At 42.9% G+C, this 60,000-nt stretch overlaps 2 protein-coding genes, 1 long non-coding RNA gene and 2 other non-coding genes across 9 annotated transcripts in view; 1 reads left to right on the top strand and 4 right to left on the bottom strand.

The window, feature by feature from the left end:
* The window catches only part of nyap2a (neuronal tyrosine-phosphorylated phosphoinositide-3-kinase adaptor 2a), a 35,470-nt gene extending 32,394 nt beyond the window's left edge, over positions 1 to 3,076 (bottom strand). For both annotated transcript variants that reach the window (XR_013121669.1, XM_076976851.1), the window contains exon 1: positions 2,115 to 3,076. The gene's annotated coding sequence lies outside the window, so the exon portion shown is untranslated. The remainder of the gene's footprint in view (positions 1 to 2,114) is intronic.
* A 13,594-nt stretch (positions 3,077 to 16,670) lies between these two features.
* On the bottom strand, positions 16,671 to 16,743 carry trnav-aac (transfer RNA valine (anticodon AAC)). The gene has a single exon. It is a non-coding gene; the product is annotated as a tRNA-Val (tRNA).
* A 530-nt stretch (positions 16,744 to 17,273) lies between these two features.
* trnav-aac (transfer RNA valine (anticodon AAC)) lies at positions 17,274 to 17,346 on the bottom strand. The gene has a single exon. It is a non-coding gene; the product is annotated as a tRNA-Val (tRNA).
* Positions 17,347 to 21,544: 4,198 nt separating this feature from the next.
* LOC143478263 (uncharacterized) lies at positions 21,545 to 23,483 on the top strand. Its single transcript, XR_013121725.1, has 3 exons — positions 21,545 to 22,014; positions 22,236 to 22,751; positions 23,354 to 23,483. It is a non-coding gene; the product is annotated as an uncharacterized LOC143478263 (long non-coding RNA).
* LOC143478262 (uncharacterized) lies at positions 22,695 to 52,145 on the bottom strand. 4 transcript variants are annotated; one of them, XR_013121723.1, is made up of 12 exons: positions 51,775 to 52,145; positions 28,964 to 29,239; positions 28,378 to 28,883; positions 25,974 to 26,092; positions 25,721 to 25,901; positions 25,474 to 25,541; positions 25,298 to 25,384; positions 24,374 to 24,726; positions 24,151 to 24,196; positions 23,066 to 24,019; positions 22,847 to 22,951; positions 22,695 to 22,736 (listed from the first exon to the last, which is right to left on the bottom strand). XR_013121723.1 is itself a non-coding variant. In XM_076977232.1 (10 exons), the coding sequence occupies exons 1-5, from the start codon at positions 26,121 to 26,123 to the stop codon at positions 24,673 to 24,675; spliced, it is 540 nt and encodes a 179-aa protein (XP_076833347.1). In that variant the 5' UTR covers positions 26,124 to 26,733; the 3' UTR covers positions 22,695 to 22,736; positions 22,847 to 22,951; positions 23,066 to 23,465; positions 23,710 to 24,019; positions 24,151 to 24,196; positions 24,374 to 24,672. The 4 variants fall into 4 exon arrangements, 2 of the variants coding, with proteins under 2 accessions (XP_076833347.1, XP_076833346.1); XR_013121724.1 differs by lacking the exon at positions 51,775 to 52,145 and adding an exon at positions 49,890 to 49,943; XM_076977232.1 differs by lacking the exons at positions 28,378 to 28,883; positions 28,964 to 29,239; positions 51,775 to 52,145 and having other exon boundaries at positions 23,066 to 23,465; positions 23,710 to 24,019; positions 25,974 to 26,733.
* Positions 52,146 to 60,000: the final 7,855 nt, after the last annotated feature.

Raw genomic sequence — 60,000 nt, 5'->3', positions numbered from 1 at the left:
CATACCCAGTGTACACACCCAGTACCACCATGATCCCACTTCCAGTAATCATACCCACTACCATACTGAACCAGCTCCCGGTAATCATACCCAGTACCACAATAAACCCACTCCCAGTATGCATACCCAGTACCACACTAAACCCACTCTGCTAGATTGTAGTTTCTTGATTACTAAGCTTTTCTGTTCTTGGAAACCAGGGTGTAAATAATCACAATGGTTTGTTTACTGTAAGGAGTGCCTTGTGTATGTACTTCTGGAATACTAAGAAAAGCAGTCAGTTAGGTCTGTAGTGACTTCCTTTTTTCGTTGGAATCTTCCTATATCTTTCTTCATATATAAACATAATTCAGGCAGCTTTGAGTTACAGCTTTTACATGGACTCTACATGCTATGAAGCATTTAAGCTCTCTGAACTGTTAAAGAGCTTTAAAAAATGATACGAAATTAAATCTTCATTTCATATTCACGTTGTGCTCAGACTACGCACTTACAGACCAAACGGAATGTATTTCCACTCCTGCATTTCTGTGGTGGGTTTTAAAATGTTGTCTGTGGCAAAAAAAAAATAAAATAAATAAGTCACATGATCTTTCTTGGAAACTCAGCAGTACAGAAGAGACAGACTCAGATAAACGATCACAGAGCAGCCAAGGCTGCTGATGAAACAGGACCAGCCGCCTACAGGCCCTTCAGTCAGCTGCATATCACAGTCTGCTGTCCAAGTCAGGATCTGTGAGTCTGTTCACACAGCAGTAGGGAAGAGCTTCCTGGTGTTAAAACCTCTGCTAAGCTGCCCCACTTACAACCCCTCCCATCTTGAGTAGCGCATGTGGGTATATTTTCAATGCATTGTGTCTTATTCAGTCTTTTTTCATCTAAATTGCAGGCGTGTTCAAGTTATTGCAAGCCTGTTCTCATGTGCTATTCTTTCTCCTCACGTCATCTATCCTTCCAACTCCCCCTGTGGATTCTTTGAATCCCCCCTTACACACACACACACACACACAGCTGTATTCTATAAATGGAACATAAGGCAAGTGAGTGCTGTGTATCTAGGCAACAGTATCCTAGCACGCAGAGTGACATAATGCATTAAGCGGGGGTTCCTAATTCAGTGATGAGCACGCATTTGTTCTGCCTGAAACTAGCAAGTGTGAAACCCTACAGTCTTAGTGTGTGTGTGAGTGTGTGCGGGTGTGTAGCACTTTCTTCTGATGTGGGAAATGTGATATCCCATTCCCCTGTGTGCATGTTTTTGCAAATGGGCAAAAATTAGATCTCATCATTCTCTGTGTGTGCGTGCACATGTGTGTGTGTGTGTGTGTGTGTGTGTGTGTGTGTGTGTGTGTGGGAGAGAGAGAGAGGTGTGTTTGTAAGAGAGAAAGAGGGAGAGTATTTTGATGTGTTAAGTGAGGGTATAATTCCTCCTGTGTAGTGTGGAGATGGTGGGATGCCACAATAGGCCCCCAAACACATCCAGACACAAACTGGGTCAGCTCACAGGTGTATTTGCCTGGGCTCCTATGAGGGAGATCTGGGATTCTTCCTTGAACAGGTGACTGTGGCCTGGGTCCTTCTATCTCCCCATGTTTGGATTGGATCATTTGTAATGTTTCTTAACCCCATTTCCAGCATTAACAACAACAGGAATATATATATACACACACACACACACACACACATACACACACACACACACACACACACACACACACACACACACACACACACACACACACACACACACACACACACATACATACAAGACACAGAAAGGGGGGGAAGACATGAATATGAACATCAATGATTTGTCAACACTTCTCACACATACACTCGTACACACATATACTGCACATATACTCACACAGACACAAATTAAATGATTAAATGACACACTTAAAAACATGACTGACCTGGACATACAGGTCTGGAAACAGGGAGGAACTCTCTCTCTCTCTCTCTCTCTCTCTCTCTCTCTCTCTCTCTCTCTCTCTCTCTCTCTCTCTCTCTTACACACACACACACACACACACACACACACACACACACACACACACACACACACACACACACACGCACACTCACACTCCAGTTCATAGGTTCATACTCACTGTGTCTGTGTTTCGATTTCCAAAGCGACAGACCTGCTAGGCGTCCGTCGTTGTTTATGAGCGTGTCCTGTTTTCAACAGCATATGGCGTGATCGTTCTCCGCACACACACTGGCGCTCACACACACAGCTGAGAGGCAAGCCCAGCGATGACTACGCAGCCCAGTGGCATCACGCACAGAGACGAGGAAATGGAAGATGACTGGAGAGAAGAAGAGTCCCATCTTTGGTGTCTCTGTGTTCTGGAGGGGAGGGCAAGACGCTCCTGTTGTTTGCATGTAGTCCTCCAGCGGTAGCAGGTGTTGGCCTCAGGTTACCCCACCTCCGAGCGCTCTGCCTGGGCTACGGCACCCTTACTCTGCCCCTCCCCTCACCATTCGCCTCTGGAAGGATCCATGCTTCGCTTTGCCTTCTGCCTCAGCTGCTCATCCGGTGCACACACACACACATGCACGTTTTCTTGGGTGTGTGTGTGTGGGCATGTATTTAGTGTGTGCGTGCGTGTGTGTGTGTGAGTCCGATATCCTCTGGTGTTGCTCTGATCCCTTGGATTCTTCCTTTCCTGATGCTGCTGGCGTCACACATGCATACTCTCTGCGCACACACTCTCCGCACACACTCACTCGACACACACACTCTACACACACTCTCTGGGGTGCGCAGATATGCTCACAAACACCCTAACACACGTCTCACACCAGCAGCACTGCGCAAGCAGAAGGCAGAGAGATCGCACCGCTGCAACTGTCTCTCTCCCCCTCCCTCTCTTTCTCTCTCCCCTTCTCCTCCTCTCCCTGTCTCTCACTCCCTCTCTTTCTCTCCTTCCCCCTCCTTCTCCCTCTCTTTCTCCTTCTCTCTTCCTCTCACTCACTCGCCACATGCAGCTGTGGATCTAGCTTGTTAAAGCAAACAATGAAAATCTTTTACCTTTTCATCACTGTACAAGCAAATCTCATCTGCTATGCCCTCACTACTGGTGACTATCTCTCTCTCTTTCTCTCTCTCTCTCTCACTCTCTCTCTCTCTCTGGTTAACCCCTCCCCCTCCCTCTTTTCCCTACTGCTCAGTCTTCTGATCCTGTACCATGACCCCCCCCCCCCCACAGTACCATGGACAGCTCCAGGAGAGAAGTGCACTTGAGAGAAAGGTGGAAAGGTTAAAGTGTAAAACAGGGTGGACGGAGCAATCAGAGGTACAATGAGAGAGAGTATGCCAGCCCTGTGTGTGTGTGTGTGTGTGTGTGTGTGTGTGTGTGTGTGTGTGTGTGTGTGTGTGTGTGTGTGTGTGTGTCTGAGGACATCTCTGTCCCAGGGGTGTGACCTTGTTCCATGGTTCAACACAACGTCATCACCACAGCAACCACACTCAGCTCTGTCTGCTGCCAAAATACTCAACAGGCAGCCATGTGTGTGTGTCTGAGATGAGTGAGTGCGTATGCCCTCCTGTGTGTGTGTGTGTGTGTGTGTGTGTGTGTGTGTGTGTGTGTGTGTGTGTGTGTGTGTGTGTGTGTTTGTACCTGAGATAAAGCATGTACTGCAGCAGCAGATAACTGTTTTGTTTTTCTCTCCACCTCATTAACTCCTTTGCTTGCTCTCTCCCTCTCCCTCTCTCAGACACCCCACACCACACACACACACACACACACACACACACACACACACACACACACACACACACACACAATGGTAATAACCTGTCAGCTGGTACAGTCATATACCATCTTATAAATCAGAAACTGATTAGCCCTTTTGGTTAAGTGCAAAGAGGGTGTGTGTGTGCAGGGGAGAGAGAATGATCTGTGTGTGTGTTTGTATGTTTGTGTGTGTGTGTGTGTGTGTGTGTGTGTGTGTGTGTGTGTGTGTGTGTGTGTGTGTGTGTGTGTGTGTGTGTGTGTGTGTGAGAGTGAGTGGGAGAGAGAGAAAGTCAAGAAATCACTGAGGGGTAAAAAGTCTAACTGAACCATGTTATGTACAAATAACTCCCTCTTCCATGACATTATCAGATTTCTACCCTTGAACTTCATGAACTGCACACACACACACACACACACACACACACACACACACACACAGTGTAGACATGTGTCTGCTGAGCTCTCCCTAACATTAGTAGGTGAAACAGGGTAACATATTATTTTGATGTGGAATGAGGTAGAACAGATTTGCAGGATAAAGCAGAGAGGAATAAGGAAAATGATGAATGATTATGAAACACATGTACACACTCCACTCACATGTACACACTCCACTCACATGTACACACTTCACTCATGAATGGCTATAAGTGTTGAATGTTGTTTACCTTTAATTATTACAATAGAGTATATACTGTAAATACACCTGTCAATAAAACATATTTTAACACACACACACACACACACACACACACACACACACACACACACACACACACACAGAGACAAGCTTCACTAATTTAACAGTAAAATGTCTCTATGGCCCCGTATCCAGCATCCAGAATACATCAACACACCTAGAGGTCACCCAGAACACAACTAGAGGTCACCCAGAACATACCCAGAACACAACTAGAGGTCACCCAGAACACACCTAGAGTACACCCAGAATATACCCAGAACACACCTAGAGTACACCCAGAATATACCCAGAACACACCTAGAGTACACCCAGAATATACCCAGAACACACCTAAAGTACACCCAGAATATACCCAGAACACACCTAAAGTACACCCAGAATATACCCAGAACACACCTAAAGTACACCCAGAATATACCTAGAACGCACCTATAGTACACCCAGAACACACCTAGAACATACCCAGAACACACCCAGAACACCTAGATGCACAGAAAACACACATGCAGTTAAATCAAACATGGCGGAGCAGTTAGTACACTCTAACCTGTGAGCAGTAACTGTACAGACCTAAGATATAAGAATGAACTATGTATGTCACATGACTCTCCACCACGAGTCTCCAACCTCTGCTGATTCAGAAATAGCCTCTAGTGGACAAAAAGGTGCACTGCATTCAGGATCATAGGTATTGACTATGGGTCAGATTTCATCTGACTTGTTTACCTTAGCCAGTTAAATGTTGAAATGATTCTGGTTCTCATGGCAGGAACTTGATTCATCTGGGCAGGAAAACATGAATGACTGCAGAGAATACAGTATCAAGCTGGACTTCTGTAATTCATATAGACCATAAGCAAAGAAATATAGAATGTTTTGAAAATAAATGGCTCATCTAACATCACAATCTATCTACTTACCACGAGGGTTTTGAGGAAGTAGGTCTGAACGTCTGCTAGTTCAGTATCTGAGGTCACACTTATTTTAATTAACAACACTGTTGTATAAATAACAATGACCTCGTGTTTGCATCTGCAGTGACAGAGATAACACGCAGTCTGTCTACATGATATCAAATACAGAAAACTGCTGTGTGTGTGTGTGTGTGTGTGTGTGTGTGTGTGTAATTAGGTGTACTGGGCAGTAATTGGCACTTTAGAAACATATGGTGGATGAATGTACGGCTTGTGGCAGGAAGAGATGTTTGATGTCTTCATTTCTAACCCCTCTGTCTTTGATCTCCCGCATAGCCCACTGAGTCAGAGCCATGTCATCTTCACATTAGTCACACCCTCTGAATTCACACACACACACACACACACACACACACACACACACACACACACACACACACACACACACACATATATATTTATAGATCCTTAAGTGTGTTGGATCACAAGCCTAGAGCAGGAATCTGATTCAGGGATATATGATGTGAAAGACATTCCCTTGCTCATATATCTCACCATCATGTAAGATCTCATCAGTCCTCCTCAGTAACACCTGCTCACGTGTATGATGAGGTTACTGGTGGCAGACAGACCGCAGACGGACTGCAGACGGGCAGATGCGCAGGTAGAAAGAAGACACACAGACAGACCGTAGACGCACAACCGTAGAGACAGTTGAGTCTCTGAGGACCGAGGCTACCTCGTGCTGCTTGATGCCTCTCTGAAGCTCAGTTCAGCCACGGAGCTCCGATATAAGGAGAGCTGCAAGAAACAGACTTCTCTGAAGAATACATGCTTCAAAAAGGCTAATTATGATTAATGAGTGATTAATGAGTGATTCATGAGTGATTCATGAGTGATTAATACTTCTTCACTCGGGGATTGCACCTCACTGTGCATAATTAAGCAGCATATTGTTTAATTAAAACATGTCATGAAGTCCACAAAAAATTATGGTGGACGTATATTTGCCTACATATGAAATAATCAAATATACAGTATGAGCTGAAAATGAGCTAAACGGCTAAACCTCAGTTCGACCTGACAAACAGTGACATCTACTGATGGCAAAACAGCTGGGTTTGGTTTAAAGTACAGGTGAGGTTTAAAGAACAGGTGAGGTTTAAAGTACAGGTGAGGTTTAAAGCACAGGTGAGGTTTAAAGTACAGGTGAGGCTTAAAGTCCAGCTTAGCGACAGCTATGGAGTTCCTGAACCCACGTGACTCACTCAGGCTTAAAGTCAAGTGAGACTCTTAAGAATTTAACTAAGCTAGTGACACAGCGATTGACTGGGGATGTGTGATGTACTATTATACAGTTTGAAACACTCTTTTATAAAAGCAGGCAAATTCCAAGAAGTGAATACAGCCGTTTGACCTTTACTTGACCCAAATAATCAATGCGTCCAACTGCTTTGCACATATTGAAAATGCTTAAAACGGCCTTTACACATTGCCACTATATAAAATTCCCTGCACATACAGACACTGTACAAAACACCCTGGACACTTGCAGCTGTACACAACTGTACCTACTGAAACTTCAAACAACAGCTCTGCAACACACATGCACACATGTTCACATCAACACACACACACACAGGTGATCTCATCCCATGACATCCATTATTGAAGAGTGAGAGCAGGGCGTGTGTGTGAGCATGATGGATTAGTCTGGACGGGTCTTTAGTGACTCCTTGTTGGATTTATCTCTCAGCAGTCCTCCCTCTTGTCATGAATTGTTTATGGCTCCCTCACGAGCAGGTCATGTTTATAATGCTCTGTATAAACTCACCTTTGTATACATTTACCCATGTACATATAACCTAGTGCAATACTGGGAGAGTCTTCCAATTCCACGGCCATCAATTTGTGTGGACATATAGAAATAGGTAAATAAACACATAATCAAATGAAAAGGTGTACACACACACACACACACTAATACTATTACCACTGCTGTTTTCTGCATCTTATCTACTATCACCATGTCTGGCTGGTCTGCCATTATTTGCTTGTCTGTCTGACTGCAGAGGTCCCTCAGGATCTTGGCTGTGATTACTCTACATTACTCTGCAGGTCTCCAGCTCACTCCTGTTGATGTGCCTGTATATGAATCTTGCCTCTTGGTTGTGTCTATCAGAGGTCGTGTCTCTCAGAGGTCGTGTCTCTCAGCTGTTGGTGTCTCAGCTGTTGTGCCTCTCAGCATTCATGTCTCTCAGAGGTTGTGTTTCTCAGTGGTTGTGTCTCTCCAGCGGTTGAGTCTCTCCAGCGGTCATGTCTTTCAGCAGTCATGTCTCTCAGAAGTTGTGTTTCTCAGCGGTTATGTCTCTCCAGTGTTTATGTCTCTCAGCGGTCGTGTCTCTCCAGGGGTTGTTTCTTTCAGCGGTTGTGTCTCTCAGTGGTTGTGTCTCCAGCTGTCATGTCTCTCAGTGGTCGCATCTCTCAGTGGTCGAGTTTCTCCAGCGGTCATGTCTCTCCAGCGATTGTGTCTCTCCAGTTTTCATGTCTCTCCAGCAGTCGTGTTTCTCAGCAGTTATATCTCTCCAGAGGTCATGTCTTTCAGCAGGTGTGTTTCTCCAGTGGTTGTGTCTCTCAGTGGTTGTGTCTCTCCAGCGGTCGTGTCTCATCAGTGGTTGTGTCTCTCAGCGGTTGTGTCTCTCCAGCGGTCCTGTTTCTCCAGCGATTGTGTGTCTCCAGCTTTTGTGTCTCAGCATTTATGCAGTCATGGGCTGTTGGTTAGGGACCTGCTCTTGTGGCCGGAGGGTTGTGAGTTTGATTCCCAGGCTTGCTGCCATGACTGAGATGCCCTTGAACAAGGCACCTAACCCCAACTGCTCCCTGGGTGCTGGGCTAGGGCTGCCCATTGCTCTGGGCACATGTGCACCACAGCCTCCTAGTAATCACTAGTGTGTGTGTGTGTGTGTGTGTGTGTGTGTGTGTGTGTGTGTGTGTGTGTGTGTGTTCTAACTGCACAGATGGGTCAATGTGGAGGACAAATTTCAATTGGGGAGAAAAATCACAATTACGCAATAATATACAAGAGGGAGTGCTATAACGTGTAATATTGGCACTGCTGTGCTGCGGTCGTAGGCACGAGGCCACAGGCCTCTGGTCCTGTCTGATATGATACACCCCTGCTTGGACTGAGCTGCTCAGTACTTGTTGCTGCCAGGATTATAGTACCTTTTGTTCTTCAGTCATTTCTTTTTTCAAGACATTGGTAAGATTTGTATTATGTCAGCCACCTCTGCGCTCTGCTGCTGGTAAATTCCATGGTGGGGCTTATACCGACCATAACCCCTTCTCTGTTTCCATGGTATCCATATCCCCTTTTTGTTTGAGGCACTCTCTCATCAGCTCATCCTTGGGGTGCGTCTGGGATGCACTTATTGAAGCGTCTCATCCCAGACAGCGGGATTTACGCTAAGTTGGCCCCTTGCCTCCTCCTTCCGGCTGGTCTACAGCCTGGGGTTGTTGGAGCTTAGGTGGAGGAGCCCTGCATCGGGAGGGCAGCGTCCATCCCTTCTCTCAACTAGCTCACTGTGCCTGCTGGGTATCCGACATCTGGAAAGGCAATATGTGCTTATGGCTTTGATCTTCCCATGGGAAGATCAACTGGAACGTTATGGGAGTGATATTTCTATTCAGCTGGCTCTGCAGGACCTACCTTGGCCTGTGGAGATGGTTGGATGGGGATCTTCGTCTGGTTGCTGCCTCGTGGGACGCGTGCGGTTGAAAACTCCCCAGCAGTCTTCCCTGTGGTTCTGCCACACGGTAGTTGGGTTCTCTCTGTCCTGTTCCTTTTACTCTCAACCAACTACGTGTCTCCAACCTGAATAACATCCCCATGTCCTTATTGTGAATTCTGCTCATGTGGATCAGTGAGTCGATGTCTTTTCTACTCTGTCATTCATCTTGATGCCATTCACGTATAGAAGATGGCTGATGGTTTAGGTATGTATACCGTTAAACCTTTGGTAAAGAGAGAGAGCCATAGAGAGATAGGAAGAGAGAGGGAGACACAGACAGTGAGAGACGCACTTTCAGATTTAATTTTCAAAAATTCACCTTTTTAATTTACAAATAGTAAATAATTCTAAGTTTAAAATGTACTGTCAAGCTCTAAGTGCAGTAGTGCAGTACTAAGAACAGACAAACTAGTCCTTTTAAACATCCATGCACAAAATGTTTTGGACTGAGTGCAGGATACACACACACACACACACAGTGAGAAAGCTGCACGGATGTGACTTGGTTCCATCAGTACCTCACTGTTCCTAATATCGACTCAATCCCTCACGCTTTGATGGCTGAAAGGACTATCAGAAACCCCAGCTTTTAGAGTCAGAGAAATTGGAAATGGATTGTGTTGTGGTGTGTAGACACTGGCAATCATTTACGATAATCCCTGGAATGTCTAAAATACCTCACATGTTTTACACAGGAATACCGGCGTCCTCGTACACTTTACCATGGCTGAAGGAGGACAACCGGCTTCACACACAACTCCAGCTGCAGCAGGCATGTGCAGGAAGTCTGTAGACCTCACTCAGTCTGCATTCATGCAGTCTGCATCAAAGTCAAATTCATTTATATAGCGCTTTTTACCACACGTTGTCACAAAGCAGCTTTACAGTGGCAAGGAAAAACTCCCTAAAATGGTGGAGATTATGAAGAAACCTTGGGAGGACCAAAACTCAAACGCGAACCCATCCTCCATTGGGCGGCCCGCTAGCAGAAGTCCTGGAATTAGATATAGTTCTAATTCCAGGCCGAGTAGTCACAGTGCCTTCAATACAGATGATGAACCTCAGGTAGGAGTTGGCATCAGCGCGCCCTCTTGCTGCAATGGCACATCCAACCACAGCATCGGCACATCCACTGGTAAGCCAGACCATCTCCTAGGTGCTTGTATGGAATTGTCTTTGGTTGAATCATGCAACCAAGAAATAAAATACAGGTTGAGTATGTGAAGATCAATTTAAACAACCATAGATTTAAACAGACATACATAGCTCAAGTGCCAGTGATTAGCATGTGGTTCCAGAAGGTTTATCTGTAACAGTATAACTAAATGGAGGGGCCTGGAGGTGACCACAGCCATGAGGGCTCACGGAGTCATTGTCACAACTAGAATGATCACATGACATGGAGGAATAATCAGGAGGTGACAACTGACCATATTGCCAAAAGAACCTAGTAGGCAATTGGGTTCTAGAATGCCAATCTGCCCAATCAGACGCATGCCTTAAACAAGCTTACAAGGAGTTTGATTTGACAGTTGACTACATGACATCATCATTGCGAAAACCCAATTCAGTGTAGAGCACCTTTTTTTAAATGCATAGCAAAGTCTATGCATTTTTATTCTAAGCATCCTTCTTTACTGCTTATTTTACAAGAATATTATTTATAGGTGTTGGACCAGGCAGTGAATGTTATAATAATAGTATCTGGTAAGAAAGTGACTTGTCTTGATGAGGAGAAAGCTAATATCCGCAGCTGTAATAATAGGCAGGCCATCGGTATTCTGTTAGTGAATCAAAGGTCTGCCTGCCCCCAAGCAAGACTACTCTCAAGTGCTTATTCAATAAAAAGAATTCATTAGAGAGCAACAAGGGAGAGAGAGGGAGAGAGAGAGGGAGAGAGAGAGAGGGAGAGAGAGGAGGAGTGAGAGAGACTGACTTTAATACATCTTTTCTTCCCATAGTGACCTGTTGAACCTATGTCTCCCAAGACCTATCGATTCCTTCTCATGTGTGACTGAGCTTTCTGATAGACCTCAACTATTAGTTAATTCCCCAAGCGAACCAGTTTAATAAGAGAATTCATTACAGACAATCATCAAACCCTACATGTGCAGGCTAATCCGATTGGACCAAAAGACACAGAAAAGGTTGGTGTTGCTTAATGAAGCTACAACGGTTTTTGCACCTCTGAATGCTGCATGAATTCAGGTCTTCTCTGTAGAATGATCAGAATTCTGTTGTTCTACACGTTAGATATGTAATGCAATTTGCCTTTGGTGTGTGTCGGTTTGCATGGAAAAATCCAATTCTATTTTACACATTTAACACAGTCTGCTAGCCCCTTTTACGATGCACGATGTGTACATAAACTGACTTCTCAAGTCCTTTCAAGTAGGTTGTAGGAAAATCCCCATGTCTCGTGGAATACCTCGGAACGACCTCTCGTAGGTTTTTATGAAATTGATGCCAAGCTTCTTGACTCCAGCATCACCCTGGCTTACGTCGCAGTGCTTAGGAGTGACACCTACCAACGAAGCCCTTCACCAAGGGAATCAGGTTTGTTACAGCAGGATACAGAGCTTTAGTGCTTCACAGTTTGACCTTTGTGACCTTTAATGCCCCCCCCCCCCCCCCCCCCCCCCCGTTCTATGCCATATTGATTCAAAGTCCTTATATTGTGCTAATGGTGTTTTCTCATTATAGATAATGGCATGGGACTGGTCTTGTTATCCGGTGCAGTCCCTTATGTCCAGGCAATATGAAGATTACCTTTAACCTCCATTATGACTGAAGTAAATGAGTGTGGGAAAGGTAAATCTTCAAAATGGGTAAGTCAGGAGACAGAGCAGTAGCACCACAGAGAAGCACCACTGTGCACAATGCTGGGTCTTCACACTTATCAGCATTTAGTTTTTTGTGGTTAAAACAGAGTTTGGATAAGGTGATCTCACATGTGTACATAAAAAACAACTCTTTTTATATTACCAAGGCATTTATTTTTCATTTCAGCTCTGTGTATTTTCTGTCATTCTAAGTATGGCCGACGGCAAGCAGTGTCTAGATTTTCGTACATCAAGCATTTTTTAATTAGATCCCTGGTCCTCTTCCCTGTTCCTCATTTGCTCTGAGTAACTTCAGAGGGACCTGCTTCAAACAAGCAGTCAAAAACAATACAACCCGTTAGTTTGGGGCAGCTAGAGTGCAGTGTTCTCAAAATGTTGGTCCCAGGCATGATCGTTGAGATACTATAGATGTATGAAAACACTAAATAAAACGAAAGAGCCGAAGAATCAAGTTTTACTCACAAATGTAGGTTCATAGGATAAACGTCCAAACAGTTGGCTGAATGATTAATGGGGGTTTGCTAGAAGACTCAATGAACTGAGAGTTCGCGCACTGTTCGTAAAAAGAGCGACTTCATACAGCTATGGCATTTGCTGTTCAGACACACCCTAATCTTCTGGAGAAGCCTGTTTCATTTAATATAATTTTATGACAAATGGCAGTTTATAGTCAGTGGTTTAATGTATCATAACGACACGCAGGTACAAGGTTATGAGTTCGATTCTAAGGGAGCACACAAATGGCTTTGGAAGAGAGTGCCAAATGCCGTAAATAAAGGCCTCGATGGACACCGGTGTGCTGCTGCTCTCTTGTGGCAAGTTTAGGAACTGCAGTGGAAGTTTCAAAAACTCTTTATTTGTTGTTTGAAGACTGCCCTTCTCATTGGCGGCATAGGCGAATGCTGGGGCCACTATCAGCCCCAACTGAAGGAAATTTTTTTTTCTAATTTTTACATTTTTTTACTAATACTATTTATACTATTCTTTCGAAATATTAAAAAACCACAACATCATAATGCCATAATCTAATATATAAGCCTCTAATATTTTCCGTGATGTGCCAGTAATCCCCCTGGCACATCAAATCCCTGTCTTCACGCTCTAGTTAGACTTACCTCCATGTGGGGGATAGGCCTTGGGAGGGAAGGAGTGACAACGGGATTAACGTTAAACCCATTACCATAGATTAGCCAACAGCATAGCAGCCGCCGGCCAATATGTCAAAAAAGGCCAAGCTTTCTGGTGCGCAAAGCTATAAAAGGATGAAAGATGGCAAAACGACAAAGATAATGTAATGTGATGAATGATTATCTGTTTCATCTGTCCGATGCTCGGAACAAATGATTGTAACGTTCACTAATGTAATAAATAATTAGCCAGCGAGATTTGAGAAATGGGTTGGACTCTCATAAATGGTCCTCAAATGATTCAGTTTATGTCTACAAGGCAGGAATAATTTTGTTGAAACAGATAATAAGGTTTCTCAAATAGTGCCAGTGACTTGTGGTGTTCCCCAAGGTTCAAGGCCCAGTCCTATTTCAATTATATGTATACATTCTTCTGCTCAGCCACAATGCTGGCATGACTCTAGGCTGCTGTACCGTACAGTGTACTACAGTGATGGCAGCAGTGAGGTCCCATGAGACCATGGTTGTATGGAATAATCTTTATTATCCACAACACAGAAGTACACGGATACAAACAGAAAACTAAAAGCTGACAATACAGAAAATAGTTGAATAAGAGGGACCGAGAAGTGCCAGTCGTAGCGAGGGCTGGTAACCTCCGGTCCCAGAGGGCTAGTAACCAACAGTCCCAGAGATCCTTCCAGCTTGGCTCAACAATGTGCAGCGTGGATAGCAGCTACCTGTGGGCTTATAAGGAGAGCAAACAAGCAAGAGACAGGTGCAAACAGTAATAATACACTGGTGATTGAGAGAGGGGCAGTGGCTGTGTGTGGCTGGAAGTAGGTAAGCCCCCTGTGGCTGGGACCAGTGCTCTGTTACAACTGTGCAGATAACACATTTACTTAGTCACTTCCCCCAGCAACTATGGTCCCTGTAACTCTTGGCAAGTGCATTGAGCACGTCACTAACTGTATGGGACAAAACCTTCTGCTGAATAATGATATAACAGAGATGCTTATACTCTTTCAGCATGGTCTTCCATTGTAGCTTACTCTTACATGCTGCATACTCTTCCATCATCAGTATACTCTTCCATCATCAGTATACTCTTCCATTGCAGCATACTCTTCCATTGCTGCATACTTCTCCATTACAGTATACTCTTCCATTGCAGTATACTTTTCCACTGCTGCATACTTCTCCATTGCAGTATACTCTTCCATTGCTGCATACTTTTCCATTGCAGCATACTCTTCCATTGCAGTATACTTTTCCATTGCTGTATACTTCTCCATTGCAGTATACTCTTCCATTGCTGCATACTTCTCAATTGCAGTATACTCTTCCATTGCAACATACTTTTCCATTGCTGCATACTGATACATCAGAAGGACGTCAGCTTTCATAGGCCTGGAAGCTCCTACAATATGACACCATTCTTTCTGACATTACTAGACAGGGTTCCCCTGGAGTCTTTTAAGGTTAAGAGCTTGTGATAAGCAATGCACAGAGTGTAACGACAGCTTCTGAATACAGTCACGTTAGCTGCGTTCTTAATGGCAACAAATTATTGTGTCACTATTCCCAAAGTTAGAAATAAGACTGCCCACAGACTAGTGTGCCACTCACAAATCTCTGTTGTGTGACCTCCTCTCTTACACAGAGTGTTTGTCTTTTTATAAACATGTAAACATCGAACAAAGTCTGAAATAAATAGGAAGCAGGACAGTACTGGGGATTTGGTTCATCTTTTCATAGGAAGGTGGGGGTTTCCCCTGTACCTCTGTAAACTGCTCTGGGTATGAACATCTGCCAAATGTGTGTGAAAATCAACCAATTAGGAACAGGAGACCGAATCAACAATTGAGAAACAACAGATGGAGCGGTTATTTACCCCAGTTCCTGGAGGATCACATAAATATTTAGAACCGATCAGACCCAGTTTAAGAGGTTCTCTGCCTTCTTTTCCTTCTCTCTTCTTGGTACTTGGTGTTGCGAGGAAGGACATAGCAGGAGGTGAAGGAGGAAGCCACATGTCTTTAATATCCATGACGCAAAACTAGATGCATAAACAAAGCAAAGTCTGCTTAGTCGCGCTTCCTCTAGTGATACACTGATGCACAGCACTGGATCTCTGGACCTGTGGTTTTATACTGTATAGTGAGGTAAAGAGGGCAGGGAATACTAATGTGCTGATGAGAGGGTGTTGTCAGTAGGCAGGAGACTGGGAGCGAGTGAGTGGCGTGGTGTGGGCGCGTGTGTGTCTGGGCGTCTGTATTGGGAGTGTTATAGACTGCACTATATACGCACTCACCTGCCACTTTATTAGGTACGCCTGTCCAAATGTCGAATCAGCCAATCACATGGTAGCAACTCAATGCATTTAGTTCAGAATGGGGAAGAAAGGTGATGTGACTTTGAATGTACCATGGTTGTTGGTGACAGATGGGCTGGTCTGAGTATTTCAGAAACTGCTGATCTACTGGGATTTACACGCACAACCATCACTAGGGTTTACAGAGAATGGTCAGAAAAAGAGAAAATATCCAGTGAGCGGCAGTTCTGTGGGCGCAAATTCCTTGTTGATGCCAAAGGTCAGAGGAGAATGGCCAGACTGGTTTTGAGCTGATAGAACGACAACAATAACTCAAATAACCAGATTACAACCGAAGCATGCAGAAGAGCATCTTAAGACGGATGAGCTGCAACCTTCAGGAAACTGAGGCTACAATTCACACAGGCTCACCAAAATTAGACAATATCAATGCCACAGCCTACCTGAGTATTGTTGCTGACCATGTCCCTCCCTTTATGACCACAATGTATCCATCTTCTGATGGTTACTTCCAGCAGGATAATGCACCATGTCATAAAGCGTGAATCATCTCAGACTGGTTTCTTGAACAATGAGTTCACTGTTCTCAAATGGCCTCCACAGTCACCAGATCTCAATCCAATAGAACACCTTTGAGATGTGGTGGAATGGGAGATTCACCTCATGAATGTGCAGCCGACAAATCTGCAGCAACTGCGTGATGCTATCATGTCAATATTGACCAGACTCTCTGAGGAATTTTCAAGTACATTATTGAATCTATGCAACGAAGGATTAAGGCAGTTCTGAAGGCAAAAGGGGGTCCAACCCGGTACTAGCAAGGTGTACCCAATAAAGTGGCCAGAGTGTGTATATTAGGATCAGAATAGTACTTAGAGTCTTAGAACTGGTTCAACTGGGTTATTTTGCCACCTGGTGGTAAGAATACACATTGTCATCATATAAAGGCTATAAAGGCGTAGTAATACTTAGTATAGTAAAGAAAGTCGTAGTCTGCTTATAATAAAGTAAACTGTACGCAAACATTTAAATAGGATATATGATTTCCATATTGAGTGTTATTTGTACAAATTGTTATTAAATGAACGATTAAATAATAGCCCGTGTCATTTTTATTTACTGGTTTTGTTGCATGAAATTCTTGAAACATTTCGGTGCAGTACGGGAACAGTTAAAGCTATTTATTGTTACCGCTAGGATTAAACAAAAGCTGTTCCCGCCCGGTTTCGAACCGAGGACCTTTCGCGTGTTAGGCGAACGTGATAACCACTACACTACGGGAACTTATATGCAGCTTTATTTTTGTATGACGTCACTTGCCAAACACATTTGAAACGTTATTTGAAACGTTATTTGTTGTGTATTCTCTCTTAGCTACTGTTTATGGAGACAGTTTACTCTTCAGTACATACTCTTCCATTGCTGCATATTCTTCCATTGCAGCATACTGATACGTCAGAAGGACGTCAGCTTTCATAGAAGCTCCTACAATGACACCATTCTTTCTGACATTACTAGACAGGGTTCCCCTGGAGTCTTTTAAGGTTAAGAGCTTGTGATAAGCAATGCACAGAGTGTAAAGACAGCTTCTGAATACAGTCATGTTAGCTGCGTTCTTAATGGCAACAAATTATTTTGTCACTATTCCCAAAATTAGAAATAAGACCGCCCACAGACTAAACACATGAACTTTCCATTTGTCTTGAAAAATCCGACACTCTGTGACCACCTTTCTCTTTTTTGACAAAGACATTTCACTTAAGAGGGTGCCAAGGTTAAAGCTATTTATTGTTCCGCTAGGATTAAACAAAAGTTGTTCCCGCCCGGTTTCGAACCGAGGACCTTTCGCGTGTTAGGCGAACGTGATAACCACTACACTACGGGAACTTAAATACAACACATTTTTTTGTATGACGTCACTTGACAAACACATTTGAAACGTTATTTATTGTGCATTTTCTCTTAGCTAGCTAGTTAGCTAGTTGACTATGTCTAACAGTAAACTAAGAACACTTTAAAGTTTAAACAGTGGGCGCTAAAGCGGTTATTTACGTCCTTGCCACCAGATAATTTCTGATATCGACTGACTTCACCAGAGTTGGACACAGACTTTCTTTGAACACTTTATCGATTATAATATCCAGTGTTTTATCATATTGAAACATTCCTAATAGTTTAATATTTGCTATTGTTGGTGGAGGACATAAGCTGATACACACTGTATTAGCTTTACAAGAGCGTTAATAATAGCACGACAGCAGCAGTGTTGCCTATCCGTGCTATAGGCTACTGGACTAGATACGCATTTGTAGGCTGTGAACAATAAGATATTTGAAAAATAACAAACATTTGCCATTGAGCCACACATGAAAAAGAGATCATGTATATATTACATCAGCTCAGTCCTGTCTCAAATCTCCATGTTATGTTAAAATCACTGAGAAAGTGGGTTTATCAATTAACTTTATTTATTTATTTATTTATTTATTTATTTAATACATTAACCAAAATACAGACGTCTAAGTATTATATTACATATGCCTGATACTCGAATGGCTTGGGTCATATTTAGAGGGCCAATGTTACTTTATCAAGACTGACAGTTATGAATCTCACTGGATGTTAAATTAATTTTAAGCTACAGTACGTTTTTTTGAAGCTGCAGTGCTGTTTGTCAGTTTCATGCTGCAAGTTAAGAGCATGGATCTGTACGTAACGGAATGCTTACAAACTGGGCTGGGCCCCGCTTTTCTCAGCAAGGTTAGCTAATCTTACTTGTATGGAGGTTATTCGGTCTCAATATTAAAACGAAAATGTAATACGCGTTTGCATTTACATGTTCCACTCATACAAGCAACTTTGAGCTCAAAATTTAAATGAAATATTTCCATTTACATTTGCAATGTGGTAGACGTCTATTCATATTTCATACATTTTGATGCTTTATTTCTGCCTTTATTAAAATGAAAATGTATTTCTCGATTTTAATGATCAAGTTCATGTGATCATGCAAAGGTTGTATCAAAATTGTAATTAAAATGCCATTCGCTTAATATGCATTCCGTGATAATGCGTTTGAAATGTAATTTTCATCCTCTCCACCACACTTAAAAAATATGTCAGTATTCAAATGTTAAGGGAGAAATAGCGCCTCTCCTGTTTGCAATAACATTACGATACCAACAGCGGTCAAACTGTCAAAATGCATTTTGAAAATGCAATCCGAGTAGAATGGTCGTTCACTACTATGGACTATATATATATATATATATATACATATAAACGCAAATATATCTGTAGATATTGCAAATGTACACTGTATAATAACTACATTAAGCATGAAGGTTAATATTTACCATACTTCATCAGCGTGAGCTTTTTAAAATTTTAGTGAACTGGATGGAGAGAAAACACTGATGTGTGGAAGAATTATGAGTATTTGCAATATCTAGAGACCATTTAGCAAATAATTATAACCTTCATATAAATTTTAATGGTAAAACTGCTGTGAAACAGAACCTTTGAAAATGCTGGGAAGCTGCATCTTGTGCTGTCCATATTTTATTAAGAAGTTTTATTTATTAACAATAATAATTGAACCATTGAACATAGAGATACTAAACATAATACGTCAGACATGACATTCAGACACTGTCAGATTCAGAGATTAAAAAAAAAAGATTTTAACTTCGAGAGGTACGAGTAAGAAGAGTAGTCCATTGGAATGCAGTGTGCGGATTACAGTTTACTTCTCACTTTAGACCCGCGGGGACGCTGGTCTAACGTTCCAGGAGAAGCAAGTAACTAGTAGGCTACTACTGTATGTTTGTGAATGTAGCAAAACGGTGACAGAAGCTACAGCAGTGACTAAAAATAATAGCAACAGCTTAGTAGCTTTCACACGACAAGCCTTTCATGACATGCCCTTCCCTGTCGTCTTCTCGCACGATAATGTCGCGCTGAAAAAATCTGACCTGTCTTGTCAATGGTTGGAGCCAGATCCGTAAACGCGAGAAGCCGCTTTCGCCTTTCCAGATGGCTCAGTCAAAACCATTACGTCTTAATGAACCAATAAATAACATCAGCAGCAAAAATGAGTGTAAAAAATACCGGGGTTCACGTGTTTTTATTTTGTCACAAAAGGCTTCTAACATGGGCTAAAGCACAGGGTAGGCTATCAAATGACAAGAGTTTACAACTTCATCTTCAACCTTTTCAGCCCTGGCACGAATGTTATCCTCACACGTCCCTGGATTCACCAGTTACAACTACAGAGACACTAGGGAAAAAAAATCTTGTTTCTTATTTTATGTCACCGTTAACTACACAGGGTTGACGCAAACGTAATAGGCCTATCTATCTACCTATTTTTCACAAGAGCTTATGGCTAGCTCTGACAGTGTTGAACGCAAGCTGTAGCGAACGGCAGTAACTTTGTTTTACCCCAAAATATGACAACGATTGAAACCATTAATCACCCAATTAAATCCACTGGGAAACGTATGATCTGGTAAATGTACGCTCTTCTGCCTTGTACCTGGCATAGAGAGCACTGCTTATATATATATGCAGTGTTGCAAATAATGCTGTGGTAACGGCATCATTTTGTCAGTAATGGGATAATATAATTAATTACTTTTCCTGTCATTACAACGCCGTTGACGTTACTGGTCATTAAAAGCGGTGCATTACTATATATTGATATGCTAACAGTAATCTGAGCGGACCCCTGCCCAGGCTAGTGAGGAGTAACAGATCTCGATAGGTCACAGGTCTTGGTGTAACACCTGTTTAACTTAACAATCAGTAAACGATTGGCTAAGGCAGCGTTATAGTAGCCAATCAGAGCCAGTGTTTTTACACGCCTGCCGAAGCACATCAGTGACACACGACCCAAACGGAGAAGAGGCAGATATGGCGAGTCAGGAGCAAGCCGAAGAAAAATTAGCATTTTCAAGGTGGAGATATAAACATTATTTAAGAAAATACTAGTGCTGTCAATTCCAGGTGCCGCGATTAAAAGTCCTCACCAGGATTTTGCTCATCTGTGTAAAATGGACACAGATCGCCTGTGGATGGCGCCAGAGCTAGCGAACTAGTAACGTATTGAATCATATATGTGGATCTGAGGTAAATAAACTGGATATTTTTTTTCGCCGTGAGATATCGGAAGTGTGGCGTGAGAGCGTGTGAAAACGGTCAAATGCGTGTGTCTCACGCTCAATGCGTGAGAGTTGGCAACCCTGAAATCCTGGTGAGGACATTTAATCGCGGCACCTGGAATTGACAGCACTAGAAAATACTTGAAGTTCCTGAATACCTCAGGCTGGGTATTTGATTTATTTAATTAAGAATAGAGGTTTTATTGTTAAGTTTACGTCTGTTGTGAACAAACCAGTTGTCTCAGGTTGAGAGAATTTAATTTAATTTGATAGATGTAAATGCACTTTATATAGTGTAACTGTTTACTTTTGCTTTTTTTTTTTTTTTTTAAAGATTTGGAAATTTAAGGGATTTTATCCTGCACTGGTCTGTGGATGTGCAATAAATATCAAAAGTTACACACCTTTCGGATCTACTCATTTCAACTGACTGTGAAAACTGCTTTTTCAAAAAATCCTTATTCATTGGCATAAAACCTTTTTTTTTAACTGTAATGCAAATAATTACTTTCCCTGGTAACGAGTTACTATTATTATAGAGTAATTCAGTTACTAACTCAGTTACAGTTTTTTTTTTTTTGAACAAGTAGTGAGTAACTATAACTAATTACTTTTTTAAAGTAACATTCCCAACACTGTATATATGCAACCCAAAGTATAATTTCAGGTTAAAAACAGTGTTAAAAAGTGCAGTATTTACATGTGGAGAAATGTGATTAAAAAGGTTCACTGTAGTTCATGCAGTATTAATTAATAGTAAAAATCATAAAGTATTCCTTGTTTATTTCAATATTAAAACTGATGCAATCTAGAGGTATGTTTGCATCAAGCCTGAAGTTTGGGCCTTATTTCTATTTTTATTGGGCGGTTTAGCCGTCTGTTCCGCTCCTGTATTCCTGATTGGTTGGTGGGCGGGGAGGAGAGAAGCAGCAGTTTGAACGAGAGAGACGAGGGATGAAAGCGAAAAAAACGGTAGATTCAGATGTGATTTAGTTAACTTCAAGTTGGGTTGTTAACTTCAAAGTTGTTTTAGGCCCACACAGACCTAGTGTAAGGGTGCTTAAACCCCGTAAGCGTTTTTGCGCGTCGAGTTTCAGACGTTACTGCGTTAGTGGACAACTTGAATGCGTGCGGAACGTTTTAGCTGTGCTAGCTAGCATTAGCTGTGTTCGCGTATCAAGTGTATGGTTTGGCGACTGGAGTTTACGAGCCGCCCTACGACAGCGTGTGGTTCCACTGAGTGCACCGAGGGATCTACCAGGCAGACCCCCAGGCGAGCGGCAAAGCTTGGTGGAGAAACTTCACGCTACGCCTCTCAAATTCAGACCCGCCTTCTCGGCGCCTCCCTTTCCTCTCCTCATCCTTCTCCTCAAATCTCGGTGTAAAGTAGACTGTGAGTACCCAGATATTACACAATTCGCAAGGGATTTCGCCTCCTGTATCCCCCGCCCTTACAGATTTGTTCCTCTTTAGCAATTATTCATTAATATTGTGTGATTGATATGGATATTCTGAAATTATTTCCCTTTTCAGCATTTGATTTAATATATGAAATACATTCCAGTGCTCTGTAATCTGCACTGCCAGAGTCTTGAAATGAGTCTATCTGTTTAGATGGTGCTCGGCACTCTCGTATCTACAGTTAAGCTGTGGTGGCTGTGGACCAACCAAGCAGAACATCAAACACCTTTATGAACGCTTGGGACGTCACTACACAGGATAAGAACCGACAAAGCACTTAAAAGGAGCCAGATGCAATTTCAATATCTATGTTAAAAGGAGATGCACCTGTTCTGACTGGATTTTAATAGAACCTGGTGGAGGAGATGAAACCGTATTACTCTAATAGGAAGGGACTGATGGGAGTTAAAGAAGGCCAGGGAGGTTTTTGTTGCACTTTTCATACAGTGTGGCAATTCAGAAGTGCTTCACGTAGGAGTTGTTACAAAAATAAATTAAACAATTGATGTAAATTCAAAAGACTGAAGAAAATTCAAGACTTGAATAGAACGTTATCTGGGCAAGTTTTATTAGATCATTTTCCAAAGCAGAAAGTCTTTTTCAATGCCTGCCAAGCCCTCCTGAAGATTGCATGAACTTTCTTGGGCTTTGAGCCTGCAAGTTAAAAGGGTAAGATAAATTTTAACCAGTGTGATAGAATATGATCATTTGGTTTATTACTGATCAGATGTATCTGATTAGTAATTCATAGTGCTGTTGCTTACCAACTGGGGTGATCTCCATTTTAGACATCGCTGGAGTTGAAACCTCTGTTGTACCCAGACTGCCTGTAGGATATTCATCTCTGGCTGCATCTCCGATATCAATCACTGCGTAAATGCACACATTTAAGTTTACTTTTGTGTTCATTCCTTTGTTCCCCCAAATTTACATATAGTAGAAATGACAAGAAATGCCAAAATGCACTGAAGTAAACATTTTACCTTTTTGTGGAAAGAAGAGCTGTCCCATTACAATTTCTATAATGGAACTACGCAGCCATAAAAGAAACTGACGCTGGGGGTGTGTTGAAGTGACACACTGAAACTCCTGGAGCACACTCGCAGGTTCAGGGGATGATCTGGATATCCTGAAGGTCTCCATGATTATTTTTGTAATAATAATCTCCACAACCCTCAGCACAGTCTCGCAGTTTTCAGAAATTAGCTTGGCCAAACTTAGTGAGTCACTGCCATCAATGGTGCACTGTGAAAATCCATGTGTTCCCACAGATGCAGTACAGTGCAGGAGCTCCGGCAAGACAGGAACAAGATTCTCCTTTATTTCTCCCGTTAAAGACCTCGTGACTCTTCTAATCAAATTGTGGAGATATTCCACCGTTATCTATGCAAGATGGAAAAGTGTGCAGGATTAACAAATGTTGAAACAAGATCTTAAATTAGAGTTAAGATAAATTTAAACAATTTAATGCAAACTGATTTTCAGTTGTACTTGAGATATCAGTAGACTTGAGATATATGTACTTGTACTTTGATTTACAAAAGGTAAATGCATTTTACAGGCTGTTATGATTACTGAAGATTTAGGATAATCTCTTTAGTGTTATAAATAGGGTTAACAAACTCACCACAAGGCTTGCGGCTTCCTCTGCGGACTCACTGTTCCTCCTAACACATGGAAAACAACAAAACCAAGTCTGTCGTGTTTGTCTTTCAAACAAGAACAGCTTTCATTCATCCTCTAAGGTTGTTCTGTTGCTGGGTTGCTTATGCATTAGATGATGAGATGGAGGAAACTGTGGTGATGGGGAGAGGCCTTGAGGAGCCAGATTGGCTCAGGTCCTCCAGGTGGTGCTGGTCATGGCCTTCCAGGCGCAGCTCTCGGATCACCTCCTTCTCCAGGGCCTCAAGCTGGAACTGCTGGTTCAGCTCCCATGCCTAAGGAAACCAGTGGGGTGAACATGTACAGTTACCTTAAATGCCCTGTCAGGATCTCACGAAACAGCACCACTGCTGAATAGTACATGGTTATATGTTATTTTATATTATATTCAAGCAAAACTTCCTACCAGTTCAGCACTCTGAGGGTCACTCTATTTCATGAACTTAAGGTACCTTCACACACAACAAACATGGAACAATATTAATCTTAATGATAATTCACTTGCACAGGCCACAGAAATCATTCTAATTTCACATGCGCGTACACATTATATTACATATATATATATTATATTTTTGTATTTATTTCATGATATATATATATTTTACTAAATCTGAAGCCATAGAAACCTTCCTGAAGGTGTTCCTCCCTTTGTTAATGAGCCACTTTTCATATCTGAAAGAGTGACACGCTCTGGAACTTCCCCTCTCAGTTCCTGGAGCATGAACTCTTTGAGAAGCTGTTTCTGAAAGGACAAATTGCTATGTTATAATTGTAAACAAACAGCTTAAATATTCCATATATCAGTCTATATTCTAAATCGTACTATAACATTTTATGATGGCAAAGGTTTTAAATCTGTAAAGCAGTTTAAGTAAATGACAGCTGACTTGCCTGTTTTTGGACAAAGAGTTTTTCCCAGCTCTGCTCAAGTCTTCATATATGTCATGTACCAGCTGAACTCCATCTGAGAGCAAAGCACCTGAAATAGAGATGGTTTAGAGTTTTTTCTTCAAACTGCGGTTATATGTTAAATCTGCCTAATATTTGTATTACTTTATTTAATTATTTTCTTTACTATTTAGGTAAAAAAATGTAGGTCTTTACTATTTTAGGTATTTAGGTACTATTTCCTTCTTTTTAAATGTTTTAAAAATCCAATGTCTTTTGTGCTTCTTCAGGGTTGAGATAATATCTGGACCTTCTCATCATGAGTAATGAGGCCGTGTTTAATAAGTAGCCTTTTTCTGTTTGGCTAAAGAATCCCTTCAGATCAGTATCATGCAGATTGCTATACACAGCAAATTCTGGTCTTTTTAATATACTCCCTGGGAGTTCAGATTAACTACATTTGGGGGTACATGCGTGACCATCGAATAAACTCTAGTGTAGAGTTACAGTAACTCTTTTCCACTGTTGTGCCTATATCAATATTGTACACAGTGGTCTGCAAAAATGTGTACAGGCTGGACAGAGCATCTTCATATTTTCAATGATGTGCATGACTGACATGGAAGAAGCTTTCGATCCAAGACTATGTAGAATCTGAAAACCTGTGCTTTTGAAGTCCCTGTGGCCAGGAGATATGGCTGGGGGTTTCCTTCATTGCTCATGAGGTGATCCTCAAGCCTCTGGCAGGTCTGAAACACAATGAAAAGTATCATAGTTCATAGTTTAAGAAAGGGTGTTCCATGAACCACAGTATCTGGAACTGGATTTATTGACAAACCATGTGAAATTTCACCAGATGATCTATTGCTTCTCCAACACTGATCTTTTTGGGCCGTGGGTCCCACTCTGTGGACAGTGTTAAGAAGTTAAATCCCAGTATTGGAAACTTCACTCACATGTAAGAACTGGTTAAGTGCATGAACAGAGAAGAAGTGATCCATACACACTATGCAAATTGCTGCTTTTTGATAACTTTTAAAAACTAAAAATGACCACAAAAATAAAGTGTTACTTTAAGACAACACCTGGTTTGTCAGTAACATCCATTTCTTCACTCAAGGCAGATTTCAGCAATCTTTTCAGAAGATAAGTCTCTTTAAGGTCTCTGGCTTCCCTTGCAACCTTGTCTTTAAAACTGGTATTCCATTTTTCCAGGAACCTGGAAGCAGTATCTGGTCCAAACATCATTGCAAAATCCTGCAAAATCTAACAAAAGAGTATCTCCATTAAAATCAATTCTAAGTCAAGTATTTTTCAGATTCAAGTTTGTTCACCTACCAGTCCTTTAGTGTCCAAAAAACGAGGAAACATCTGCAGAATGTTTGTCGATTCTAGTGGGTCGTGGAGTATCTGCTGACGATAGCAGAATGTCTCTCTCATCTTCTGGAAGACTATGTCTTCGTCAGTGGTGTGATGAAGAAGAGACATGGCTTCAACAGGTTGGTTTCACAGAAGTGTGGTTGACTTGTAGTTATATTGTGTTGTTTAAGTGTTCCCTTCATTTTTTGAGCAGTGTATATATATTTCAAACAATAATAAAACAAAATAAAGCAAACAAAAAATCAACTCCTCAAACAATAACTAATGCAAATTTAACACTTTCATATTTCTTTAACAATTTTGCCTTGATCGTTTTCTTAAAGGTATTAACCGATCCAGTACTTTTATAGTCGTTTTCCATATTCCATAATCTTATACCATTTACTGAAGTGCATTTGTCCTTTAAATTTGTTCTTACTTTCGGTTTTACAAACATCTGTAATCCCTTCAAATTATAGCAGCTCTCCCTCTTTTGACTGGATCTTTGATGGCAACACATTTCTATGAGCCTTATACATAACCTGCAGAATGTTATAATTGACCAACTCATGAAATTTTAACTATTTTAATTGGTGAAACAATATATTAGATGGGTGATAGTAATGCTTTCTTGTAATAATTCTTATGGCTCTTTTTTGTAAAATAAAAATAGGATTAGTAATTGTTTTATATGCATTACCCCAGACTTCTATACCAGTGTTTCTCAACTTTTTTTCAGTTGTGGCACCCTTTATATGCATGCAAAATTTTAAGGCACCCCAGTTTACAATGCGTTAAAAACACAGGCTGGGGGGGGGGGCGTAAGTTGTTGACGAGGGATGGGGGGGGGGGGGGGTGAACGTAAAATGGACACAAATTAAGTGTTATATCGCAATCTATCGATCGCAGGTGGTTGGCGCCAGAGCGAACTAGTAACTCATTGAATCATAGATATGGATCAGATAAATAAACAAGAATTTTATTTTTCGGATGTGAGATATCGGAAGTGTGCCGTGAGAGCGTGTGAAAACGGTCAAATGCGTGTGTCTCATGCTCAATGCGTGAGCGTTGGCAACCCTGAAAACATACTCTCTGCAACCAGCTCCCGGCCAACATAACACAAAAAAGTGATTATTAAGACAGAGAGCAGATAAATGTGACTTACAGTCAGTGGGAAACCTGCATAATCACGTGCTGACCTTAGTCATATGCAGGTCATATGCACGCTTTGAGCGTGAGACTCACGCATATTTAGCGATTTCACACGCTCTCACGCCACACATGGAATTTCTCACGCTTGAATATTATTATTATTAATTTATTTTTTAAATAATCTAATCGCCGCACACCGCAGCATATTCAGCCAATCCATCGGTTGTATATTATAACAGGTTGAACCAATCAGAATATAGATCGCGCTGTTTCTTGGTAGACTTTAGCCAACCCGCTCCCCAACCACACACACACACACACACACACACACACACACAGCCGCTACACTAACCATCGCGACAGATTCCAATCCCCCCCGCCTGAAAAAAAGCTCACGCCCACCAAACTTGAGAGATCTGGTCATATGAGATAAATTTTAATGATTTTAAAGCGTATAATAACTTCAATTTTTAAAACTATAGTTTTTTATTTCACATCAGAATATTTTGACGGCACCCCCGATGAAGACAGACGGCACCCCAGGGTGCCGCGGCACCCCGGTTGAGAAACGCTGTTCTATACAATAAATCGTATGTGGAACAATTATTGCATTATATAGTATAAATAGTGCTTTATCAATAAATAACTCCTTAACTTTATACAATACTGCAATAGATTTTACCATTTTTGTTCTTAAGTAATTCATGAGGTTTCCATGTCAGTTTTTCATCAATGACGCCCAAAAACTTCACCTCATTGACTTTACAGATCTCAACACCCTCTACTCTAAATGGAACATCAATTGTTTTCTTTCTATTACTAAATATGTAATTTTTTAAATTCAAATTTAATGATAATTTATTATGTTTAAACTAGTGGTGGGACTTTAACGCGTTAATTTCGATTAATTAATTACAGGGAAATTAACGAACTAAAAAAATTTATGTATTTAACGCATGAGACACTTTCGCACCGTGGAATGTTTCTCAGTGCACGAGTTCCAGGCATACAGTTTATATGGACGCACAATAAGATGAGCATGATGGAGATGACTGAAGAGGCTACGCTGGTGGATGGGAAATTTTAATATAAGAAACTTCTTACTTCTTATATAATAATAAAAAGTTTTTAAATGATGATTTCATTTATTCAAGTAAAACAAGTATTCACATTAAAACATGCATCTGTAACATTAATCTTTTACAGGTTCCTTGCTACCAGAGACTCTTACCGGACAATAGCTTACAGCTACCGTGTTGGTGTCAGTACTGTGGCCAGCATTGTTGCTGAGGTGTCCAGAGCAATCTGGGACTTCCTGGTAAATGAGTACATGCCGGTCCCCACCACAGATGATTGGCGAGCAATTGCAGCAGACTTCCTCTATCGCTAGAACTTCCCTAACTGCATGGGATCCATTGATGGAAAGTATGTGGTGATTCAGGCTCCTGATAACTCAAGATCATTTTTCCACAACTACAAGGGGACTTTTTCTATTGTGCTTCTGGCAGTTGTGGATGCCAAGTACTGCTTCCGTGTAGTGGATGTCGATGGCTACGGGCGAACCAGTGATGGAGGGATTCTGGCCAATTCACCATTTGGTCAGGCTCTGAAAGATGGGAACCTTGGTCTCCCAGAAGATGCTGTGCTGACCGGTGCCGAGCCCCTTGGACCTCAACCACATGTATTTGTGATGAAGCCTTCCCTCTGCCTCTGATGAGGCCCTTCCCAGGTTCCAACCTCAATAACAAACAAATAATTTTTAATTGCAGGTTGTCAAGAGCAAGGCTGATTGTTGAGAACACATTTGGTATACTTACAGCCCAATGGCGCATGTACCGGCGTGTCATTGACATCAGTCCTGCCAATGCAGAGGCCTGTGTGAAGGCCACATGTGTCCTGCGTAATTTTTTGAGGAGCACATCAAAGGCAAGGAGGGAGCCTGTCTCACTCAGCAGTGAAAGTGATGTTGCTGTTCTTCGTGATGCCAGAAGATTAGGGAGCAATAACTCATCCCGAGAGGCAGTACGAGTTAGGGAGTCATATGCCTCTTACTTCTCCTCTTCAGAGGGTGCTGTTGCCTGGCAGCCTGTGGCCTAAGATTCAAAACAGTCAAAACAAAGGCTCTTTTAAGAGCCACCCACCATAACTAAACGCACAAATTCCATTTACACAGTAACATTAATTTTCCTTAATGCACTTAATAAAACTACAATGCAATACAAATGTAATACTGTAATATTTTCACTCCTATTACACCCATTTAAAGCACTTAAGGAAATTATTATATTTTATATAAGAAAAACTGAACCCAATGAAATACATTTAAACTGTTTATTTATTTATTCAACAATAACTTAGTAAAAACAACAATAACTTTGTAAAATCAACAAACATCCATTAAAAAAGGTGAGTTAAACAAACTTTTTTGCAAGGTGCAGGTGACAAGACTGTGAGGAAAATAAGCTTACTGACACCCTTCGCTCTCTCTCTTTGTGTGTGTGTGTGTGTGTGTGAGAGAGAGAGAGAGAACAAGAGTGAAAACAGGTGAGTTAAACAAATCTTTGTTTTTACTCTCTTGTTCTCACACACACACACACAGAGCAAGGTGCAGCTGACAAGACTGTGAGGGAAATAAGCTTACTGACACCCCTCGCAGACTTGTCAGCTACACCTCACTGTGTGTGTGAGAGAGAGAGAGAACAAGGGAGTAAAAACTTTAAAAACAAAAAGATTTTAATACTAATAAAAAACTAACAAAAACTATTTGTTGGCATCTGCCTCTTGGCACTTTGCCTCATAAATAAACTGGTGTATTTTAAATTTTAATTAGTCCCTTTTCCTCTCTGGGAACGTTTTAAAATCACCCAGTAAGCTGCGGAAAAACATCTCATCAGGGTCCTCAGTTGGAGGACCCTGATGAGATGTGCTACTCTGCTCTGTCACAGTTTCTAGTGCTGCTAACAGTCTCCTCAAATCGTGAAATGTTTATTTGCCGCGGTCTTTTTCACGGCACTGAAGTTGGTGTAGCAGACAGAGCCGGTTCAGAAGTTTTCCTCTTTCTTCCTGCACTTCCTCACACTGTCCCTGACTCTGATCTTCACCCTGACTATTCTGGGTCATAGGCTCCCCAACCCCTCCAGACATGTTTCCACTGCCAGGCCTGCTTTCCATGAAGGGGTTGAGGAAGCCCATGATCCCCATTTAGCGCCAGGGGCAGGCGATGACTGCTCCTGCTCCACTCCTCTTTCTCTCTCTCTCCCTGTTCTTTTCCCTCCGGAACGTATCCCTCAAATTTTTCCACCTTTTCTGCACTCCTCCACTATTTAATGAACAATATAAAAATTTATTATTTATTTTAAATGAACCTTTGATTTATGTGATTAGCAAATACACACCATATAAGTTTTCTATTTAACAATATGACTATATGAATTTAATAATAATAATAATATTGATGATGAATAATGATTCCACCATTTTAGAACATATTGCACTTCCAGTACACTAGCTATACATGCTAGCTATACTTTCCAGTTTCATATGGCACTTAAAATCATGAAATAAGCTAATTAAACTTACCTGGTACCCCGACCATATCTGACACTTTTTGCAATGCTTAATTTTTTTTTACGAAGTCCCTGTAAATAGGGACACATCGTAAAGTGCGGGACATCCAAAGACAGCCACTATCAATCTCTCCTCTATTTTGCAATCAGAACTAATAATCAGTAGGAACAAAAGTCAGAGGTGCGGTTTCGGAAGAGGGTGCAAACATACTTTCTGATTGGTAGTCGCCGTCGCGCGTCACTGCTCCTTTGCATAAAGTTGAGCTGAGCTCAACTTGTTCGCGTCGCTCGATTCGCTCACTTCGCGCTGCTCACAGTCGCGTCGCTGGGTGTCGCTCACTCTCATTGAAAATGAATGGCTCTCGTCGCTTTCGTGAACGCACGTGTGTGTGTGAACGCACAGTTATACATAACCTGCAGAATGTTAATTGACCAACTCATGAAATTTTAACAATTTTAATTAGTGAAACAATATATTAGATGGGTGATAGTAATGCTTTCTTGTAATAATTCTTATGGCTCTTTTTCGTAAAATAAAAATAGGATTAGTAATGGTTTTATATGCATTACCCCAGACTTCTATACAATAATTTGTATGTGGAACAATTATTGCATTATATAGTATAAATAGTGCTTTATCATTAAATAACTCCTTAACTTTATACAATACTGCAATAGATTTTGCCATTTTTGTTCTTGCCAAGATAACATTGCCAAGTTAAGACGTGCATTATCACAGCATGATGCAGAAAAATTGGTGCAATTGGTCCAGATTAGACTACTGTAACTCATTACTGTCAGGATGCTCAAATAGGAATCTAAATAAACTTCAAATAGTTCAAAATGTCGCTGCCAGAGTTCTGACCAGAACTAGAAAATTCGATCATGTCAGACCAGTCCTATCAGCCCTGCATTGGCTCCCAGTTAAATTCCATATTGATTTTAAAATTCTTGTATTGACTTATAAAGGACTGCACGGGCTTGCTCCTGATTACCTCCAGGAAATTATTTCCTATTATGAACCCCCACGTCCACTAAGATCACAGGGTGCTGGCCTCTTATTAGTTCCAACTAGTGCTGGGTGGTATAGGCCTACTGGTTCGCACCGAAAACCAGTGGTTATTTTTGTTATCATAAGAATTTTCATATACCAGCCACACTGGTTTAAATAGCCTTCATGTGTCCGGAACGCAACAAGGTTGTTAATTGTTTCTCAAGGGACGCTTTTTATTGCTGTGCCGCTAAGCACACATGCAACAGAACGCAAATCTAGCTTGCTGAAAATGAGGGACATTCTGAGCCACAAATTCTACCAAACATTGAAGTAAAAGATGATGCCCCAAAGAACTTTAAGTCGCTCTGGATAAGAGCGTCTGCTAAATGTCGTAAATGTAAATGTAAACTTTTGCCAAAGAAAGGAGCCGTGTCTGTTGTCAGGAAGTACATAGGGTTTAAAAGGTCGGATGTAGACCAAACAGTCACTTACTGCCAAATGCTGTCGATCAAAAGTTGTCGCGGCTGGTGGTAACGAGCAATCTGCTGCACCACCCATAAAGCTCGCTTATACTTGATGCGTAGCTACTGGCGCATCAAGTAGCTACGCTTTTTATCACATTAAAAGAGATGGTACTCAACCACTATCTCCCCAGTATTCAACCACTATTATTACTTATTTGTTTAAATATTATGGTAAGATATTTGGGACTTTTCAGTACAATACAACCATTGACAGCCCTGTCTACTTCATGTCTAAATACCTCTTATTTGTTATTAACAAACTGGTGTGCAATTTATAATATTACATGTAGCTGGTTCACATAAGTTGTATAAACCTACAGTTTTGATGCTGTTTTTTAAAATATTTTAAATAAAAGGTTTAGCATTTAGGGGTGTATTCAACTAAGGATTTTCATAGTCAAATCTGATTCGTCAGCTTTTCCCTTTAGTCGACTAATAGTCGAATCATGTTTATTTTTATTTTTTTCATTTAGAGCAACTTAAACGGGATCCCGTTCTCATTCAGGACTTTTTTTCCTCTTCAAAGTAAAAACCTAAAACACTCAGATTGTGACGCTCGCAGGAAGGAGGCACGACGAGCGTCGCAAGGTGCAACACAAAACGTTTATTAAGAGACTCGGACGTGTAAGCTAAGCTCCGGGTGGCGCGCGAGCTGACACGCTGACACGAAACTTTAGACAAAGACGAGCACAAGACATTGCGCGAACGCACATTAAATAGGTGATTAACACATACCTGCCTGATCTCGAGACAAGGCACAGGTGCGACTACGAACATGCTCACAAACAACCTACACCCACGGAAGTACATACATGGACATAACGACACGCAAACAATGTAACGGCACGCCCACAGGGAAGGGTCCGGAGCCGTGACTGTGACCCAGGTAAATGAATAAACACGGTAGGTTGGCTTTATTTATTTACTTATTTATTTTTTTATGAAACGTTAGAGAACATTAACCATCAGTGCGCATATCGAACTGTCAGACAGGCACTGTGCAAAATGTCCAAAATATTTTAAATAAAATATGCCTGCCTGAAAGTATAAAAAAAATGCCACACAACAGCAAAAAATATAAGGAAAGATTCAAGTAACAGGGTTTAAAAGCAAACAACAACAAAAAATGTTTATAGGCTTACTTGCCGAGACGCACCGCGACGAGACGAGATGACACGACGGAAACAACAAACGTCTGAACTGTTTTTTTTTCCCGCCTTACGCGTTTTAAATGGTATGCCATGTTGGTTGTTGTCGTGCGAAATGAAAGACGTTGATGACATAACTTGCACTTTACTTTGTTTGATTCATCTTTATCTTTTTCAAAATACTTTTGAAATTTTTTAGTAGCCATTATAATCTCGGCAGATGCTGATCCAGTAGCGTGTTCAGCTCCGCTCATTTGGATTGTGCAACTGCAGGGTGTGATTTATTAATGTGTAGTAAGGAAGATGCCTATTGTTAATGCGCAAACATCATTTTTAAATATTTATTAACAGAAATTAGGATTTTGTTTGACAAAAAAAAACAAAATATATAACGAAAACAAAGACATTTCATGTGACAACTAATGCTTAGCTGCATCCTTGGGCACCCCCATGCAGTTAGAATGGTACATTCGACTATGACATTCATAGTTGACTAGGGAGTATAGTCGACTAGTCGAATCAGCGACTTGCAGGTCACCCTTATTAGCATTTTTACTGCAATTGTCATGCTATATGATTCATTCACTACTTTAGTGCTACCATTTGAAAACTGATCATGTGGGGCCTTGCAAATCTGTATTACATGTAATACTTAGGTGGAGACATTTTTCTAACAGTGGATTAGGGTACTCAACCACTCTGCTGCAGTAATTCTTTTCGTAATCAATGCAGTTAACACATCATGCATGGAGGGGAAAAAACGTCAAATACCATGAAACCAATATAATTTCGAAAAATTCTGTGATATAGAATTTTGGTCATACTGCCCAGCACTAGTTCCAACAATTAATAAGGTAACAGCAGGGAGAAGAGCCTTTTCTTATAAGGCCCCGCAGCTTTGGCATAACCTTCCAGAATGTGTCCGGGACTCTGACACAGTTTAAATCTTTAAGTCTAGGTTGAATACCCACTTATTTAGCTTAGTGTTCGATAACTAATATGCCCCCTTAGATAAAGGTACAGATACAGGAGTTCATAGGCAAAGACTGGGGCATTGGTGCTGTCATCCTGTCACTGCACGTGGTCAGTGCAGTGGATGGATGCAAATGTCTCAGAATGCTCCCAAGTCAAAGTCAACTTTATTTATATATCGCTTTTTATAACACATGTTGTCACAAAGCAGCTTTACAATCGTATGGGTCCCTTATGAGTAAGCCAAAGGTGACAGTGGCAAGTAAAAACTCCCTATGATGGTAGGGATTAGGAAGAAACCTCGGGAGGACCAAGACTCAAAAGGGAACCCATCGTCCATTGGGCGGCCCGTTAGCACAAGTCCGTAATTGTGGCCAAAATGTGGTTCTACAGTTATATTTAATGTTCTTGTTCCCCGGCCAAGTACAGTCCCTTCAGTGCAGATGGGGAGCCTCAGGTAGGAGCTAGCCTCAGCACGTCCTCTTGTGGCAATGGCACATCCAACCTCGGCATCAGTACATATACCGGCAAACCAGACCATCTCCCAGGTGCTTGTAGGTGCTTGCATGCAATCGTCTTAGGTAGAAGCATGCAAAAAAAATAGACAATACAGATTGAGTGTGTGGACATCAATTTAAACCACCATTGATTTAAATGTACATAGCTCACGTGCCAGTGATTTAGCATGTGGCTCCGGCAGGCTAATCTATAGCAGCATAACTGAAGGGAGTCCCAAGTCTATGTTACCTTCTGGTTCTGCCTTTTCAGCTAGGCTGTAATAATTAAATTCAATGCCGGATTTGCTGCCACACTCCAGAAATTTTTATAATTTCATCTGTCCCGTATATATGTCCTCATACAGAGCTAATTTTCCCTGTTTTATCTTCTCCACATGGCTGACCACCTACTCGAGGAACACTGAGATGAGGAGAGACGAGCCTTTCCAGAGATCCATCCTGGGCCAGCTATCTTCTGCCTAACCAGATATGATGGAGGATCAACCCACTGCCCTGACTAACCAGTGTGGATGAAGGATAAACCCACTACCCTGGGCCCTCTCACCGCCCTGAATTCTCCTCTGCTATGACTAATATTACCAACCATCAAGATGTTTAGGACTGAACAGGAATTACATAAATAACTCATGTATAACATTACCAACCATCTAGACGTTTAGGACTGAACAGGTTTTACATAAAGAACTTATGTTTATAAATACACACCAAGATGGACGTAATTTATCCCTCACATCTTTTCCTTTTTTTTCTCTTTTTACATTGTTGTCATGGTGACCGGCGTTGGCCAGAGGAGGATGGGTTCCCCCCCTGAGTGTTGGTTCCTCTCAAGGTTTCTTCCTCATGCCCTTGCCACTGTCGCCCTTGGCTTGCTCACTGGGGGCTTGGACTCAGACACTTGTAAAGCTGCTTTGTGACAATAACTGTTGTAAAAAGCACTATATAAATAAAATTTGATTGATTTATACATTTTCACAACTGAACCAGCTCAACCTGTCGATCCAAGGGAAAAACAGCAATATCTTTTTGGTTTCTAACAAGATTGAAGGACTCAGGAAAAAACTGGCTTTGTCATACGGGTTAAGGAAGACAGACTGGACATGTTTCTGCTTTTAAGAGAGCTCTCCACATGTCAGTGTCACCAATACAGTCACCAATCACCTGTCACAGCTGACTGAGAAGTTCATGGAATACTTTCCAGAGGATCCCAGAGATGGCAATCTTTGGATTTTGGACCCCTTTTCTATTGACCCTGCTGATGTTGCACTTCCCACAGAACTTGAAACTCAGCTAATTGAACTGTCATCAGACAGCAGCTTAAAGCTGCAGCATGCCAGATTTGATCTGGGTTCTTTTTGGATCAGTGTTTCAAAGGAATTCCACACTCTTGCTGTTGGGTCCATAAGGCTTCTTTTGCCATTTACAACCACATATTTATGTGAGCATTTGTTTTTCTATTGTGGCCACAACCAAGTCAAAATACAGGAACAGACTGAAGACAACTCTAGATGCCACCTTAAGGGTCTGTCTCTCAACCATCCAACCAAGAGTGGATCTTCTGGTGACTCAGAGGCAAGCTCAACAATCACATTGATGCTGCCATTAAATGAATAAAGTAAGTATTAACTTTTGCACAAAATTGACAGATTTATATATACTCTTATGCTGGGACTATGTTATTGTAAATGGCTGCTCAACACACTAGATCTGTTCTTGTTCTTATTTGTGTGACGGGCAGGTGTGAGCAACAAAAAGGAAGCGATCACGCCAAGTCTCAGGGAAAAAGGATGGTTTAATATAAAGTGTGCAAACCTAAAACCCGTGCAATAGATCCGAATTAAGGATATAATGACCAGCGGTCAACTGGTACAAAGACAAGACATATATAGGCAAACAAACGACCCTCAGGTGGGAACGGATCACGGGCTCCGCCCACCTGAGGGGCGTACACGACGTCACAAAACAACAACAACACAGCCGCTGTGGACGGAGGCGACCGGTAGGGGGCCGCCTCACCGTGACAGACCCCCCCACCAAGCCGTACTCCCCTCCACTGGGTGTGTGGCACACAGCGGCTGCACAACAACACGAAGGGGCAGGAAGGCAAGGACAGGCAGGGACACACCTCCTGCAGTCCACGAGCTGAAACACAAAACACATAACGTTAGTCAGCTCACCTCCCTGGGCGGGACCCTGGACCGACTGGGCCGTTAACAACACATAACCACGCCCCGGTCGGTCACAGGGCCCTCGCGCCCTAACCGGCCCTTGGCCGGTGAGCCCCACAGGTGTGAGGACGAGTAGCTATGGCTCCTGTGTCGTCCTTAGCGTATGTGTGTGTGTGCAGGTTACCTCCCCGAGGCGTGGCTTCTTCACCTCCTGGACCTACCTCCTCCCAGAGCTGACCCCTGCCTTCTGCTAGGGGTCACCCCAGCCTCCTGGGGGAGCCAACCCCTCCCGGGGTCCCTCATCACAAGGTGGACTCCTCCACCCAACCCAGGAGCGCCAGAGACCGAGGCCCAGAGCACCCCCGACGCGGGCTAGGGAGCAGCCCCAAGGGCCTCCTGGTCACCCCGGGCAGGAGGGAGGATCTCCTCCCTCAGCAGGAGCTTTTCAGACCGGAGCCCCATGGTCCCCAAACATCCGGGGGCCCCAGCCCTCTAGGGAGGGGCTCTTCACGACCGGGCTCCGGTCACCCCACAACACAAGGGGGCTCCTGCCAGGTGGAGACCCCCACAAGGTCCAGGAACACCACAACACCGCCAGGGGGAAGCACCTGCACAGAAACAGCACACACACACACACACACCCCAACACCAACATAGAACACAAACGCGCCTCAGACGCCCTCCGTGCCATACCCAGTGGCACGGGACCACAACCGCCCCCCTCCCAAACACACATTTAAGGGGAGGAGCAAGCGTGGAATTACAATTAACAGTAGACAACACGCTAGGACAAAACATACACACAAAGACTCGACAAACAGAACTTAGTGCGCAGACATTGAACAAACGGGACCGATACTTGCGTGCACTACACAAACGACGGTGACGTGCCGCTCAGAGTCGCAGTCGCTCCCCACATAAAACACACGACACACGGGGAGCGAGGCGACAGTGACGAGCGGCGAGCGCGTCACACACACAAAACACTCAACATATAACACACGCGCACGCACACGGATCCTCCCGTCCGTTACCTGGACACACTAACACCACACAAGAAGAAGAGTATTTCCAGGACGACAGTCCTGTCCCTCGCCGTGCCACTAACACAACACATGGGCACAGCGGATCTCTTCACACAAACAAACAAACAACAAACACGAAGAGTATTTCCAGGGCGAGAGCCCTGTCCCTCGCCGTGCCACAAACAACACAAAAGCACGGCGGATCTCTTCAATCAAACACCACGCAGACAAACACTTACCACGAGACATGACCACTAACGAAGGAGAAAGAAAAAGAGACTCGGCGGCTTCCGAAGGGTGGCTGGTCATTCTGTGACGGGCAGGTGTGAGCAACAAAAAGGAAGCGATCACGCCAAGTCTCAGGGAAAAAGGATGGTTTAATATAAAGTGTGCAAACCTAAAACCCGTGCAATAGATCCGAATTAAGGATATAATGACCAGCGGTCAACTGGTACAAAGACAAGACATATATAGGCAAACAAACGACCCTCAGGTGGGAACGGATCACGGGCTCCGCCCACCTGAGGGGCGTACACGACGTCACAAAACAACAACAACACAGCCGCTGTGGACGGAGGCGACCGGTAGGGGGCCGCCTCACCGTGACAATTTGACTATTCTTGTTGGAGCTATGGCTAAGAGGACAAATCCCATCTCACATTCTACTTGTTTAAAATCTATTCATCATTTCTGTGACTGTACTGAAATGGATGATATTTTGCAAACCATTTTACACAACCCAGATCTCAAGTTTTCTGTGTCAGCACTTAGTAATAAAAGTTAAAAACACTTTCAAGTTGTAAACAGGTGGGCCATAATGTAGAAAAGGTTGAGAATTAACCTTTAGCTACCCTAGCTTGTTAGCTTAGCTAGGTTACCCGGCTAGTATAGCTAGCTAGCTGACTGGCTTCTGCTTTGCCTTTTTAACAACCTTGTAATTGTAAACCCAGTTACATTTTTTTAAACATGATTGTGTAAAGAGTTTTAAACATGTGTAAGAGTGCTTGCGCTATAGTGCTGGACTTTACCATTGTCGTTATTTAAACTTATATGTTTCACCACAACTTTGTCGTCGTGCCTACTTCCTCCGCACGTTACAGAATGACGAGCCCTCTAAAATGCCAGGATACATCTCCAGAACGAAGAAAGGGAAGATGAAAGCCAAGCGCCATCACACGTCTTCCCTTACGTACGCCCAGGAGTGAGGGAGAGAGACGCTGAGGTGTTTTTTGAGGCGATGTGGCGAGAGGGCTACCATGCGCTGATGAGGGAATCCATCCCCCTGGCACACCCGGGGGAGGAATCTAGTGAGCCCTGAGTGAGGAGGAAGTTAGCGACTCTGAGTGCTCAGAGGGCACCGTACAGTCCGAGAAGGAGTGCCTGAGAGGAGAGGACGTTCCTCGTGCCCCCTTGGAGGGGAGCAGTATGGACTGTTCACGCTGTCCGACCACAGAGGAACCAATGTCACTGGGTCGGGGCGTCTCTGAGGGAGAGGAGGAGATGGAGATGTTGAGGGGAGAAGCGGCGTTATCCCCAGGAGCGCGAGAGGGCCCTGTTATAGCCAGCGGCACAAAGTGGGGGTTCGGAGCGCCCTTGGAAATGCCGCGAAGAAAAGCCAGCGAGCGGCAAAGAGGGAAGCAATTGGGCGCATGTTCAGCGGGAGCACCGAGCAGCGCAGCACACGCTGGGAATTCGGTCCCGATGACCGGAGGGACGCCGCTGCCTGTCTCGCCTGCGACCCAAGGAGGGGTTGCGCTGTTGCTAGCGCTATGGCAAGCAGCCAGAACGATTTTGTGGCTACCTGTGCCTGTGTGTGTGTCTATCCCAATGTTTCTCCCTAATCCCCTTTTACCTCTTGTGCCTTTTGTGTTGAATGTCTGTCTTCCCAGGGAGGGTGTTTTAGAGCCGTTCGCGACGGGTCCCGCCATCGGTGGAGACGGCTCTCGGGGCTCGTGGTTCCGGCGATTCCGGACCTGCCCGTCAGGGTAGGTTCGGGGCTTTCCAGCTTCGCGGGACACTCTGGGAGTAGCGAGCCCCTGGTGGGGGATTCTGTCACGGTTCAGCTCCGGACCCTCCTTGTGGGCGAGTTGTTACGTTGTCTGCATCTAGTTATGTCCATGTTTGTAGTTCCATGGGTGTGGGTTGTTTGTGAGCATGTTCGTTAGTCTCACCTGTGCCTTGTCTCGTGATCACTGGGGAATGTGTTCTTCACTTATTTAGTGTGCGTTCGCGCAATTTCTCATGCTCGTCTTTGTCTAAAGTTCGTACCTGAGTGAGCTACGTGTGAGAGTGCTTGCGCTATCATGCCGGACTTCACCATTGTCGTTATTAAAACTTATATGTTTCACCACAACTTTGTCGTCGTGCCTACCTCCTCCGCTCATTACACTTAAAAGGTGCCGAAAATTTTAATTGCACCGGCAAACAATACTTGAGACCACAATGCCGTTTAATGTGTCTGTCGCAATCCAGCTATTTAGCTATTATCTAGCTAGTTGAGCAATTTGTGGAAACTTTCACCTTAGATATTAGATATTATATTCCACCTTAAACCTCCTAGTCCACTTCTATTATTGCTGTATATGCTCCCGTTAGATTCTACAGAAATCTGTTTCCTATTCACAACTATCAATTCTCCCCTGATAGTTACAGAATTAATGGAAACTCTATATCTAGAGCACACAAATATCTGGATACAGAGACCTTTCTTCAGTTAGACAGAGATTTTTCACCAAGTGCACAATGAGTGCACAACTTGAACCCACGGCCCTAAAAAATAATGACCTACTGTATTCAGAAATCTTGTTGTTCTAGTCATTTACAGGCTAACCCCCCCCCCCCCCCCAAAATAAATAAATTAAATAAAATAATAAAAATAAATATATATTTTTTAAAGCCTACAGTTTTAGATTTTTAGTAGAAGTTTAAAGTTGAAGTTTTTAGTTTAGTTTAAAAGTGGACTTTTAAATCTTTTACAATTAATTTACAATTTAGTTTTAATCTTAATTACAAATAAAACCTTAATACCTCAACAAGACCAAGATTTTAACCAGCAGTAGATTTTGAAGCACTAACATGAGACTAAATCAGGGAATGGATTCAGCCCAGAAAACATATTATGCTTCTAGTTTAAATACCCAGTGGGCAGTAGAAACCAGACTATAAGTTAAACATGATGAAGCAGCTTTTATACTATGCACAACTGGAATCAATTTCCAGAAGAACAAATTTTCCCCCTAAATGTAATTATAAAAAAATGCTTTCTACTCTCTTGTTCCTATCACTGAGCTTTAAGACATACACTTCATTATGGCAGCACTTGAATTTAGCATGTGTTTTTTGATTTGTTTGATAATAGGTGCATAGAGGTTGACATCTTGTCTAGCGGTGATGAGCAGAGAGCGATTAGGGGCTGTGTATTGGAGCACTGTATAAATCTTGGTGGATGGGTTGAAGTGCAAGATTGCAAATTGGTAACAGATGTAGGTAAAAATCTACAGGACCCACAGTGTACTTTGCTGAGGCCAAACGTTGTTGTACCCTGAAGGTAAACGGATAGTTTAATTCATAGCTATTTTCCATTCCATTTAAGGACGCGGTTGATGTAGTTGATGAAGCTTTTGAGAGGAAGAAGCAAAAGCACACAGACTTGGTGGCTGAGGTGAGAGGACGTGGGTGGCAGGCCAGGAGAGATTGGAGCTACATGATTTGTAGCTAAGTCTAGCACATTTGTGCTTGTGGACTTGTGGTTTTAGAGACTGTAATCTAAGGGTAGCTGTGAAGGAGTTATCGGAAGTAGCTGAAAGGGCTAGTGAGTACCTGAGGATGGCGAGAGCACATGGTTTTTGTGGAAATACATTTTAAAGATTGAATAGCTGAGGTGTTTAGGTACATGACATGAAGGACTAGGCAGGTGAGTGGATTGATCTGTTATGTCATTGTGTAATATGGTAGTGGTCCTAGATAGAACTGGAGACACTGAGCATGCATTAACGGTGTGTGTGAGGCTGGGTAATGTCACAATGGTTGTAGTCACTGGGTATGTCACTGGCTATGGCCGTAGTCACTAAGTATGTCACTGGGTATGGCTGTCGTCACTGAGTATGTCACTGGGTATGGCTGTCGTCACTAAGTATGTCACTGGGTATGGCCGTAGTCATTGGCGATGGCTATAGTCACTGAGAATGTTACTGGGTATGGCCGTAGTCACTGAGAATGTTACTGGGTATGGCCGTAGTCACTGGGTATGTCACTGGTTATGTCACTGGTTATGGTTGTAGTCACTGATGAGGCCAGCATGGCGCCACTTTGTTTTGGAATGCTTGGTGATGTAGTTACAGCTACAGTCTGGTGACACTGAGTAAGAGGAGTGGCGAGCGTAAATTGTTACTGGGGGGTATAAAATTTTACCGCATCGAGGCAAGGAGTTGCCGGATCGAGGCAGACAGTTACCGGATCGAGGCAGATAGTTCCCGGAACGCACGCTTCAAAATTGAAGAGTTCCCGGATCCTGTTCCGGCAGGATCCGGCTCAAATTAAGCCCTGTGTAGCAACCCTTGTATCCCAAAAAGAGAGTCTCGACAGGCGCTTAAGTTTCCTTTATTTTTTGCTTGAATCACAGCATAAACGTCGTTCATTTATTTCACCTCATAGCGCCGTGAAAACTCGCTGCACTGACCAAGGACTGCAAAACATGGATTGCCTTACTCTGTTAGACACAGGCGTCAATATTTTCTTTGACAATGCAAACCCGCAATACACCGCATCTAGGCTTGTTGCAAACAGCGACGTCTCATTACGCCCACTTGTGACTCCTTTACCTTTATCGGCATTCCACCCCATCCCCAGCAGGACAAATCCAACCACACAAATACAAACGCACACAAACATGCACAGAACACAAATACATCAACACACAAAACCAAAATCAATCAATCCAGTGAATTTAAACCAATGATCCTGGTCAGTTACACCCTGGAGGTTATGACCTCATGTGTGACATGAATGGGTAGTGCACCATGTGAAGTTCTTTAATAATAATAATAATAATAAGGCCTTATGTCTTATCCTGTATGTAATTACAATTGTCCAGTAATTACAAACGTTTTCATTTGATTCTTTTTCATAGATTTTATGTAATTATATTTACTTACATGTATTACCATTACTGTTCAAATCAATGACTTTTAATTTGTAATTTGAATTGTGTGTCTACGATTCAGGCCCGTAGCCAGGGGGGATCGAAGGGTTCGTTCGACCCCCCCCCCCCCCCCCCCCCCCCAAATCTAATCTCACTAGTGATTTTGAAAAGTTGGCAACCTTGCTTAAAATTAATAATATGTTTAAATTGGTTAACAGTGTTCGTTAATTTGATACTCTTATCGGGCGATATAAAAATTATCGCCGTTAATCTATTCTTAAAGTTGGGTTGGGAACTGGGTCAAAATGGGTAAGCAAACTATGATGACTTTCAACTTGATAGTTTAGCTCGGCTGTATTCCTAACCAAATTGCACAGTAGGGGCGAGAACAAGTTTTCAAACCTGTGAATTACTAATCGTACGTGTGTTTACATGAATACAGCCACGAAGTCGCCAGGTTTGCTTCATGGAAAATTCATTTTTAGGAACGTAAAGTGTTACCGGAGCGGAGCTCGGAGCGGTCGTTTTCTGCATGGTCCTAGCGCTAGATTCGTCGCTATTTAAATATTTCTTTTTTAACCGTTAAAACTGCAGGGGACCAAAACCGGCTTTTGAAAAAGTCCCCCCCCCCCCCCCCCCCCCCAAATTAAATGTACTAAATGTTGGCTTACATTTCAAATATAATATTTAGCTGAATAAACATGTTATCAACCCCTTTTAATGTACAGTAATAGCGCATTTCCACTAGGGCCTACTTGGCGCGGTACGGTTCGATTCGCGACGGTTTGTGAGTGTTTCCATTAGTACCAGTTCCCAGTGAGCCGGCCCCTTCGGGTACTTTTTTCGTACCGACTCGCTCGAGGTTCTAACCGTTCCGAAGCGGTACAGTTCTGTGACGTGGAGGAACAGCATGACACTGATTGGCCAGGGAGTGTCGTCACAGGTTGCGTCAGGAGAGCGACTCCTCCGCTATGCTATGGACTCCTCAGCCATTTTTAAAACCCAAGGAGCGAAGTCTGTTCCCTGGTCAAACGCCGAGGTACAAACCTTTCTGTTAATAATCAGCGATCAAAAAATCCAGGGCGAACTGGACGGGGCCACTAGAAATGTAAAGGTTTTTAGCAAGGTTTCCGCGCTAATGGCCACTCATGGCTACCAGCGGTCCATTCAGCAGTGCCGGTCGGTCCAAGCTAAAAAAGCTTAACGCGATTACCAGGCGGTGAAGGACCATAACGAACGCAGCGGAGCAAACCGCAAAGACTGGAAATGATTCCAGCAAATGGATGCCATATATACGGTCACCGGCCAGCCAGTAACGGAAGAGAAAATGTGCTGGACAATGTCTGTGCTGGAGGCCACGGAGAATGGTGAGTGTATTGTGATTTCACAGTTTTACTACTAGGCTCGTAAAAGATGTAATATGAACGTAATATGAACGCATCTATTGTAAACGCAGGAATTTAGAGCTGTGTTTGTAGTTAATGTTACCACCACAGTCACTACTGTACAATAGCTAGCTCTTAGCCTTGCTAGTTGCTAGTTAGCTGTAGCCATAAACACAGCATGAGCAGCGATGACGTGCTACACATTTTGTGCAGTTACGCTATATTGTTGTTGCTTTCACGGGAATGCTTGTGTTTAATATTTGTTATTTTTTACGTTCAAGATTCCCCTTCCACTGACGAGGCGAGCGGAGTTGGCGGAAAATGTTTCCTTCAACCGGGCTTTCCTCAGGGTGCTTGGCGAACTTGTGAACACCATGCGAGACAGACGCCAGTAAAAGCACGCAAAATGTTGCTTGTAGTACTATAAATATTTATTTCATATAAAGCTATACGTATATATTTGCTTTTTGCACTTTTTTAAACTATAACTATATTATTTACATATGTTGTACTTTAAATATCTATATTTCATAATAAAGTTTGATTTCATTTGATTGTATGACTGATGCTTTTTATGCAGGGTGTGTTCAGCCTGTTTGAGTAATACCAAATTATTATCAATAATTAGAGCAACCACATACAATAATGAAGATAAAGATAAATAAGATACAATAATGCTATGTGTTAAGGGGCATCGACCGGTGTTGTGGTCGCATACAAATGATGTCACGACACTACAACCCGCACGCCAACAGCGACTCCACCCACATTGGGGTGGTTCACCATTGTAATGGAAACACAACGCGACCGTACCGTTCTGTTGCGAATTGAACCGTACCGCGCCAAGCAGGCCCTAGTGGAAATGCGCCATATGTAGGCTTACAAATTCATGTTTGACTGAATAAACCATTGAACACGAGTAGCCTACATTTTATTGAGCATGTTTTTTTTTTTCTTGAAGTATCAAAGTAAAACAGCCCTCTCAAGCAGTCATTGATGCATTTTGGAAGCAGGAGATGAGCCCCTAGTCTAATGCACCCTCTGTGTTAAGAAACCCTATCTCAAAAACTGACTTTTAGTCATTACTTGGGTAGCACACATATGAGCCATTTTAATATAGATGAATCTAGATTAATTTCAAGATTTCAGTGAGATTAATCTAGATTAAAAAAATTATCTATGCCCACCCCTAGTTTAAAATAAAAGGTTTGAAGTGTGCTCGTGTATTTAGGGGGCATTGGAGTAGAGAGCCAAATGAAGTCCACTTTTGGGGGAAAAGATCCCCCCCCATCACAATGCTGGCTATGGGCCTGCGATTTTGCCTTTCCTTCCCTATAAACATGCCAAATCTAGGTTTAAGAGCAGTTATTTTTATCAGCTAATTAAAAAAGAAATTATACCTTCATCTCGCTGTTGTATTTAACAACTCGTAGCGGATTTTGAGAGCTCTCCCATCTGCAAAATGTGTTCCGTGTGGCGTGCAAAAACCAAACAAAAGAAGCATGTAAGTACCCAAGCGAAGGATGCTGAGCGCCCAGATAACACCTCTGGCGCTGCTCGTGGCCTTGAAACTGGAGGAGCTGCACGTGTGAACCACGTGTCTGCAAGCTCAGTAACGCGCACGTGAACAATATGTTTCAGTGGAGTTAAGAAACCCCAATGTTGAGTGAAAATGAAGAATTCATACTTTGAGTGACATTTTTTTAAAAATTGGCTTAAGGAAATGTCTTGATTTGAAGGACGTCTTCAACACATGGAAGACGTCTTCAACACATGTACGTGTAGTGTAGGCGGGAAAGATAGCCTACAGCGTTATTGTAGGGGATTCCTTGTTTTCCCCTATGTATCCTATAAGTTGTTCTTATGATCGAACCAGTTAAACTAGATCGGTTTGAACTATTTGTACTATTCCCCCGGTCGGGAACTGAAGCTCATCACACTGTCTGCTTTTTCGGGAAGCCAGTGTTAAATCATTCTGATCGAGTGTTCAGATCGATTAGTCGTTATGTCTAGTCGTGCAGGAGTCCGCGGCGATGGGAAAGTCAATTGGGATGGATGAGCACGGGTCTGTAACAGAAGCTGGCGACCCTCCCTCGTGCTTAAGGATAAACGACCGCCTGTTAAGCTACAACGGCCGCTCAGAGCTCTATAAATATGTCCGCGGGTTGTCTGAAGAGGGCATCGTAAGCTGTGCTGATAGCCAGTTGCCGGGAAACACGCTTGCAAATGGACAATTCTCTTCAAATACCCGTCAATCAAAGGAACCAGTAACGGCCCACAGAGCTACAACAGTTGGCATGATTTATCCGGATCCATCTACTTTAGCACTAAACCAGATCTCTATCATTCTAGCCCGACAAGCGTTTAGACCGCTTACCTTTTAACGCACAGGATAAAACGGTATAAGCAGCATTTATATATTGCTATATGATGGTGTATGATGGCCTGTTCAAATATGTTCAACACGTGCTTACGTTGTGCTTTTACAATTATGACACTAGGTGGCAGTAAAACACCAATTATTCTGCTATGTGCTCAACGGGAGAAGTTTTTTTTACTTGTGAGGGGCGGTTTCACTACATAGAAACAATTGGTCTGTGTGGTAGGAAACTGCTGTGCATTTAAACAATCTGTGTTAAAAGGTGAATAGCGGAGTTTTTTCCTTGCCGTATTTAACAGGATCGGTTAGCGTGACGCCCGGACTCTTGAGTGCGCTTGTCCAGTGTTTGCAGTGCTCGTGCAACCGGACAGTCATCGTTTACCTGTCATGCAGGGACGTTTTCAGAAATGTCAGAGAAAGTTCTTTTCCATTCCCTTCTAAGACTGATATTATGTTGCTCTGATTTAGGTGTCTGTCAGTGGCTAAACGTTTGTTGGGGTTACATAACTGATTCTCCGAGCATCTCCCCCGAATGTCGGTAGCCTGCGCACGGCAGTGTTGGATGTGCGCTAACAGCGCAACGACAGGCTGTGTTTGATCATCGTTTGAAACGGTTGTGACATTTTGTGTCTTGTGTACAAAACAACTAGTTGAATGGCGTTTTGCACTGTGCACTGAAATTAATAACAAGCAAGACGTAGTTTTAATGCACAGGGAAATGCAGTAGCCTTCGCAATCAAACCACCAAATCATCATTCTTGTGCTAAGCTTGATAACCAAAGGTCTTCAATCTGTTTTCTCGAGTGACCCATGGTCTCGCGCATATTTCCCATGCGACCTACACTCTCGTGTTGCAAAACGGCATAAAATTCCGTCTTGGCTTTGTTACAGCCACTTCAATTAGCCAAACCATTCCCCTTTTTACTTGCTCGCTCCAAGTGAGCAATAGCCTACCCAACATATGAATGAATCACATTTATTACGGAGTAGTGCTGGAACGCGCGCGACCCACGAACGCGCTTGATCAGCACGCAATCTCTCACTTCACTTTTAATGAGTTTTTTTTTTCCATTATACTTATTTTATCATTTTATTTTCTCCTTCCGCTCTTCCACCAAGGGAGGCATTTCATATTTAGATTTACATCGCAGAAGTGGGGGTCACATTTTTGACTGTTTAACGTCTACACACCCTATATGCGTTAGCACTGCTTAGTGTCCGTTTTCTTTTCTTTTATTCCGTATAATAATGAGTCTACGTGAATAAAATATTTAAAACGGAATTCAAATATTTAAAGTCAGCAACACTGGTGTGATGATAGACCCACAACACCGGCATTCCACAAAATGAGACCATCGTAATTCATTTGATATTGTGGGAAGTTTGTCGTACTTTATGCAGGTCTGCTCTTTCCGCGTGCAGGGAACTGTTTCCAGAAACGAATATCTCGCCTGGCAATTCAGGAAGTCTTAAAACCCCGATGTGACATTATTAACGTTGTTTTATTAAAGCCGTTTTCATTCGCCAGTGATTTTTAAGTAATCATACATTGTTGCTATTGGACACCAAGGCTCTCCACAGAATATCTAAATCCTCTAAATCCTCTTTGCCATCTCGCTGTTTTCCAGAAGTAACAGCTGATGGAACTTGGACTGAGCTCCACACTAATAATATTAAACAGTTGAAAAGTAAACGTTGGTTATTGTATAGCAATGCTTTTCACGTTTTGCAGTGGGCTAACTATAAAGAACTGCAGGAGCCGCGTGCACCGTAGCTGCTTTCTGCCGCACACTACCGCGGTTGCGGAACGTTTCCGCTTGTTTGAGGCGGAAAGGCTGGGCAGAGTGAGTCGCAGCGCCCCGCGGACCGTTGGCAGACCCAAACGGATGCAAGAACTTCTCCGGGCTCGCTCGGCTTCCCTTTGCACGCGCCTCCTCGCTGGCACAGCTCGCGGGGCACCGCCACTTTTTCGCCCCGGCTTTCCTTTTCTGGGTTTCGCTGCGCGGTATTATGAAGGATGCAGAATTAAATTATCTTGGCGAAGTGATGCCAACATCACGTTAATTAAAAGGCCGCGGTTAACAGTCGTTAAAAAAAGCTCAGACGCTCAGCATATTTTCCTCTTTTTTCTAGGCATTTTACGGTGTCTAAAATATTAAAATGTCAACGCGGTGTTATTGTTATTATTATTATTATTTATAATTGCAGAACATTACATTTTACTGTATTTAAACTGGAATGTTTCAGTGTTTAGTTTAAAATTAAAATTATTTACACTAACATACTGTACATTCCTTACTGTTTTGTTTTTGTTTTTTGATTCTATATTATTTGATTTCATGAGGCAGACGACAGGATGTAGCATTGATAAATATCCCTGTTGATCACTTGATTGATTACCTCGTGCAAAGGTCACGCGGGCGCGCAGTAATTTCCTAGTGCCCGCGGCTCCCTTTTCACTTTCAGCCTGGCGCGAGAGCCCCGACATTACAAATTATGGCTTTATTTTAACCCTTTCTGTGCCACCTTAACTGCACACAAGGTGTCCCAAAAAATACCCACTGTCGTCTTTTGTGGTGAACGACGGTCAACAGTTATGATCTTTATTTGTACATATAGAAGTATATTCAAGCAAGGCAAACTGCACAATCTGTGTTTATTGGGTTAGATTCGAACAATAGGACAAGTAAATAATTTAGATGTATTAGCAAAAAGGTCCTGAACCCAATTAATATCCAATAATTACAGCCTACGGGGTCTCCACAGATCTTCACACCACTAGGCTAGCTACGCGATCTCTACCCGTCGGGGTCAAGGTATCGTAATAAAGTATGTATTGTAGAAAGTAAGTACGCCGGCGGTGGTGAGTTATTGCGTCGAATGAAAGAGAACTGTTTCCATTTAGGCTAATGGGCGCAAGACATACCCGGGCAGTAGTGCTGCCTGCTGTACCCGCCTTCACTCTCAGCTTGGAGCTGGATCTCTCTCTCTCTCTCTCTCTCTCTCTCTCTCTCTCTCTCTCTCTCTCTCAGTAAAGGTGACTGTTGAGCCAATGGCAGTGCATGCTCTTTTATTTTACATAAGCGAGACTGAACCCATAACATGAAATTATCTGGTGCTCGTCAAACATGAAACAAACGTCATTACATTATTTAAAAGTTCGTTCGTTGCTTGAGTGTATTGCAAGTGTAAAATACAATAAAGATCTAAGCTGCTCAAACTTGGATAGAAAGATCATCATTATGTAACTTCTTAGGTTATCCAGCACTATTAAAAATGTAATGGTAATAATAATAATTTCCACGTTATGCCTTGAGATATTGTGCTACTTTAAATATTTTCCATGACCGACTGGAAGATGAAGTTCAGCAAACGTGCAAGAGTATTTTAAAAAGAAGTTAACTTTTTTGTGCTTGTCAAATAGAGGAGGCTGTTGACCGCTAGTGCAGAGCTCAAGTCCTCGTTGCATATTCATGCATAATGATCTCAGCCTCATTGGGTCCTTTTTACAAATACTTCGGAATCAATACTGCGCGCGGGGAGAACGGCGACCTTTTAAAAGGTTCATGGACAAGGTCAGCATGATGTCATGCGCTTCTAATTAACCAGCAATTAACTTAATGACCCTCGAGAATGTACAACAAAATACAAACGCTATCGCTACAGTTCCCAAAGAAATAATGCAATAGTATTTTTTAAATGCTACGTTCACTTCGTAAACTAACATATATGTATGTCTTGGTGCTAAATTATTTTAAATTAATTAGTGCATGTGCATTAGGGACCGCTAAAGGAACAGGAAATTCCTGTTTGTCCACTAAAGGCGTAGGTTTTAATGAAAATGTGAATTAACACTATTTTCTACGCGAACCACGAAGGAACTGATTTGAAATGTAGCATACTTAAACGAATCTGCGGGCCATATGAAATACACGCTCTAATCATTAAACGTTTAGTACAAAATTTTACAAACCTAAATTTATTTTTGGTGATTTCAGCCACAACAGTCCACTCCGCGAGTAATGGAGTGTAGTCTGAGTCTCATTGTTAGAGGCATTTATTCAGGGAGCGCGAGCCCACTTCACAAATTAATAATTGTCACGACCGCAGAAAAAAGTGAACGGGTAGCCCTCGGTTCCGACTGCCCACGCGCCGGCCGAAGGAGGGAGCATGTCAAACTTTTCATCCGTTCTCCGGTATTCATAAAGATAGTCAAATCCCAATAAAAGTGCATAAAACATTTAATGGAAGCGTTTTACATTAGTGGTTTTCGAGAACAATGATTAATGCGTCTTCATTTAAAGCACAAACGCTGGGTCGTTGTGGACGCTCGAGACTGCTTCATTGTAATTAATGTCTCCGGTTCCGCGTGGACCCGAGGGTCGCGGACGGCTTCGTCTCGAACCTACTGATCTCTGAAGATCTGACACGAGTGGGATCTCGCTGCTATCGCCATCTGACAAGATCGGTAATAGCGGGTGATAAATCGTTCCAAACTTTTTTTTTTGGCGATGCTGGCAGCAAGGAGCTGTGCGCATGTGCGAAGGTGTCCAAACTGACAATGCTGGAGAGATAGCGCGTCTGGATTGAGAATCAGAGAGAAAAGGACAGGGGGAAAAAGAAAAAGGCGGAAAAGATTCAAGAAAGATTCCAGCAAAACCACGCCGAAAGACTGGCATCATGAGGTCCAAAAGCAGAGCAAGAAAACTGGCCACTGGTAGGTGCAACGACTCCTTTTTCAAAATCTTTTCAAACTGCCATCTTGTACATCTGTATCTCACATATCAAAGCTTTCGTTTCTAAACACTTACAACCTGTGCACTTTTCGTCGCTGTCAGCTCACTCGCTAGTCTCTGACGGGAGTAGGTGTGTAAGAATTGAGGCAAGCCTGCCGTTGCGCAGTCAAACATTTTAAACCAAGCTCCGAAAGTTGCGCGTGCAGTGCAGAAACTTCAGGAATTGCTTGTTGGACGTCTCGTTGTCGTTACAAATTGTTCGTGCCCTTGTATAAAAAGCGTGTCCCGTTTAGCAACACCGTTTTCAGCACGTCTAGAGGCTTCAGTCACATCAGTTTGCAGCCGCGACTTCAAAAAGACAGCTGGCTTATAAGCTGACAACGGAAAAGCACGAGCGAAACTTAAGCGCATGCTTTTAAATGCAAACAGGTAGCTTACTGCTGAGATTATAGCAGACACACACAGATAAGATATTAAATTGAGTTCAAGCGGTATGCTGTCAGATGCTGTAAACTAATCTCACTTTGCCATCAGAATTTTTTTCTCTTTTAGCAACTGATAAAATCGATTGTGCAACAAGTGAGCAAATCCGCTTATATATTTTGTTCTGGAACGAAACGCCCGGAGAAATGTTTTTGTTTGTATGTGTGTGTGACAGAGAGAGAGAGATAGAGTAAATGAACATGGATGTGTATTCATTCCTGTGATATTAATTTTTAAACGCATGCATTTAATTTTTTTTCATTAAGGGTAGCCTGGGGCACCATCGCCGTGCGCGTGTGTTTACCATGCACCTCAAGCTCAGAATCTCAACATCAAGTAGTCACTAATAAGTTTTTTCCGGTCTTCTTATTGGTATTGCTTGTGTCGAATGAATGCCTGTCGGGTCTTTGAATAATCCCCCCCCACCACCACCTCCCTGCGCCCCACTGAGCTGCTAACTTTCTCATTTAGGTAATTTTTTTAGTAAATAACGCCACATTTTCTGTGCTGATGTTTATTTTTATAAATTTTTATATTCCAAGTTCATTCTAGTTTAAAAACAATCTGGGACTCAATGTGTTTGTTTTACATACATACACATGTACATTAATTTGATATTTATCCTATAATCTTTTAATCTTTCTCTATCTATCTATATGTGTGTGTGTGTGTGTGTGTGTGTGTGTGTGTGTGTGTGTGTGTGTGTGTGTGTGTGTGTGTATATATATATATAAACATATTATAATATGTATATGTATATATTATGTACATATATACATAATATATATAATATTGAAGTATTGTCCGTTAAGAAAACCATGAGCAGTAACGTCTGGGCTGAGGCTGAAGACCCAACGCGGGAAACAAAGATAATTTTGCTATTTTGAATTATAGTTTCCTTTCTTGTCGAAAACAACACCGTGAGCAAGACATAGCGCGCTCCGTCTGGACGGAGACAGCTGGGGTCGCGCTAGTGTTATCCGTTCAATAAACCAGCTCTCTAGCCCTATGCCCTGCCATTGTATGGTGAGTGGATTTTTCTGCGCACAACAGCAACTTGTCAGAAAGGCGCTCTCTCGCTCGCGCGCACCTCCAAGTCAAGTTCTTCGCTCCGCGCGCTTTGGTGCTACGAGGGATCACTTGGCTCCGTCCTTTTAGGAGGAGAAAGTGATGTCTGCCGGAGAGAGAGAGAGGTTGCACCAGCGACGGTCCTCCACCTTCGATCACCTTGCGTCCGCACGTCGCCAGAAACGCCGTCACCACTGTTTATACAAGAACGGGGTCACATGCAGAGCCGGAGTGGCTAATCGGGAGATTCGGGAGGATTCCCGATGGGCCGGTTCATGTTAATCTCTAGTTTGGGCCAATTGGGAGGGAAAAATAATTTTGGGCCGGATTTGGGCATAAAACTCCCGGGCTGAAAAGGTGTCCCACTCCGGCCCTGGTCACATGTGAGGCCTTAGTATTTCATAAGTTAGTAAAACGCTTTCTCCCTGTATAGCATTCGTTTACAGACACTTTTTATAAAGGCCCATGCGCACGTTTTTAATAATAGCGTACCACGGCACATTTTAAGGACTTTTGGCTCAGAATTACGCGTGTGGTAACCAATCCTACCTTAATGACGTTGAACGTGAAAAGAAATATGAGGACAAACACGTGAAGATACGGTGTAGACTAATCACAGGCCAGACTCCCTACGGCTCATTTCACCCAAGCTAAATTATTTAGCAGGAGGAAATAACAGGAGTGAATTATGTTTTTTTGTACAGGGTGTTGCGGAGGGTGATTTGTTTTGCGGTCACTTCGGCCTAGTAGTTTGTTACCTAGCGCCCGAGTTCCCGTGGCACAGCGACTAAGAGTTTACCAGCCAGTACCAGACCCGTTTCCACAAAGCGATGAAAACGCGGAGATGCATTTACAGATATTGTTGGACAAATTGGTTGTGTGTGTGTGTGTGTGTGTGTGTGTGTGTGTGTGTGTGTGAGAGAGAGAGAGAGAGAGAGAGAGAGAGAGAGAGAGAGAGAGAGAGAGAGAGAGAGAGAGTGTGTGTGTGGGGGGTGGACTGGCAGTTTTTAAAGTCCAGTAGGGTTTAAGGGTTTCTATGTGCGCTCATTGTGGATCTAAAAATAAAACTCAAAAATCAGAGTAAGAAGTTGGCCGGGGTAGCCAAGACCGGTCTGCCCTCTCAGGCAGATATCGTACAATCTGAGAATAGTGGGATAATTTGGGGTGTTTTAGGCAAGAGATTATTATTTACCCAAGATGTAAAAGAATAATTTTCTACCTATTGAGTCAAGAGGAGAGAATGTTCTGGCTTGCTCTGACCGCGCGGCGTCCCGCGAGACCCTGGTCGCGTTGGCCGCGCGCCAGCCGCTGTATAATGTCAACATTGAATATTTAAATTCCCAGACTCCTCATAACGGGACCCGTCTGCCGGTAAACGTGTTCTGTGAGCGGGTAGGAGTGGGCAATAGCTTTCGTTAAATAAAACGAGGGGGGTGGGCCCTCTCCGTGTGGCCACAGCCGCGCGCTCACCGCACATCAGTTTGACTGCGCTGCTGTTATGTGACGGCAGATTGACAGGAAGGTAATAAAAATGTGCGTCTGTGTGCGCGTGGACGTGCGCGCGCGTTAAGGAACAGGGTCTGCTTTGTGGATTTGGTCAGCACCGCCGGACGTTTCACCTGGCAGTGCAGAAGGCCAAAGCTGCGATGCCTCTCGGCATGCCGTGCCAAACTGGCCCGCACTCTGCAGCGTACTGGCCCAGGTCGTTGTGAGCATGTAGAGGGCAAAACCCCTCTATAAGAACGCAGGACGACGGGTGTTTTACGGTATGTCCGCGCGTAAACGACGCCTAAGTAATAAACATTTTCACCGTCACAAACTCACCTACAAATCCCTCTCGGCATTACTCTTCATTTAAACATATAAATACAATTACTTCATTCTCTGTACTTGCAAGTTTGGCTAAAGAAATCAACACATTATACGGGAATATAACCACATTATGACCACCTTATCCCCTCCAAATAACTTAGATTTCGGCTTGAACTGTGCTTATGTGTTTTGTGGACAGCAGTCTGTTATCATTAAATTTTCTGCACAATTCCACTTCGGTTGCAGTTGATCAGGACCCTTACGGCGAAATATGACGATTAAATGACTTTAATCAGATAACGTACCAGCCAAGCGCAAACCTTTGGCTGGGACGATTGGGAAAATCAATAAGAATTTAGTGGGCTATAGTGCAATATTATTTAATGGTACTGAAGCTATTACGTCTACTCAGTCATTTCTTTAACCTTTCACACGTATCTTTCCTGAATTTTGTTATGCTCTTAATTCATGTTTTGTGACTGACAGACGAATTCTTGACGAAATGCGCAACTGTATACAAAACCAGGGATCCTTTTTATTTTGTTGGTTTATTTGGTGTGTGTTGGAAGCCCATCCTAATTGTGTGATCTTTAAGTTGATGATAATTACGCTTGAAAAGCTGCACATGTTAAACAGGTCTTCGTCGTCTCGGCTCTAATAGTTTCATCAGTTTCACGCCACGTCTTTGTTTTGACTTTGATATGGCTGAGTTCACAGTGAAAGTGTCCAAACAACGGAAAATCAGCTCGAGTCGAAGGAAAAAAAGGGCAGACTCGAAACTTGACAATGTGACATTCCGCGTGAGTGAAGTGTGTGAAAAGCGCTCCGTTCCTCTTGTGCGCGCATTCTCTCCGCCTGTCAGCGCGCGCCTCGTCCGCTTCTCTCCGACGGGGCGCGTTCTGCATTGTGCAATGGGCCGTGCGGCGTCTCGCGTCCGCTGCTCCGGGCTCATTATCAAACCTATTCAAAACGGGGTTAATGGATCGGGCCATTTAGACGCGCGAGTGCGATGAGAGGGAGACCCCATTAAACGGCCGTTGTCGCGCGGACGCCCTGCGTGGTACTGCGTTTCGACGCTCCTAACTCTCTCTCGGTAAAATAAACGACCTCGTATTTTTATGGACAGTGAACCGTGGGCAAACAGAAACATTTCACTGAATGACTAGAAGAGGACGGCGGGTGCAGGTGGTCATCACTGCTATACACAGTTTGTGAAAAGTCTTCAGTGCTACATTTCTTGGTCATACATACAATAAATACTTGCATGCTTTACAATAAACATGATCAACTGTTTTGGAGTTCTTGACATTGGTTTGGTGTTTGATTAATACCCCAAGCAGATGTTTTAAGCAATTTTGACTTATGGTCCTTAAGATGTACAGATGTAGGTTATACAGCCATCATTCATGTCCCAGAAGTAAATGTTGATTTCTTTATTGCTAAAGCTATTAATTAATCCTCTGATTTTGGTAGGAGTGAAGACCACAGTTGAGACACTTCAGTAACAGGGCAGCCTGTTCTGTTTTCGTGTGTGTGTGTGTGTGTGTGTGTGTGTGTGTGTGTGTGTGGGTGCTCTGTGGGTTGTGATAATGATGGATCACATGTTCTGACGGGTTTGATTGATCAGACAGAAGCTGCTGGGATTGGTCAAGAGGTCTGATTATGTCCTGGGAATTCTCCTCAGATTTTTTTTTGTGATTGAGACAGACAGAGGGGGTGGGGGGGTAGGGGGAGAGAAATCTGTGGGTGTAGATGACAGTGACACAGTCTCCCTCATCCATCAACGCCCCCATGTGCCTATTCTCACTCTCTCTCTCTCTCTCTCTCTCTCTCTCTCTCTCTCTCTCTCTCTCACTCACTTTCTGTCTCTTTCTTACACTCTCTCCTTCTCTCTCCCATGTGTGTGTATGTGTGCCTGTGTGCATGCATATGTGTGTGTGTGTGTGTGTGTGTGTGTGTGTGTGTGTGTGTGTGTTAATGTCTTAATGAGAGCGAGTTTGAGTATCTCAGAGTAGACTGAAGTGGCTAGGTCAACTATTTATTTATTTGCTGCTCAGTGATTGGTCAGAGGTCAGGTCATGTGGCTGTTTATTTGGGGATTTGATTGGTGTGACTAATGGCCCTTATACCCCCTAGGGAATTCTGGGGGATGTAGTTCAATCTCTGTAATCCTTTGCTACAAACAGCAGGTTCTATGCTGGCTGGAAGTACTCTGCTTTTTATTCACTCAAGACTTTGCAGATCAGCAATGTGAATAAATGTGAAAAAATCAGGTAAAGCCAAGATCTGATGAAGCAAAAATGTCTGGGGAGACTCATCCTGTCTGTTCTCATTTATGGAGCTATTCTCCATATTACTTACATAAATATTAACTGGAGTAAATATTAACTGGAGTAAATATTAACGGTTGAGAGGATTCTGAGCCAAAGTTGAGAGATGCTTATGGGAGAGAGAGAGAGAGAGAGAGAGAAATCTACACATTACAAATATGAGTGTTGTGTTTTGTGTGTGTGGGAATGTATGTGACGTTATCCATCAATTTCAGCTGCTTTGTCCAAGAACCCACACACACACACACACACACACACATACACACACACACACACACACACACACACACACACACACACACACACACACACACACACACACACACACACACACACACACACACACACATTCTAGCATTTTATGTCAGAAATCACAATAGTTCATTTATGGAAAAAGACATTTTTTAAAAACACGATTCTGACCTGCTTCTTGAGGGAAATCCCGGTTAGACGTGAGCTGCCATTTAAATGAACATATCTCATGTTATATTTGGAGCTCGAATCCTACGAATCCGAGATGCTCCTCTTTGCAGCAATATATAATAGTGTGTGTCTGCTTCTTGGACAAAGTGGCTGAAAGGTCGCATACCCCCCCCACACACCCACCCACACACACACACACACACATGCACGGGGAACTTTGGCTGGGATAGTGAGGGTCTGAGGAGAGGCTGAGGTGCGTCTTCATCCAGGCTTCTGGTACAGTGTGAGAATTATGAGAATTGCGTGTGTGTGTGTGTGTGTGTATGTCTGTGTTTGTGTTTGTGCCTGAGTGTGTATGTGTGTGAGGGAGGCATGGGAACCTCGCAGTTGTGTTTACTACAGGGAAAGCAGTACCAGCACAGAACAATGAGCTTACCCTCTCCCTGTTCTGGGCCCTAAGGTCAGAAAGGCTCTGATAGAGATATGCACGCGCACACACACACAAACACACACACACACACTCTAACAAACACTCACACACACACACACACACACACACACACACACACACACACACACACACACACACACACACACGCACGCACACACACACACACACAAAGACCAGACTGTAAGTTGCCGACAGCTTGCCCAGGATGTGTGCCAAGGCTGAGGTCATTATCTACATATGGACTCAAAAATGAAGCATATTTATGAACACTGTGTATGATATTGTGTGTGTGTGTGTGTGCGAGTATGTGTGTGAGAGAGAATGAACGAGGGATTGAGAGAGAGAGAGAGAGAGAGTGTGTGTGCTTGTATATGTCATAACTTAATGTAACTTTGTTAATGGGTGTGTGCTTTGACTCTATTTGTTGGTTTAGGAGAAGGATGGTTGCCTCCCATACCTCATTCTTTGTATATGTGTGTGCGTGCATGCATGTGTGTGATAGTGTGTGTGTGATTGTGTGCATGTGCATGTGTGTGTTTGTGTCTGTGTGTGTATTCTGGGTTTGTATTAACCTGTTCATGCATCCCCATGCTGTGTCTCTATTGTCTGGCCTCTACAGTGTGACCTGTGAGCTGTGTCTCTCAGCAGCCCGTCAGCACTGTGCTGTTTATTAGTTCAAGTCTTACAGACTGAGTTTTTTGGCCCACTTCCCCAGAAAAAAATGAAACTACTGCTTGCACATTAACCCATGTGCATTCCTGCATACACTTTCTCTGTCTGACTGTCTGTCTGTAGCTTTGTCTGTCTGTCTCTCTCTCTCTGTCTTTATCTCTTTATCTCTATCCACACACACCCTGTGTATTTTTCTGAAGTCCCACCTTAGGGCTGTACAGTATTCATTGTGTGTGTGTGTGTGTGTGTGTGTGTGTGTGTGTGTGTGTGTGTCCATGTGAGAGAGATAAAGTACAGAGAAAGAGTTCAGACTCATATTGTCTTGCAGAAGGTTAAAGGACAGGAAGACATGAGAACAAACCAAATGTTAGTACACACACACACACACACACACCACACACACACACACACACACACACACACACACACACACACACACACACACACACTGAGCAAGCCCTTTTTAATGAATAACCTCTTCCTTCTCTGGGCAGATAGGAAAGCAAATATCTGCAGAAGATAAAAGTATTTCATAAATGATGTGAGAATGACTTTGACTTTGACTTTTCACATAGTGGGGAAATATTTATCTTCCAGAGCGTCCACACTGAGCAAGTGTCCCCTCACTCAGACTCAGACTCAGACTCCGCCTCTGTCTCTGTCTCCACTCAGTAGCATCCCAGAACTTCTGCTCATGCACGTCTCTGCTCACGCACGTCTCTGTGAACTCATGACATGCACTCATATCATTATCTAGGATAAAAGAAGTCAGTAAATTGTGACTGCTCAGAAAACATAAAAGCAGTTCTTGTGTAATGGAACACATTCATAGCCATCGAGCTTGAGCTGTGAACTTTGAACATTGACCTTACAGGGCAAGCTTAGGTGTGAGAGGAACACTCATTGCTGTCAGTTCAGCCTGGGTCACAGAATGTGTGTGTGTGTGTGTGTGTGTGTGTGTGTGTGTGTGTGTGTGTGTGTGTGTGTGTGTGTGATGGGGAAGAGCGGAAGGGAGTTGTGATTAGTGTGTGTCTCGTTACCTGTGAAGGGGATTTTGGCCGC

The sequence above is a fragment of the Brachyhypopomus gauderio genome, chromosome 16 (assembly GCF_052324685.1).
Source record: "Brachyhypopomus gauderio isolate BG-103 chromosome 16, BGAUD_0.2, whole genome shotgun sequence".
Classification (NCBI taxonomy): Eukaryota; Metazoa; Chordata; class Actinopteri; order Gymnotiformes; family Hypopomidae; genus Brachyhypopomus; species Brachyhypopomus gauderio.
The sequence above is the reverse complement of the archived record's forward strand: the minus strand, read 5'-3'. Positions and strand labels throughout refer to the sequence as shown.

Excerpts from the sequence above, each read along its gene's own strand:
- LOC143478262 (XM_076977231.1), bottom strand. The coding sequence starts at position 26,123 with ATGTCTCTTCTTCATCACACCACTGACGAAGACATAGTCTTCCAGAAG. Across the intron at positions 25,542-25,720 it reads GGATGTTACTGACAAACCAG|AGTGGGACCCACGGCCCAAA; the intron begins GTGTTGTCTTAA and ends CACTGTCCACAG. Across the intron at positions 25,385-25,473 it reads ATCTGGTGAAATTTCACATG|ACCTGCCAGAGGCTTGAGGA; the intron begins GTTTGTCAATAA and ends ATTGTGTTTCAG.